The sequence below is a fragment of the Meriones unguiculatus genome, chromosome 1 (genome assembly GCF_030254825.1).
Source record: "Meriones unguiculatus strain TT.TT164.6M chromosome 1, Bangor_MerUng_6.1, whole genome shotgun sequence".
Classification (NCBI taxonomy): Eukaryota; Metazoa; Chordata; class Mammalia; order Rodentia; family Muridae; genus Meriones; species Meriones unguiculatus.
Window position 1 is genome coordinate 158511467 of NC_083349.1, and position 72089 is coordinate 158583555.

General features: G+C 38.3%; 5 protein-coding genes across 5 annotated transcripts; 2 read left to right on the forward strand and 3 right to left on the reverse strand.

Annotated features, from left to right (window-relative positions):
• Positions 1 to 8353: 8353 nt before the first annotated feature.
• Positions 8354 to 9295, reverse strand: LOC110566668 (olfactory receptor 1M1). Its single transcript, XM_021664544.2, has one exon. The coding sequence runs from the start codon at positions 9293 to 9295 to the stop codon at positions 8354 to 8356; it is 942 nt and encodes a 313-aa protein (XP_021520219.1).
• A 10078-nt stretch (positions 9296 to 19373) lies between these two features.
• Positions 19374 to 19704, reverse strand: LOC110566670 (large ribosomal subunit protein eL38-like). The gene has a single exon (XM_060369835.1). It carries the CDS (start codon positions 19647 to 19649, stop codon positions 19437 to 19439), a length of 213 nt encoding a protein of 70 aa, XP_060225818.1. The 5' UTR covers positions 19650 to 19704; the 3' UTR covers positions 19374 to 19436.
• Positions 19705 to 27234: 7530 nt separating this feature from the next.
• LOC110566669 (olfactory receptor 7G2-like) lies at positions 27235 to 28197 on the forward strand. The gene has a single exon (XM_021664545.1). The coding sequence runs from the start codon at positions 27235 to 27237 to the stop codon at positions 28195 to 28197; it is 963 nt and encodes a 320-aa protein (XP_021520220.1).
• Positions 28198 to 38133: 9936 nt separating this feature from the next.
• Positions 38134 to 39072, reverse strand: LOC110566667 (olfactory receptor 7G2-like). Its single transcript, XM_021664543.1, has one exon. The coding sequence runs from the start codon at positions 39070 to 39072 to the stop codon at positions 38134 to 38136; it is 939 nt and encodes a 312-aa protein (XP_021520218.1).
• A 22639-nt stretch (positions 39073 to 61711) lies between these two features.
• On the forward strand, positions 61712 to 68607 carry LOC110541253 (olfactory receptor 7G3-like). The gene is made up of 2 exons (XM_021628036.1): positions 61712 to 62602; positions 68590 to 68607. Exons 1-2 carry the CDS (start codon positions 61712 to 61714, stop codon positions 68605 to 68607), a joined length of 909 nt encoding a protein of 302 aa, XP_021483711.1.
• Positions 68608 to 72089: the final 3482 nt, after the last annotated feature.

Consider the following 72089-nt stretch of genomic DNA (forward strand, 5'->3'; position numbering starts at 1 on the left):
TCCTCTTCCTCTGTGGCCTGGCAAGGCCGTAACTCCAGGAGCAAGTGATCAAAGAGCAGGAAACTGAGTTCATGACAGAGGCAGCCCCTGCTCCCCTTACTTGGGAACCCACATGGAGACTAAGCTGCCTATTAGCTACATCTGAGCAGCGGGTCTGGGTCCTGTGTATGCATGGTTCTTGGTTGGTGCATCTCTCTCTGCAGGACCACCTCAGCTCAGATTTTTTAGCTTTGTTGGTCTCCTTGTGGGGATTCTGTCCCTTGTATGTCCTTCTATTCTCCTTTTCTTCCATAAGACTCCCTGAGCTCTGCCCAACGTTTGGCTGTGAGTCTCAGCCTCTGCTTCTATCCCCTGTTGGGTGGAGCCTTTCAGAGGACCCTCTATAGTAAGCTCGAATCCTGTTCCCTCTCATACACCACTTCTGGCTCAGCTGTGTTCATAGCAGCTTTATTTGTAACAGCCAGAATCTGGAAACAACCCAGATGCCCCTCAACAGAGGAATGAATACAGACATTGCGGCACATTTACACAGTGGAATTAAAAACAAGGAAATCACAAAATTTGCAGGCAAATTGATGGAACTAGAAAAGATCATCCTGACTGAGGTAACCCAGGAACAGAAAGACATGCATGGTATATACTCACTTATAAGCAGACATATAATATAGGATAACCTTACTAAAATCTACAAACCTAAAGAATCTAAACAACAAGGAAGATCCTAAAGAGGATGCTTAAACCTCATTCAGAAGGGCAAGCAGAGTAGATGCCGCTGCCTCTTTCAAAGAAATGCTTTCTTCTCGGCTAGATTTGAGGCTCAGCTCCAGATCTTTCTTAACAGAGAGGTCCTCAGCCATTAACAGTGTTTTCTGTCACATGACACTGAGTTATAACTAGATACTTAACAAAGACAAAGCACAGCAAATTGTGTTGCTCCTGGTTTTATGTGCCACAAGAGCCTTCAAGCTATTCTATGGGATTGTGGGTTTGAAACTATCCATTGGAATCTGGTGGGCTCATTTGTAGGTACACAATTGAAAATAATGGTTGCCCCTCCCCAAGAATCAATCAGTAGCCAGTAGTTAGACTTCCCTCTGGTGCAGGCCCATTGCAGACAGCTGCAGCTGCTGTGATGTCAGGACTGTGTTTTCCTTGTTTATGCCCAGAAGGTAGTATTTCACAATCCTTTTGCCTATCTTCTGGCTCTTACATTCTTTTGGCTCCCTCTTCCACAATGTTCACTGAGGCTTGGGTGTGGGTGTGTGCTATAAATGTTTATAAATATTTCTATTGAGAAATTTACATATGAGAGAAAATACACAATAGTTTCTGTCTCAAGTTTTGCTGTAAATTACAGGTTTTTCATGTTTCTATTTTGCTGAGGCAGATTCTATCTTGCACATATGCTTTTTACTAATCTATCCATCTGCTGACGGTTGTTTTTGATGACACCACGTTTTGACTACTGTGAATGGTGCTTTAGTGCATGTGGGCACACAGGGATATATATTTTTATGCTCAGCTGCTCCTGCATACCAAGGCAACATACAGCTGGACATTATGGCAGTTCTTGTTGCAGTTTTATTGAGGAACTTCCATATTACTTCCCAAACAGCACACTAGTTTAATTCCCACAATGGCACCCTCTTCCCAATGCCTTCCGTAACAATTTCAGTTACTTTTTGTTTTTGTGATGACAGCATTCTCAATCCATATAATTGCGATTTGCATTTTCTTAATGGCTAAAGGTGCTAAATACTTTTCATATATTTATTTTTCTTCCATTCTCTTCCTCCTTTTATAAAAAAAGGATGCCATATATCACCAAATGCCCTCAAATATCACTATGTTTCTGGGAATGACCTTAAACTTCTTATTCTCTCTCCTAGCACCTTTGAGTGCTTGGATTACAGATGTGTTACATCTCATTGTTTAATCTGGTGATGGATATTGAACCTCATAAAGTATTTCTTCTTCTGACAACTCCTTCTTCAGTTCCATGCTCCAGTATTCAGTCGGGTTGTTTTGTTGATATTTAGGCTTTCCTTCTTCCTTTCTTTTTCTTTTCTGTATATGATAGATACAAATCTTCGAGACAAGGTCTTAGTATGTCATCCAGTTTGCTGGCTTGGAATTCTGTGTTGACTAGCCGTGAACACACAGAGATCTGCCTGCCTCAGTCTCCTGGGTGCTGGGATCTGTGCATCACCATCCCTGGGTCAAGGAGTATTTTTAGTTTTGAAAACAAACATAAGTAAAACTGACATTTTGGTATAAGCATACCATTCTCAGAATTTTATTTTATATAGATATTTGCAGATTCCACTTGCAGCATGAACAACATTTAGAAAAAAATGACCTCTTCAATGTTAATGTTTTGCAATCAGTATATAGAGAAGTTCAATCATTCTGTCCATGATTAGAGTAAGAGCTAGTATAATACATGATTGTTGAATGAACAAAAGCTAAAAATGTATTGCTGTCCACAAATGGAATTTGATATGGAAGTTGTACCAAAAAAAAAAAAAAACAGCACTAGTTGAGTTGTGGTTTTATTGTTTATTTCTTTTTTTCATTTTATTAAAGTATATAGATGTAGGTTTATTAGGAGCAGCTCTTGGCCACCATGCAGGGGGAGGGGCAGAATGTGTGTGCCACCATGCATAATTTTAAGTTGGTTTTCAGTCTCTTATTTATCTTGTGTATTGTTATTCTCTGTGTATGATGTGTGTGTGACAAGGGAGGGGTGCACACATGTGACAATATATGTTAGCGGACAAGTTTTATGAATCAATTCTCTTGCTATCTTGTTGAGGCAGGGTCTCTCTTATTTCTGCCATGCTTTGTAGATAGCTGACATTTCGTGTGATTCTCTTGTCTCTGCATTCCATCACCCTCAAGTAGTGTGGGGATTATAATTGTGTGCTGAGATTATAACTGGTTTTTAATAAATGGATTCTAGTCTTTAAATTAAGATTTTTTTCTTGGCTTCTTTTTTAAATTCTTTATTAATTGCAGTTTATTCACTTTGTATTTTCTTGGCTTCTTACAAAAAGTATTTTAATCCACTGAGCCATATTGTCAACCCATGTTGATTTAAAAATAAAGATTTTTTAAATATTTGTTTATTTATTTATTACAATTTATTCACTTTGTATCCCCACTGCAACCCCCTCCCTCATCTCCTCCCAGTCCCACTCTCCCTCCCTCTTCTCCTGCCTATGCCTTCCCTAGTCCTCTGATAAGGGAGGTCCTCCTCCCCTTCTATCTGACCCTAGACTATCAGGTCTCATCAAGGCTGGCTTCATCATCTTCCTCTGTGGCCTGGCAAGGTTACACACACTAAGATGAGGTGATCAAAGAGCTAGCCACTGAGTTCATGTCAGAGATAGGCCCTGTATCCCTTACTAGGACCATTTGGAAACTGAACAGCCTACTGGCCCCCTCTGAGCAGGGGGTCTAGATCCTTTCCATGCATGGTCCTTATTTGGAGTATCAGTCTCTGCAGGACCCCCTGGGCCCAATTTTTTTTTTTGCTCTGTTGTTCTCCTTGTGGAGTTCCTGTCCCCTCCAGGTCTTTCGGTCTCCCTCTTCTTCCATAAGGATTCTGGCACTTTGCTCAAAGTTTGTCTACGAATCTCAGTATCTCCTTCGATACCCCAGTGGGTAGTCTTGCAGAGGTCTTCTGTGGAAGGGTCCTATCCTATTCCTTGTCTTCTCCTACTCCTGATGCCTACTCTGTTTACCCTTCTGAATAAGGATTAAGCATCTTCCCTAGGGTCCTCCTTGTTGTTTAGCTTTTTTAGGACTGTAGATTTTAGTATGTTTATCCTATATTATATGGCTAATATCCACGTATAAGTGAGTATGTGCTATATTGCTGAGTAGTATTCCATTGTGTAAATTTACCACACATTCTGTGTCCATTCCTCCATTGAGGGACATCTACATTGTTTCTAGATTATGGGTATTATTAATAAAGCTGCTATGAACATTTTATTTTTAATTATTTATATGTGTGTATGTGTGCATTTACCACCAATAACTGCAAAAGGAATTTTCACTGACAAATGTTGAAATAAATACAAATCTATGGGCATAAAGATACACACCAAGTGCAGAATAGAACTTAATGAAGAGAGTAGCTTGTTGAATAATGATATTACAATCAAAGATATACCGCATATATGACAGCAGCACTACAAGATCACAGTGCAGCTGAAATTTTCTATAAACTACTAACACAACTGCTAGTGTAACTTCATAGTACAATTTATCACTCACAATTAAACAAAACCAAATCCTGCTAGTCATACATAGTGTGTGAGGCTTTTCCTAGGGAGACACACACACACACACACACACACACACACACACACACGTCTACTCATCCTAGATAGAGAACTCAGAGACCAAAGTAATGACTGCACCAAAAATCAAACCCAAGCCAAAAGGGTTTTTATTGGGGTTACTTACAGGGACAGAGATGACTCAAGACAGCTGCATCACCAAAGCCCATCCCACCATAAATGGCAAGCCATGAAAACAGGAATCCCAGAGCTCTCTGCTTGGCCTCTGGCATCTAGATAGGTTGGAGAATCTCCTCTCGGTAGCTAGGCTGATTGGTTCCCTCTCCCAATAATTGTTTACTGTTTCTATATCTTTGAAAAGGGGTCTCCATGAATCCCAGAAGTTCCAGCCTTCCCAGCAATGTGAAGTCTCATGAGCTTTCTACTCTTTCTTTGTGGGCTGTTTCAATTCAGAGTGAAATAATCCGTGCAGGCAATGATTAGCAACCCTGGCAATTAAGCCAATTAGGAGTATGAGTCCCTTAATAATGGTCAGAGCCTGTACTCTGCCCAAGATTTGGTTATGAGTCTCAGCATCTGTTTTGATACATTGCTAGGTAGAGTCTTTCAAAAGCCCTCTATTGTAGGCTACTGTCCTATTTCTCGTTTTCTCCTACTCCAATGTCCATCCCAATTGTCTTTCTAAGTGAGGATTCATCATCTTACTCTGGCACCTCCTTGTTTAGCTTCTTTAGGTGTACAGATTTTAGTATGTTTATCCTATCTTATAGGTCTAGTATCCACTTATAAGTGAGTATATACCGTGTGTATCTTTCTGCTTCTGGGATACATCACACAGGATGATCTTTTCTAGATCCCACTGTTTGCCTGAAAATTTCATGATTTCCTTGTTTTTAATTTCTGGGTCATATAAAAGAAGGGGGAGTTAATAAGACCTGGAGAGGACAGGAGTTCCACAAGGACCAAATGTATCTGGGCACAGGGGTCTTTTCTGAGACTAATTCTCCAGCCAAGATCCATTCATGGATATAACCTAGAACCCCTGCTCAGACGTAGCCCAAGGCAGCTCAGCATCCAAGTGAGTTTCCCTAGTAAGGGCAGCAGAGACTGTCTCTGACATGAACTCAGTGGCTGGCTCTTTGATCTCCCCCTTCCCTACCCCGAGGGAGGAGCAGCCTTGCTAGGCCACAGAGGAGGACATTGCAGCCAGTCCTGATGAGACCTGATAAGCTAGGGTCAGATGGAAGGGGAGGAGGACCTCCCTATCAGTGGACTTAAAGAGGGGCAGGGAGGAGATGAGGAGGGAGGGGGCAATTGGGAGGGAAAGAGGGAGGGAGCTACAGCTGGGATACAAAGTAAATAAACTGTAATTAATATAAAAATAAAAATTAAAAAATAAGTAATAGGAGAAAAAAATAATGGTCAGACCAAGAGTAGGCTAATGCCTCCACAGTCTATCTTGGTGCCAAGCTCAGAAGTATAGTGATTTTAAAGATAAAACACCCAAATACATCAGTGTTGGGGGGAATTACACCAGTGCGGGAATTAGAGCAGCCTTGTAATATTGGTCTTTTTGTGGATCTTAGCACTGTTTTCTAGATACTACATGACAATTATTTTTAACTCATGCATTCTCTGGTTATTTTAGTTTAATGTTTTAGTTTGTAAAAACATTAATTATTTTGATTAATTAATTCATCTGAACTATGGTCAGGGCCAGAGTCTATCTCAAAAGCATTGTCAAGGTAGATATGGCTACTGGAGGATGAAAGGCTGAGTTGTGTCCAGACAGACATGAAACAGAGTTAGGGCAAGACGGCATTTAGTGATTTCAAGAGGAAACTGCTGTACAGAAACACATTTGCATTCAATACAGAAGCTTGGTAATCTTAATAAAGGTCCATGTTACTGATTTTTATATTTCTTATCTTTTTTGTTGGTATTTTACACTTCTCTATTAATGTGTTCATGTGTGTGATTGATTATGATGATGATAATTGTGTGTGCATGTGTTTGTGCATGAATATCTATGTATTAGTAAGGGCACATGGATGCAGTGAGCACGTGAAGGTCAGAGAATAACTTTGAACATTGGTCCCCACCTCATACCTTGTTTGAGACCTGGTTCCTTGTTAAACTGCTGCATATCACAGGCTGGTTGGTCACTGAGCTTGTGGAGATTCTCCTGTCTCTTCCCCCCATCTTGCTAGATAAACTAGGATTACAGATGTGTACAACCATATCAGGTTTTTTCTGAGTTCTGGGAAATCCAAATACTAGTCCTCATGCTTGTGCAGTGTTTTTTGTTGTTGTTGTTGTTGTTGTTGTTGTTTGTTTGTTTTTGTTTTTTTTTCACCTAGCCACCCCACCCTAGTCATTATTTCTAGGTGAACTCTTTTTATTTTTTGTCATGCTAGAACTAGTCTCATCCATGTCTGTCCATATCTCTCTGTGTCTTACAGTGCCGGAGATCCAGCCCAAGGCATGGTGCATAGTGATCAAGCATGTCACTCATTGAACTATGCCTCCAGCACAACTCTAACTTATATCAAGATGCTGTGTTGATAAACTGACAAAACAGCAGGTTGCCTTCTAAATACCTGTTTATACCCATAGACAAAAATCTGCTCCCACCTTTGGTCATAGAAGAGTCTTCCTAAAAAGAACAGCACTGAATGAAGAAAGCCGTGGGGTTATGACTATAAACAGTCCAAGATGCCAAAAAAATAGGAATGTTTGTGTGCTTGGCATTAAACAGGACATTTATAGAGGCTTATGGAATACTGCAGAGCAGAGGTGGTGGTAAGCGTGTAAGATGTGGAGACTAAGGAGTGCTTCTGTGAACACCATTCTCTGGACCAGTAACAACTACTGAAATTATTAACCCACATGGAGCGGAGTTACATCCATTGGATGTACACACAAGACTGATCTTATCAATGGTAACTCACTGAAGGGAGAGGAACTAGAGAGGCTCAGCCTTTTATTTTAGAACTATTGGCTATTGATAGATGCTGAGAGAGGGGAATTAGTTGTTTTCAGTTGTGTACTTACTGCTGAACCCACCAGCTCTGATCCAATAGCCATACAGATGGCCTGGGGCTACAAAAATGGATATACATGAATATGTAAGAGAGATCTGTATACAGGAGTAGGACTGCACAGGGGTGTCAAGAAGAGAGATGAGAATAGTTGGTATATATTGTGGAAATGTATGAGACTATCTAAAAATAAATTTAATTAATAAAAAACATTGAATTGAATTAATGACTTATACAACATGATATTTCTGCAATGTTAAAGTCATCAGATGATACATTCCTCAGAAGATATAATTGTAAAGCAACACATGATTACATTTGCTGTTTGCCAAAGGATATTGAAGTTGGGAAAATCCAATTTGTAACAATAGTCTTATTTTTTGATGAGGACAATGTCACACATGGTTAGAATTATTTACTGGTCCTCATATCTTGGGAATCTTCTCGTTACTTTCTCTGTTGCTGTGAGAAAACACTCTGACCAAAACCAGCATATTGGAGGAAATGTTTTAATTTAGCTTAAAGGTTACCCTCGATCTTTGAAGGGCACCAAGGAAGAAACTCAGCAGAACCTTACAACCATGCAGGAACACTGTTGGCTTGCTGGAAGCCTCATTTTTATAGCACTTAGCTGGCTTCCTTACACAGCCCAGGATCGCAGGCCTGTGGATGGTACCAGGCATCATGGGCTAGGCCATCATACACCAATTAGCAATTAAGTTAACCCTCCACATCATACCCCCAAGCAATTGGACACAGGCAATTCTCCAATTGAGATCCCCTCTTCCCAGGGGATTCTATTCTAGGCTGTGTCAAACTGACAATAAAAAACAACTAGAATGAGACAATAATTAAAAGGTCACATAGAAACTGAAACTTGGCTTTCTGTAACTCAGAAGTTAAAGTGTTTACTCTTTCTTTACAAGTAATTCCAACTTTAGTTGAAGAACTCAGATCTTCAAATTCGGCTGTGCAGACATTTCACAATGTTCTGGCTGACGATCAGGGAGATGTGCTGATCTTTCGGTTGATGAACTTCCTTAGGGCTCCCTTCAAATCTCTGTTCCTCAGGCTATAGATAAAGGGGTTCAGCATGGGGGTGACTGCTGTGTACATCACAGCAGAAGCTTTCTCCTTCACAGCTGTGCGGACAGAGGAGGGACACAGGTAGACACCAATGGTGGTCCCATAGAAAAGGACTACCACAGAGAGGTGGGAGCTACAGGTAGAAAAGGCTTTCTTTCTGCCACCCGCAGAGGGGACCTTCATGATGGCCACAATGATTCGGGCATAGGAGGCCAGGATGCAGATGAAAGGTGTGGCTATCACCATTCCTGCTACAATGAGCACAAAGAGCCTGTTTACTGTTGTGTCTGTGCATGAAAGCCGGAGAAGCGGGGTGAGATCACAGAAGTAGTGTGGGAGCTCATTGTTTCCACAGAATACCAGACGGGCCATGAGGAGGATGTGGGTGAGGGAGATGAAACAGGAATACACCCATGGGCCACCGACCAGCAGCCCACAGAGACGTGGACTCATGATAGTAGAATAATGTAAAGGGTGACAAATGGCCACAAACCGGTCATAAGCCATCACAGCTATTAAGACACTGTCCATGATGCCAAAAAAATGGAAAAAGTACATCTGGGTAAGACAGCAAGAGTAAGAGATAGACTTGCTCCTGGTTTGAATGTTCACCAGCATCTTGGGGACAGTGTTGGTAGCCAGACATAAATCAACCAATGAGAGATTGGCCAGGAAGAAATACATAGGAGTGTGGAGGTGAGAGTCAGAGCTGATGGCCAGGATGATCAACAGGTTTCCCACAACTGTAATCACATACATGCAGAGGAACAGAGAAAAGAGGACAGGCTCATGTTCTGGCTTTTCTGAGAGTCCCAAGAGGATGAATTCAGTCGAACTGGTTTGGTTTTGTAGTTCCATGTGTTTAACTCTTTTGTAAGCATCAAAAACAGAAGTTAAGGAATAGTATGAAGATAGGTTTGGAAGGCAAGATACGTTAACTTCCCAGTTTGTGTCTGAGCTAATTACGGTGCCTTGAACTTTTGCTTACTGTTTATATTACCTCGCTCTTTGAAGTTTAAATTCAGAATCCCTGAATATTCCTCCATTTCACATACATATTGATAAAATGGTTAGTTCATAAATATTTTTTTACTTATTTTTTTATTTTTGAACTTAAAATACACCATTTTCCACATTTTTTTCTTCCTTAAAGTCTTCTTATTTATCTGCCTTCCCATCACCATTTTCTTAGATTCATGGCATCTGGCTTCTTCTTCTTTTTTTTTTTTAATTGCTCTTACACATATTTTAAAGAATATATTCCTAATGTATAAATACAATTTTCTCAGGCCATATAATGTTATTTTTATGTGTATAATTTCATGGCTAGAAACATCGTGAAAAAGAAATTGGAAAGATTTTTTTTTCTTTTTAATTGTGTGTGTGTGCTTGGGGTACAAGGTATAGGCATACATGTGGCATGCACATGATTGTGGCAGTCAAAGGAAGGCACTGAATGTTTTCATCTATGTTTTCCTCTATTCATTCTATCTCTCTCTCTCTTTCTTTCTCTCTCTCTCTCTTTGTTGAGACAGAGTGTCTTACTGACCATGCAGGTTGGCATTTCATCTATGTTGGCCTGTGAGTATGGTCCCAGAATCCTTCTGTCTCTACCCTTGACCTCTGGTGTACAGGTACATGAAGTCATGCCCGGCTTTCACGTGAGCACTGGGGACTTGAATTTCTGTTCTTTGCTTTCACAGCAAGTGTTCTTCCCCACTAAGCCATATTTCCAGACTTCATTCAGTAGAAAGAATTACTAAAGGATGAACTAGTGAAATCCAGAAAGAAGTGATAGCCAAGAATTAATGGTCAGCCAAGAAGTTTCTTTGTAGGTACAAATGTTATAAACAAAATACTGAGTTGTAAATGCTATGAAGGTGTTATGAAGGTGGAGTGAAATATGAGGTAACCAATAAATACATGAAAAAATGCTCACATCCATTAGATATCAGGGAAAAGTAAATCAAAGTTACAGTAAAATATTATTTTACCCTGATTATGTAGTTAAAGTATATACTATGTTTGAATAAAACTGTTAATACAAAACTCAATACTTTAAAAATAAATATGAACTGATAATTTTTTTAATTCTTTATTAATTTTTTTAATGGGCTGGTAAGATGATTCAGTGGGTAAAGGTACTTGATGTCAAGCCTGATAATCTGAATTTGGTCTTTAAGACCCACACGATGAAAGGAGAGAGCTAACTTCTTCAAGTTGTCCTCTGACCTCTATACATGTGCTGCTATATGTATGTTCTTTCTAAATACATAAATAAATATAAAACAAATTAAAAACTACTTATAAAAGATAAATGAAGAAAAATGAAAAGGTTGGCTATTATTAAACAAACAAGAAAATAACAAGACAAACAAACAGAAAAACAGGGAGATATGGCACACAGAATTTCAGCACTTTAGAGGTAAAGTTGACAGGGGGATAAAGAATTCAAGAAGCACTTTCCTGGCATAATGATTTCAAGGCCAACTCCTTAACCTGTCTCAAAATCTAAATCACATATCTTCATGTTTTGTCTTGCGGTTTCCTGTAAATTATGGAAACTCCTAAAATGAGGGCCTGAGTTTGGACACCCAGTACTCAGAAAAAAACTTTTCATGTGCTCAGCATATATAACCCTAGTGCTGGGACTACAGAGAAAAGAGGCTTCAATGAACTCACTGGTGTCAATCTAACTGAATCAGTGACCTCTAGATTCAATGACCCTGTTTCAAAAGAGTGAATAAGCCTTCCTGATCCATTATTCCTACTCGCACCTTCAAAATCACTTCATTTCTTCTTTCTTTTCTGTATAATACCTTTGGATTTCTTACTATTGTCCATTGAACAAAGTATATACATCTTATGTTAAAAAGCTCAGGACCATTAGCTGGCTCAGCCAGGAAAAGAGCTTGCATTGCAAGTCTGGTAACCTGCTTTCAGTTCCTGGAACCCACATAAAAAAGTAAGATGTAGTGGCTTGCACTGGTCATCTCAGCACTCTAAGATGAGACTTAGGGAAGAAACAGAAGTATTAGCTAGAAGGTCACAAATGCAATATAGTGGCAGAAACAAGGGAGTTCTTGCTCCAAAAGAAGCAAACAAACAGAAAACAAGGTGGACTTGTGAAAAGTTGTCCTCTCACCTCTGCACAAGCACCATGGTACATATCTGCCCCTTCTCATACATACATGCCCCAAAAATAAATCTTTAGAAAAATCCTTCTAGCTCTTTGTTAAAATTATGCTTTCAGCTAATTCTTACCCTACACACTTATGACAGTTGTAAATAGGCCAACTTTCACCCATCCCACTTATTACTAGCATTTTCTGTTTCTGGGTAGTGTGTGTGTGTGTGTGTGTGTGTGTGTGTGTGTGCGTGTGTGTGTGTGTGTGTGTGTGTGTGTGTTTGGAGGCCAGAAGTTGACAACGATAATGTATGACTCAATAGTTATTTCACATTATTTTTTGAGACAAAGTTTTTCACAGAACCTGGAGTTTACCATTTCAGCTAGACTAGCTACCATGCAAGGGCCCAGTATTCACCTCTTTCTGCACCAAGTTCTGGGGCTACAAGCATGAACTGCCATGTTTGGCTTTTACATGGGTGCTAGGAATCTGAACTAGTGTCTTCATGCTTTCACAGGAAGCACTTTACCCATTTAGCTATCTCCCTAACCCTGTTGTCCGCAAGTCAGAAGATTGAGACTTGAAGAAGAGGTAGGATATAAAAAATCTGTTACAGGTTTTTAGAGTGCAAGGTTGGTTTCCAAATTGAATTTTCCCTTGTCAAAGTCTCATAGCATTTTCATTGAGTTATAATACTTCCCTGTGGTCTCTGTCGCTGGCATTTCTTGATATCTTACTCCTGTGTTTTAAATTATCCTTCTATAGAATTCCCATCCCAAAACAGTTTTATTTTATTTTATTTTATTTTGTAGAGGAAGATATTGGAGGAAACAATATCTCACTATGTAAACCAAGCTTCTTCACCCAAGCTTCTTCACAATAATATTCCTGCCACACCTTGCCAAGGCATCACAAAAAGATCAAAGATAATTTCTTATTCTATGTTCTGACATTATATTAAGCATTTATGTCTGCGTGGGAAAGGAAATGAAATATTATTGGTAGGAATATAAGTTAGTGCAACTATTGTGGAATCCATATGGAGATTCCTTGAAAAATGGAAAATGAAATTTCAATATAATAGAGCTATACCACTTATAGGCATTTATCCCAAGTGAATACAAATAACAATATGTGCCTACCCATGTTTGTTATGACTATTCATATTAATCTTGTTGAGTTAACCTAGATAATCACTGATGAATGAATGGGTAAATAAAACAGTCTGTACAGGAAAAGGAGTCATACTCGTAATAAAAATACAAAACTATGTTACTGAAGGAAATGGATGGAATTGGAGATTATAACATTAACTACAATAATTAAGGTACTGGAAGAAAGACATCTTTTTTTGGTCTTACAATACTTTACAGAACACACAAAAGTAGAAGGCACACTATTAGAGATGTGGAGGAGAAGAGGAGGAGAACAGAATAAGAAAGAATAAAACAGTGGGTGAATATAATCAAAGCATTATAAGTATGAATACAAATATCTTTGCACACAGTTTTTGCTGCATTGACATTGAAAACATACTACTCTATAGTGTAATAATTCAAGTAAAAGAGATGGAATTTTTTTATATCCCAAGACAAGCTAAAGAATATCATTTGATGAAATTCATAACTGATAAAAAGAACTGAATTACTGTACCTTTCTTTCTAAGACAACTAAGAGTTTGTCTATCCACTCTTTCACACCTTATTCTTCTAGAGCTGAGGGGACACCCTCAGGAATGGGAGGACTCGTGGATACCCTTAGTCTTTTAGTCTTTTCACTGATTCTATCTACTCTCAAAGAAGCACTGTTCTGATCCCATCTGGATCACAGGACTTTGTGTAAGGCCTCTCAAAATTTAAAAGGTTACAAATATTTTAAAATTTATTTTGTATGTGTGTGGGTGCATGTATGACATGGTGTGAGGGAGCATGCTAGAGGATGGCCTGGAGGAGTTGGTTCTCTCCTTTCACTCTTTAGGTTTTGGGGATAGAACTTAAATTGTTAGGCTTGGTTGCAAGGATCCTTCACGCTGAGTCTTCTCACTACCCTCAACTTCCCTTGATCTCCAGGGATTTTCAGAGAATCAACAGGAGAATAACTCAAGTTCTGTTGACCGAACAGTTCTGGGAATCCTTCTGTTCTCTGGCAAGAGGTAGGTGGATCCAGAAGAAATGACTAGGATCCTATGTACCAGTCAGACTTGGATAATATACTCAGCGGCAGAAATGACAAGAGAGGTACCATCTCAGCAAAGTAGAAGGAAAGAACCAACTTGCAAAGTTGTCCAAGTACTCATTCCATGGCACAGGTGCACATGTGAGCAAACACATACACACATGCAACTTGCTGAATAATGATAAACTGGTTATTATTTATATCAATTTAAAGTAAAATAATAAATAAAATATTTGACAAAAAGCTGAAAAAAATCATAGTTTTTAAAAACTGTTTTAAACTTTGTAAAAGTGTATATTTTAGCACTCATGACACCATAAATCCTATTTTTCATCAACGTTATCAGAAGATGGCCTATTCTCATATTTTTCTCTCTTTTTCTCCATCCCAGACACCTCTATCACTTACTTGGTTATTTTTCTTCTTTGGGACATCATCACTCAGGCATTCTTTATGATAACTGAGGGGATATTTTTCTTTCTGAAGGTAAATGAAGAAGTTAATTTTGCTTCCTGGAAAGTCTTCTTTGGGCCAGAAGGATTCTGCACAGTGCTCCTGTAGGTATCCTTCTGGCCCAAAGAACAAATGAAGCCAAGATACAGGATAAATTATAAGAACTGAGGAAATATTTGCAGTTTCATTAAGAAGTTAATTCCCAAGACTTCTTGTTAGGCAAATTGTCCAATTTCATCTTTATTCCCTGAATAGTTCAATTTCCTGTGGGGCCGCACATGGTTTTAAGAAACCTACGTGGACCATTTTAAGTGTTCAGGAGCTAAACGATGGGGAAACAATAGCTTTTGCTTTGCTTGTTCTTTACACTCTCTCATTTGTGAACAAGCTCATTAACTTCCAAACCATTTTAAAAATCTTATTGACAGGTCACTTTTGGTCTGCTTCAAATCAGCCTACTCATCTACACTTCCTATGTCTTTCTTCAGGGTGTAGCATAATGTATCTCCTGGACCCCCCTTCAACTTCTCTACAACCCACCAACTTAAGCCTTTGTCCCACACCAAGTGTGTGGGGCTGGTCTGACTACCCCCACCTGGTGCTTCAGCCAACCTCTAGATTTCTGCCACTGATTTTCCTACCTGCCATCACTCCCAGGTCCTACATCACTCCCATTCTACCCTCCTTGGAACCACCACAAGCAGCAATATTTCCCACACTTTTCTCCAGAGTCTATCCAGGCAACTCTGTCACATATCCTGTGTCCTGACTGGTCTGGCTTCTCTTGCCTGCACCATAAATGATCCCCAAGCTTCTGTCAGGACACTCTCTTCCTATTTCCAAAATCAGACCCCTCTCATATCACATACTCAACTTCGCCACGCAGCCAGGTCCACCCCAAAGTTCACGCTTGGACCAGAAAACTGTATACCAGTCCGGTTTCCTATGTCTGCCCGATTCCACTCCAACCTCTAGCCTCAAAGTACCCCCACATCTTCTCTTCTGCCCCAAACTTCTCTGTGCACAACAAACTTAGAAATAAAAGTGCACATGCCAAGATCTCATGCAAAAAAAAAAATCGTGATGATGAAAGAGCAAGGCAGTATCTTTTTTCCAAGCCCTGTCAGTTCTGTAGAAATGTTTGCCAATGAGAATTGCCTCTATGAACCACAAAACACAGAATTTTTTAAAAATACAAGTTTCATCAAAGATCTCAAGGAACTTATATAAGACACAAAGAACCATCTTAGTGAGATTAAGGAGAAAGAGCTTAAGGAGACTAAATGCCTGAGAAGTGCCCAGGAAAACACATACATGAAGCTGATGGAAATGAAATTTACAATCCAGGACTTGATAATGGGATTCAATAAGTATATAGAAATATTAAAGAGGACTCAAACAGAAATGAAGATGGAACTGAAAAAAACACAGTCACCCAACTAGAAAACTCAAGAACACATCAAGCAGTATAAAGAATATCAGGACTCCCCTCTGGCAGACACCCCTGGCCCAACAATATGCCATGCCTGCCAGAAGATCGAGCCATGCCTGCCTGAAGACTAAGTAGGATACCTATCGGCAGATCTCCTCCACTCTCTCAGTGCCCCTCCCCCCAAAACCTATTCCCAATCTGCCTCCCCTCATCATCACCACATCTCAGTCCCAAAGTGGGTGGAGACGTTCAGGTGGCCACTCCACCACCAGAACTATAGGTAGGCTGCCTGCCTACAGACCTTCTCCACTCTCTTGGAGAAGAGACCTTCTCCACTCTCCAACACTATCCGCAACTCATCCTCCTCTCCTTGTCTCTGTGTCCCAGCTTCCAGTTTCTCAGTTCTACAAGAGACCATACCTGACACTAAAAGTGGCAGCCCCTAACTCAGGTGGATACCCCCTGCTCAACCACAGACCACACAGGCCAGATGACCAGAGAGAAAATAGAAACCAGGGAACAAAACACCCATTCAGTAAAGACAAATCTAGTATCTAGACCTACCATCACCCCAAATCCAGAGGCATAGATGGCAGTATAAGAATGCAATCAACACCACCAGAGCCCAGCTCATCTACTACAAGCCCACAAAATTCCAACACAGCTGAAGCACAAGAAAAAGACCTTAAAACCAACCTTTGAGTTTATCTTGTATCCAGCCAACTTGCTGAAAGTGTTTACCAGCTATAATAGGTCACTGGGGGTTATTTCTAGGGTCCCTTACATATACTATCATATCATCTGTAAATAGCAATACTTTGACTTCTTTCTTTCCAGTTTGTCTCTCCTTGATATCCTTCAGTTGTCTTATTGCGCTAGCTAAAATTTCAAGTACTATACTGAATATATATGAAGATGTTGGGCAGCCTTGTCTTGTTCCTGATTTTAGTGGCACTGCTTTGAAATTCTCTCCATTTATTTGATGTTGGCTATAAGCTTTCTGTAAGTTGCCTTTATTATGTTCAGGCATATCCCTGTATCCCTAATCTACAGGATTTTTATCATAAAGGAGTGTCAGATTTTAGTCAAAGGCTTTTCCAGCATCTAATTGGGTGATTATGTCTTTTTTCTTACAGATTATTTATATAATAAATTATATTTACAGGTTTGTTTTTTTTTATGTTGAACCTTCCATGCATTTCTGGGATGGTTCTTACTTGACCATGGGTACATAATCGTTTTGATATTTTCCTGGATTTGGGTTGTGAGTATTTTATTGAGCATTATTGCATCTATGCTCATAAGGGAAATTGGCCTGTCATTCTCTTACCTTGTTGAGTCTTTATGAGGTTTCAGTATCATGGTAACCATGGCCTCATAAACTGAATTAGACAATATTCTTTCCGTTTCTATTTTGTGAAATAATTTGTGTATTGTTAGCATTAACTCTTCTTTGAAAGTCTCATAGCATTCTGCATTAATACAGTTGGTGCTGGGCTTTTGGGGTGAGGAGGAGACATTTAATGACTGCTTCTATTTCCTTAGAGGTTATAGGTCTATTTAAATTGTCTGATCTTGATTTAACTTTAGTAAGTGGTACCTATATAGAAAATTTCCCATTTCTTTCAGATTTTCTCATTTTGTAGAGTACAGGTTTTTAAAGTATATCCTTATGGTTCCCTGCGTTTCCTTGGTATTTGCTCTTATGTCCCCCTTTTCATTTCTGATTTTATTAATTTGGATAAAGGTTTATCTTGTTGTTGATTTTCTCCAATAACCAGGTTTTCTTTCATTGATTCTGTGCATGGTTGTTTCATTTCTATTTTATGGATTTCAGCCCTGAGTTTACTGTCTACTCCTTTTGGATATGTTTGCTTTGTTTTTTTCTAGAGCTTTCAGGTGTGCTGTTAAACTGTTAGTATGAATGTTGGTGACTGTTTTGGTGCTATGTATACAAATGCTGAATTCTGAGACTTAACATCTGGGTACAGTCCTGATGAGAGCATTCTTGGGTACACCTGTGTTTTTTATGTAAACTTTACTCCCCAATTATCTCTGATTGGTTAATAAAAAAAAAAAAGGCCGGACAGCTTTTAACTAGGCAGAAGAGAAGTAACTGGGCTTGGGGTCTCATGTAGGGAAAAAGAAAAAGAGGAGAAGGTGAAGGAAGGTGAAAGATGGATAGAAAGAATATGGCCTGATGAAGCTTATCTAGCCCACACAGAATAAATATTAAAAAATAACTTGGGAATTGTGGCTGGGAGGTAGCCAGACTAACATAAAAAATTATATCGTACCTGCCCAATCATTGTGCTAAAGCTTGTTAAATAAATCAATTGGTCTGTCTCCATTATTTGGGAGCTAGCTGGGTTAGAAAAATCTATGAATTAATACAGTTTCTATTACATGTGAGAGCTTACTAATTTTTTTTTATGAAGGCATTCAGCGCTATGAACTTTTCTCTTAACTCTGCTTTCACTGAGTTCTTAAAGTTTGGGTATGTTATGCCCTCATTTTCACTGAATTATAGAAAGTACTTAATTTCTTTCTTCATTTTCTCCCTGACCCAGTGGTCACTGAGTAGAGAGTTGTTCAGTTTCCATGAGTTTGTAGGCTTTCTGTTGTTTCTGTTGCTGAGGTCCAGCTCTAATCTATGGTGGTCCGATAAGATACAATAGGTTTAGTTTTCTTGTATCTGTTGAGGCTTGCTTTGTGACGGAGATATAGCCAATTTTAGAGACGGTTCTGTGAGTTCCTGAGAAGGTTGTTCTTTTGTGTTTGGGTGAAACATTCTGTAGATAGGTCCACTTGAGTCCATTTGAGTCATAACATTTGTTAGTTTCATTATTTCTCTGTTTAGTTTCTGTCTGAATGATCTGTCCATTGGTGAGAATGGGGTGTTGATGTTTTACACTACTAGTGTGTGGGGTTCAATGTGTGATTTAAGCTTTAATAATGCTTCTTTTATGAATGTTGGTGATTTTGCATTTGGGGAATAGATATTCAGAATTGAGACATCATCTTGGTAAAAATTTCCTTTGATTATTATAAGGTGTCCTTCCCCATCTTTTTTGATTATTTTTTTGTTGGAAGTCTATTTTGTCAGGTATTAGAGTATACACCAACTTGCTCTTGGGTCAATTTGTTTGAAAAATACTTTTCCAGCCATTTACTCTGAGATGATGTCTATCTTTAATGTTGAGGTGTGTTTCTTGTATATAGCAGAATGATGGATCCTGTTCTCACATCAATTCTGTTATTCTGTGTCTTTTTATTGGAGAATTGAGTCTATTGATGTTGAGAGATATTACTGACCATTGATTGTTAATTCATCTTGCTTTGTTGGTGGTGGTGGTGAGGATGGTAGTGGTGTGTATGTGTGTGTGTTTGTGGGAGGGGGCATGTGCTCATCCCTTCTGTTAGTTTTGCTGGCATGGAATTATTTATTTCTTGTGTTTTCTTGGGTCTAGTTAACCTCCTTGCATTGGAGTTTTCCTTTTAATATCTTCTGTAGGGCTAGATTTTTTTAATAGATATTAAGTTTGTTTTTTCCCCTTGGGATATTGTTGGAGTATCTTGTCTTCTTCATATTTGGTGATTGAAATTTTTGCTGGATATAGTAGCCTGTGCTGACATCTGTGGTCACTTATAGTCTGCAAGATTGCTGTCTAGGCCCTTCTGGCTTTTAGAGTCTCTGTTGAGAATTTGGGTGTAAGTCTGCTTTTGTTTGTTACTTGGCCATTTTCTTTTGTGGCTTTTTTTTTTTTTTTTTTACTTTCCAGAATTTTTAATAGTTAAATGCAGGACTGGTTCATTTCAGCTCCTTCACTGCCAAACCAGGGGGTAGGGACTGCTTCAGCTTCTCTGCCTTCTCCTTGTCTGTGATAACCAGGGTGTAAAGGTACCTGCTGCAGCGAACCTTGAACTTCACATTATCCTTGTTCTTCTTGATCTTCACAGATTTGGCATCCTTCCGCTGGGCTGTGAGCAGAAAGTCCTTTATTTCCTCAATTTTCCGAGGCATGGTGACGGGCTCGGCGCTGGCGACCGCACAGCGATAAGAACCGAAGAGAACGGAAAAAGCCTTTTGTGGCTTTTAATATTCTTTTTTGTTGTTGTTCTGTACATTTAGTGTTCTGATTATTATGTGGCAGGGTCTTTTTTTCTGGTCAATTTACTTGGTGTTCTGTAAACTTTGAGTGTATTTATAAGCATCTGTTTCTTTAGGTTAGGAAATTTTCTTCTATGATTTGGTTGAAAATAATTTCCAGGCCTTTGAACCGAGAATCTTGTTCTAGTTCTATTATTTTTAGATTTGTTCTTTTCATAGGGAACTATATTTCCTGGATGTTTTGTGTCAGGGACTTTTTAGAGTTAACAAGATTTAACATTTTGTTTGAGCAATGTATTAATTTTCCCTATTGTATCTTGCCTGAGATTTTCTCTTTCATCTCTTGTATTCTGTTGTGATGCTTGTGTTTGTTGTTTCTGTTTGTTTACCTAGAGTTTCCATCGGCAGGATTTTCTAGTTTTTAGTTTCTTTATTGCTTCTATTTCCATTTTCAGGTCTTGAACAGTTTTATTCATTTCCTTTACCCATTTGTTTTTATTTTCCTGTATTTCTTTAAGGGATTTATTAATTTCTTCCTTAAAGGTCTCCATCATCTTCATAAGATTGGATTTAAGATAATTTTCTTGTGTTTTAGCTGTGCTGGAATGTCCAGGGCTTGGTCTTGTAGGATGGCTGGGCTCTGGTGGTGCCAAATTGCCCTGGCTGTTATTAATTATGGTCTTACGCTGGTCTTTAGTCATATAGGTTTGGGTTTATTATAGGCTTAGGTGCTGATTTCTGAGTTTATCTTTCTTAGGTGGATTTTTTCCCCTTAATTTCTGTTTCTTTTCTGGTATTCTTGCCTGAGTGGACTGCAGTTCTGGTGACCAATGAATGAGTCTTCAGATTCAGGACGGTGTCTTTGTTGAAGTTCTGTGATTGGCTTGACATCTGCAATTTTTGGTGCCAATGTTGTCTCTAAGGTTCCAAATTCCTGTGAGTCCTCTGGGGTTCTATGTACCTGCTTGGTCTTTGGAGTTTGTAGTACTTCATGGCCTCTAGTAAAGCAGAAGTTTTCTGCTCAAATAATGGGGTGAAACATGGGGACCAGGGAAGAGGTAAAGTTTGGACTAGTTGGGTTGGCTTTTAGGGGAGTTAGTGGGGAGAGAGAAGTGTCTTACCTGGTGTCCCTAGTCCTGACATGGCTTCTGGGAAAGCAGACAGAATTGTAAACTGGAATACAGAAGTCAGGGAAAGTGGTACATTTGGGGGCTGCAGGGAGATTTAAGAAATGTTAAGGTATGATGGGTGGTATCCATAGAACTAGCATGGCCTCTGGGAAAGCAAAAGTTTTCTGCCGAAGTTGTGGGTCAAAATATGGAACCAATTTCTTTAAGGGATTTATTTATTTCCTCTTTATGGACCTCTACCATCTATAAATAGTTGGATTTAAGGTCTTTTTCTTGTGGCTCAGTTATGTTAGAATATTCGGGGCTTCCTGAGTCAGGATAGATGGGCTCTTGTGGTGACATATTGTCTTGGTTGTTATTTATTGTCTTCTTATGCTGGCATATAGGGATTTGGGTCTTGTGTGATTACAGGTGTAAGTACTAGTTTCTGATCTGTCTTTTCTGGGTGATTATTTTGTTTCTTGGTTTCTGTTTCCTCCCTTTCCAGAGTGTTAGTTGTGTGTCACTTGTTTTCTGGCCTGATAGACCGGTGTGTTCATGGAGAAGTGTTAGTGTTGGAAGCTGGAAAAGGGAGAAATGGACTGCGGTTAAATAGGGGATGCCTGCCTGAGTTGAGGGGATGGGAAAGAGCAGAGTGGGGAGCAGGAGGCAAAGTAGCGATGGCCTGTGAGATCTACAGGAGGTGTCGTGTAAGGAAAGAAAAGACCTCAGCTGGGGTTCTATTATAGTTCTAGAAGAAACCATGAAGATTGGGCCTGGGGTAACAGAGAGAATGGCCAATGTCTGTGGGCAACCTACCTGTTCTTCCCACAATCAGAAAATATTGTATTAAAACATTTATTTTTCCCCAAATAATGTTGCTGAATTTTTTATTATTATAAACAAATGAAATTTTTCAAATACTACTGGTATCTAGAGTATTACACAGACTTAAGATGATTCATTATATTTGGATCTGTAGTGCAGATGTGATTATTGATGACCTATACCTAGAGATCATCAAATTTCTTGTATTTAGGAGCATAATTGTCCTTTCTTATTTACATACTATCTTATATTTTTCCTTTTTACCTTATATTTTGCCTGTTTACCTCTTTCCTGTCCACCCATGCCCCTCCCGTCCACTGAGAGGTCCTCCTCTACTTCCTTCTGATCCTAGTCTATCAGGTCTCATCAGGAGTGGTTGCATTGTCTTCCTCTGTGGCCTGGTAAGGCTACTCCCCCATCGAGGGGGGGGGTGATCAAAGAGCAGGTCAGAGACAGTCCTGTTCCCATTAGTATGGAACCCACTTGGACACTGAACTGCCATGGGCTCCATCTGTGCAGGGTTTCTATGTTATTTCCATGAATGGTCCTTGGTTGGAGTATCAGTCTCAGAAAAGACCCCTGTGTCCAGGTTTTGGTTCTGTTGCTCTCCTTGTGGAGCTCCTGTCCTCTCCAGGTCTTACTATTTCCCATTTCTTTCCTAAGATTCCCTGCACTCTGCCCAAAGGTTGGCCATAAGTCTCTGCATCTGCTTTGATACCCTGCATGGTAGAGCCTTTCAGAGAGCCTCTGTGGCAGGCTCCTGTCCTGTTTTCTCCTTCTTCTGATGTCCATCCTCTTTGCCTTTCTGAATGGGGATTGAGCATTTTAGCCAGAGTCCTTCTTGATTTCTCTAGTTGTACAAATTTTACTAGGTTAATCCTATATTGTATGTCTAATTATGAATGAGTATATACCCTGTGTGTCTTTCTGCTTCTGGGAAACCTCACTCAGGATGATCTTTTCCAGTTCCTACCATTTACCTACAAATTTCATGATTTCCTTGTTTTTTATTGCTGAGTAATATTCCATTGTGTAGATGTACCACAATGTCTTTATCCATTCGTCACTTGAGGGGCATCTAGGTTGTTTCCAGCTTCTGGCTATTATGAATAAAGCTGCTACAAACATGGTTGAGCAAATGTCCTTATTTTATACTTGAGCATCTTTTGAATATATTTCTAGGAGTGGTATAGCTGGATCTTGAGGTAGCATATTCCTAATTGTCTAAGAAAGCACCAGATTGATTTCCAGAGTGGTTGTACAAGTTTACATTCCCACCAGCAGTGGAGGAGGGTTCCCCTTTTTCCACAACCTCTCCAGCATGTGTTGTCACTTAAGTTTTTTATCTTAACCATTCTGATGGGTGTAAGGTGAAATCTCAGGGTAGTTTTGATTTGCATTTCTCTGATGACTAAGGATGTTGAGCATTTCTTTAAGTGTTTTTCAGCCATTCAATATTCCTCTATTGAGAATTCTCTGTTTAGCTCTGTACCCCACTTTTAAATTGGATTACTTGCTTTGTTGTTGTTTAAGTTCTTGAGTTCTTTATATATTCTGGATATTAGCCCTCTGTAAGATATAGGATGGGTGAAGATCCTTTCCCAATCTGTAGGCAATCATTTTGTTCTGATGACAGTGTCCTTTGCTTTAGAGAAGCTTTTCAGTTTCATGAGTTTACATTTATTGATCATTGCTCTTAGAGCCTATGCTGTTGGTGTTCTAAGTTCAGGAAGATGTCTCCTGTGCCAATGAGATTCTCTCCATGAACTTGTTGAAGATCTAGTCTATGCCATTGACTTGGGATTATTTCCACTCATCTATTTCTACAATTTGAAGGTTTGATCTTTTCATAATGTCACATCTTTTCTCTGTGTTCTTTTTCTGGGTTTAATTTTTTTATATATTTGTTGCTTTTATTGTCTATAACATCTCCTTTATCTTCAAGCCCTTATATTATATCTTCCAATTGGTTCATTCTGCTTTTAAAGCTTTCTATTGAGTTCTCTAGTTGTTTTTTGGGGGGTTTCAATTATATTTTATTTCAGCTTGAAATCTCTTCTATGTTTCTTGTTGAATTTCATGATCAAATTTTAGGTGGCATTAAAAATGTTTGTGTTTGTGTTCTATTGGGGATCACTCAGGCATTTATTGTTTTTAAGTTCATTCTCTTAAAGTTGATTGAAGTATTCATTTGGGTCTTCTTTAAACTTTAATTTTTTGATGACATTTAGGACTGGTGATTTAAATTCTGTTTACTAAGGTTCATTTCTGTAATGCTTATTAGTGAACACTTTCATAGGACTGTTAGATTTTAAAGGAGAGATACTGGTGGAACCCACATGGAAACTGAGCTGCCCATGGGCTACATCTGAGCAGGGGGGTCTAGATCCTCTCCACACATGATCCTTGCTGAATACATCAGTCTGTAGGACCCCACAGGCCCAGAGTTTTTGGCTCTGTTGGTCTCCTTGTGGAGTTCCTATCCCCTTCAGGTCTTTCTATGTCCCTCTTATTCATAAGATTCCCTTCACTCTGCCCAAGGTTTAGTCATGAATTTGTTTCAATACCCAGCTGGGTAGAATCTTTCAGAGGCCCTCTGTGGAAGGCTCCTATCCTGTCACTCAACTATATTCATAGCAACTTAAGTCATAATAGCTAAAATCTGTAAACAACCTAGATGTCCCTCATCTGAGGAATGGATACAGAAATTATGGTACATATACACAATGGAATACTACACAGTCATAAAACCCAGAAATCTTGAAATTTGCAGGCAAATGGATGGAACAGAAAAGATCATCCTGAGTGAGGTAACTCAAAAGCAGAAAGACACACAATATACTCACTTATAAGTGGATATTAGCCATATATAGAGGATAAACATACTAAATTTATTGTCATAAAGAAGCTAAATAACATGGAGAACCCTAGGGAAGATACTTAATCCTCATTCAGAAGGGCAAACAGGATATCAGAAGTGGCAGAAGACAGGGAACAGGGCAGGACCTACCCGTAGAAGGCCTCTGAAAGAATCTACCCAGCAGAGTATTGAAGGAGATGCTGATACTCATAGTAAGATATATTTTCATGCTTGAAACTTACACCACACTTCCTGACAGAGGTTCTCTTTGTCTCTCAAAAAGAATATTGAAATTTATTGGCAAAGTTTCATTTTCATTTATTGGCAAAGTTTTTGTTACATGTTTTATTGTTGTTGTAATCCTTATGCTGCAGCCTCTTGTTGTGTTTACAGGAGTGTGTCTCTGAATGAGCTTGTGGTCTATGTCTGAATACAAAGGCCTTATTAGGAGTTAGCTGAAACAATGGGGGCAACTAGCATGTGTACTCTAGGCCTGGAGTATCAAGGAATCCAGTGTGAGGAGCTCTTCTAGTCTATATGGTAGTTTTTAAGGACTTGCCCTCCTGGGAGAAGAATGATAGAAAAAAATCACTTCTCTAATGAGCAGCTTTGATTATTGAACCCACTGAGATGACATAATACACAGTTCAGGCTGTGACCTAACTTAATATACCTGCCCCTTTCAAGAATCAATCCCAGATCTCCCTCACTCTTATAAGCTGTCTGAATTTTCTGAGACAAATCATCCATTATCAACATCCTGGTAAGATATCAACATTGTTCCTCTTGAAGCCAAGCATATAACAGTATCTTAGAAAATGCTGTGGCAATCAGAATTTTACTTGATTTTTCTTGAATTCTTTATGTGAAGCAATGAGATAAGGCTTCACTAGATGATTAGGAGCAAAACACCCCAAACTCTCATACTGCTCCTCTCAGCAGTTTGCCATTATGCATCTGCCCTGTTATCTTACTGGCTCTCACTGAGCTTCCCTATTAATCTCACCAAGAACAAGTTCCGTTTCTTTTTGAGCAGAGATCTGGCCCTTCTCAACAACGGTGACTCTTATATGGAGCTTCTCACAAAGATACAACAAATACTTATTCCAGACAGGGACACTACAATAGACAAAATTAATGATGCCAATAAAGCCTAACTTGGTCAACCAGTGAGTTTATTTGGATTATTTAAGTAAGTAAAGAGGAGAAGTTACTTATAAAATAGGAAGACCCATATGCAGCTGTATTACCAAAAATCTCCTCTCTGCACTGATGATAACTCAAGAAATCTGCAACCCTGGCAGGGCTCTCTGTATGGCTTGAAGTCTCCACAGACTGTAAAGTCAATCACTTACGGCAACCTCATCTTCCTTTAGCAGCTCTGTTAACACTGTCTCCTCCCGTAGAGAAATTTGAGTTTCATGACCCCGTCCTTCCTTCCTGGAGAGAGTGTTACAATTTAGAAGATATGATATGAACATATAAGAGACTGTTAAAACTTGTCCAGATTGCATTATTTGTGTATTTCTCTCTGTCTTTTTCTCTCTGTCTCTGTCGCTCTCTCTCATTCTCTCTCTCTCTCTCTCTCTCTCTCTCTCTCTCTCTCTCTCTCTGTGTGTGTGTGTGTGTGTGTGTGTGTGTATAAATGTGCACATGAATGTGAAAGTCAAACATCAATATCAGGTATTTTCTTTAGGAGACACCTACTTTTTGAAAATATTGCTTTATGATTTATGTTTATATAATTGTGTGTATACCAGTGTTTCTCTGTGTGGGAGGGTGCATATAGGCACATTTAAATGTCCTTATAGATGAGACATATTGCAGTTGGAGTTACAACCTGTTGTAAACCAACTAGCATGAGTGCTGACAACTAAACTTTGATCCTCTGCCAAGAAAATGTGGTCTCTTAACCTTTAGACTGTCTCTCCAGTCCCTTTGCTTTGTTTTTTGAAACAAAAGTTTCTTGCAGGCCTGGTACTTACTAATTTCGCTGAACTGGCTGGTAAGTAGGATGGCAGGATCTTCCTGTCTTTGTTTATTACTAACATTACATATATATAAAATATAGATTCTTAGTGTCAAACTTTGGTCCTTATGTTGGCAAGGCAAGCATTTGCCAACTGAAATGAGACATTTTTCCATTACCTACTAATCTTTTCCCACATTTGTGTGGGTGGGTGTCTGACGCACATTTGTGTGAACATAAAAGACAATATATGTAGAAGTTTGATGTTGGTGCCAAGAACGATCCTTAATGATTCTCCACATTATTCAATGAGGCAAAATTCTCAGTAAAACCCAAAGCTCATCATATGGCTAGTCTCTGTAGCCAGCTGGCTCTGGGGAATTCCCTGTCTTATCTTTCTATGCTGGAATAACAGATGGGCTTATGTGCCCAGATGGCACTTCTGTGAATTCTGATGGTTTGATTGGTGGTCCCTATGCTTTTGTGGCAGTACTTACCCAAATAAACCATCTTTGTATCCCCCATTTAATTATATTTTATACTCATGTTGAGCTAAAGATTTGTGAACTATAATAAATGTTACAGACTAGAGAATGGGAAGCTTAAAGTAAGAAATTATTTTTTTTCATGGTTCTGGAGGTTAAAAGCAAAAATCAAGATGTTCATAGGGGCGGTTATCTGGTGATATTGTGATATTGCTGCTGTTCATGTAGTTTGTTATCTTTTCGACCTATGTTTTTTAACAGATTCACCATGAACATGAAATCTATAAACCAAACAATTGTATCAGGATTCATTCTCCTGGGACTCACAGATGATACAGAGCTGCAACTCGTCATCTTCAGTATATTTCTTTCCATGTACCTTGTCACAATAATAGGAAACCTACTGATCATTCTGGCTGCCAGATTTGATTTCCATCTCCACACTCCCATGTACTTCTTTCTTTCTGGTCTTTCCTTTAATGACATGTTTTTAGTCACATGCACAATTCCAAAGATGCTGGTAAATATACAAACACAAGACCAGAACATCACTTATGCAGGATGCATGACTCAGGTGTGCTTTGTCTTAATGTCTGTTGGCATGGAGAATTGTCTTCTTGCAGTAATGGCCTATGATCGCTATGTTGCTATCTGCCATCCACTTAGGTATAGGACCATTATGAACCCCTGCCTATGTACCCTAATGATAGCATTTTCTCTGGTGGGGAGCATGATAAACGCCCTGGTGAATGGTTTGATGGTATTACATCTATCCTTCTGCACAGAGCTGGTGATCCCACATTTCTTCTGTGAATTTACACAGATTACTAAACTTGCCTGTTCTAACACTCTTATTGACAACATACTTATATATATTTCATCTTGCATATTTGGTGGTGTGCCCCTCTCTGGCATTATTTTGTCTTATAGTCAAATTGCATCCACTGTCTTGAGAATGTCGTCACCAGAAGGAAGATATAAAGCCTTTTCCACCTGTAGGTCTCACCTGTCAGTGGTTTTCTTATTTTATGGAACAGGTTTTGGGGTCTACATTAGCTCAACAGTTACAGAATCATCCAGGAAAACTGCTGTAGCTTCAGTGCTGTACTCTGTAGTCCCTCAGATGATGAATCCCTTTATCTATAGTCTGAGGAACAGAAATATGAAGGAAGCCATAAAGAAATTCATCAGTAGAATACTATTCCTCTAAGATGCATCATTTTCTTTTGGCTAGAATTTGTAGAGTTAGTCAAGGAAGGAATGATAATTCTTCCTCAGCCATAACATCAAATTCTTCTGAGCTACATACTTCTAAATGTTGGAGTAATGAAATGACTTGGCACTTTCTGGGAATCTGATGGAAACAAATATGACAGTGTTGATGCTAATATTTCAGAGTGGTGGTTCTCAAAACGCACTTCTCAAAAAGCCTCTATTTCTTGGATGAGTACTCGTGTCTGCAGCAAACACAGCTGAACTTTCCTGACCTTGGAAGTTGGTACCTGGATGATTTTCTCCACAACTGATGCATGTCAGGGGGCCCACGGTAAGCCACCTGGCTATTCCAGTATTTGGGCTGCCCCCTCTCCTGTTTGCCTCTCTATGCCAAAGAAACTTGTCTGAATTGGCACTGTCTTATACTATCTGAAGTGCCCTAATAGTTTTTCATTGATTTGCTACTTTATTGTCTGTGTAGTTTAGCTGTGTTCAGCGGTTTCTTGCTGTTCCTTGTTTAATTTGGTGCTGAAACTGAGAGAAATCCCTGAGTTCTCCTTTGATCATCTCATTCTTTTTTTTACTGAACCAAAAACTTGTACTTCAGCCATCTTGTGGTATGGATCATATGCCTCTGTTGACCTCTGCACCCAGTGTACCTGACGGTAAATGTGAGAGTCTGTGTCTTCAGCAGTTTCTCTCTTCCACCTACTCTATCCATTTGACTCTCCTTGCCTACTTTTGTAGAATCCCTAAGAAGCTACCTGGGTATGTTTCCTACACAGCAGCCTGAGTATGTTCTACTTTTCTACAAAGTCATGCTGGTATAAATGCTACCTCGCTACACTTTTCTGGGCACTAACACATGATCAAAGACACCCATTTTTCATGTTCTGGGCAAAGCTCTGTTTGCTTAGGATAACCTTTTGATCGAGTTCCTGTCTTACTACATGACCTCTGAGTCTCACTGGGTCTCATTGTTCCATCCTTCTACATCCCTATGATCTCAATCCTCATCTCTTGATGTTTATATACATTGTTAGCCTCCTTCTAGCCCTGATCTCCTAGTCACAGTCTGCAGTGACTGGACTTGGAGAGAAGTTTTCCTCATTGTTTTCTACCCAGTTTTTGCCCCAAACATGGGATTTCTTTTCTGTCAACCCCTCTTCAGCAACTTCAGCAATCTTTTTATTTTTAGTCACTATGAGGTCCTCCCACTTTAAGGCAGACACTTTTCACTCCTCTTATATGTCTTCTCAAGCCTCTTTCTTCTTTTGGAGTCTGTGATATCACTAAGCCTCCCATGCTATTTTCTATTGCAACACAGTCTTGCCTCAATATAAGCTTGAATACCAGTGTCAGTCTACAGAAAATGAGACATATCTCAACCCAATAATAGCCACAAAAACTAGCCCATAGGCAATACAAATATAAATACAGAGAATGTGAAAGCATTTCCACTAAAATCGAGGACAAGGACAATCAAAGGGATAAAAGTAGGAAAGAAGCCAAAATATCTTTATTTGTAAATTATATGCTTTCATGTATGAGCCCCCAAAAAAACCTGCTAAAAAACTTCAGCAGCTAACAAACACGTTCTACAAAGTATCAAAATATATCAGTAGCCTTTCTATACAAGTGACAGACTGAGAAATTAATTAGGGAAACAGTACTTTTCACAATAGCCTTATGTTTTGATATGATTTAACTACAATATGATATGATAACTACAATCAAGCAGGTGATAGACTTATATAATAAAAGCTTTAAGACATTGAGAAATATTGAAGAAGACATAAGAAGGTGGATAAATCATTTGCACTTAAAAATTAATATGATTAATATAGGAAAACTGATCATCCTACCAAAAGCAATCTGTAAGTGCAATACAATTCCCATAAAAAATTTAACATAATTCCTCACAGAAATTGAAAGTACAATTTCCACATTTATATGAAAACAAAAAAATTAGGATAGTTAAAACAAAACTAAACAACAACAATAATAATAATAATTTAGAACTGCTATCCCAGATCTCAAGTTGTACTACAGAGCTATAGTTACAAAAACAGAAATCTTGATCAATGAAAGCAAACTTCAGATTTAAAAATAAGTCCACAGATTCATGGAATCTGATTTTTTACAAAGAAACTAAAAATACACATTGAAAAGGGGTAGCATTTTCTTTTTTCTAATTTTATTTTATTATTATTAGTTACATGTTATTAACTCTGTATCTATCCCAGCTGTATCCCACTCCCTCATTCCCTCTGAAACCCTCCCTCATCTCCTCCCTGCCCATTTCCAAGTCCACTGACTGGGGAGGACCTCCTCCCCTTTCATCTGACCCTGTTTTATCAGGTGTCTTCAGGACTGGCTGCAAAATCCTCCTCTGTGGCCTAGCAGGACCGTTCCTCCCTTAGGGGGTGGGGAGGTCAAAGAGCCTGCCGTTGAGTTCTTGTCAGAAATAGTCCCTGTTCCCCTTACTATGGAAAACAATTGGTTACTGAGCTACCACGGGCTTCATCCAAGCAAAGGTTCTAGGTTATATCCATACATGGTCCTTGGTGGAGTGTCAGTCTCAGAAAAGACCCCTGTACCCAGAGTCCTTGTGGAGCTCCTATCCTTTCCACGTCATGAAAGAAAGGTAGCATTTTCAACATATTCTCCTGGTAAAACGAATGGCTACATTTAGAAGAATGCAAATAGATCAATTCTGAGCATCTATGCCTCAAATACAAGGGCACCCACATTTTTTAAAAGAAACCTTAATAAAACTTAAACCACGCGTACATCTCCACACATTAATAGTGGCAGACTTCAACATTCTAATCTCAACAAAGGACAGGTCAACAAAACAAAAATTAAACAAAGAAACAATGACTCTGACAGAGGTCATGAAACAAATAAACCTAACAGACATCTACAGAACCTTTCACCCATACACAAAAGGATTTACCTTCTTCTCAGCACCTCATGGAACCTTCTCCAAAATTGACCATATAGTTGGTCACAAAGCAAGCCTCAACGTATACAAGAAGACTGAAATAATCCCTGTATCCTATCTGACCACCATGGACTAAAACTGGACCTCAACAACAACAGCAATAGCAAAAAGCCTACACACACGGAAACTGAACAACATGTTACTCAAAGACAGCTGGGTCAGGGAAGAAATAAAGAAAGAAATGAAAGTATTCCTAGAATTCAATGAAAATGAAGGCACAACATACCCAGACTTATGGGACACAATGAAAGCAGTGCACAGAGGAAAGTTCATAGCACTAAGTGCCTTCAAGAAGAAATTCTTGACATCTCATTCAGGCAACTTAATGGTTCACCTCAAAGCCCTAGGCAAAAAGAAGAAGCAAACACACCAAAAAGGAGTAGACAGCTGGAAATAATCAAACTCAGGACAGAAACCAATAAATTAAAAAAAAAACAATTCAAAGGAAATAAGTGATAAAGTGCTATCATCTAAAATATGTAAAGAACTAAAAAAAGACTGGAATCAAGAAAACAAGTAATTAAAAAATGAGATTCAGACTATGTAGAAAGTTTTCAAAAGATGAAACACAAACAGCTGATTAGCACTTAAAGTAATGTTCAACATTTTGCAGATGCTAATCAAAACTACTTTGAGATTTCATCTTACAGCAGACTGAATGCCCAAGATTAATAAAACAAAGGTCAGCTCATACTGTGGAGTAAGGGTAACACTTATTCACTGCTGTCGGAGATATAAACCTGTGCAGTCACTTTGGAAATCATTGTGATGATTCGTTAGGAAGCTGGAAATAGATCTACTGCAGGATTCAACTATACCATTTGGGGGCATATATTCAATGAACTCCATATTCTACCACAGAGACATTTGTTTAGCTATTCTTTAAAAATAGATAACATTCAGAAATTGAAAACAGCCTACATGCCTATAGTTAGATGAATATATAAAGACATTACGGAATGTTAACAGAATGGAATATTACTCAGCAATTAAAAACTGAAATCATGAACCTTGCAGGTAAATAGATGGAGGTAGAACAATCATCTTCAGTGAGGTAACACAGACAAAAAGACAAATACGGTATGTATTTGATCCATGTGAATGTTAGCTGTTAAGTCTTTGATAAACAGGGTACAGTCAGTATAATCATAAATGTTAAATATAAAGCAAAGAACCAGGTCATTGAAAGATTGTCCTAGAAAGAGAAAATAGAATAGAGAGTTTCGTATGCATAGGGAAGAGGGGTACTGGAATGGGATGAGCAAATATGTGTGGGGAAGAAACGGATATGTGAGCATGGGAATACACAGAGGGATAGCTAAAACCAAGACATTTGAGTTGTCATATGGAAACCTAGCACAGGATAAACTTTTTAAACAGAGGCCCATATGGGAACAAAATCGAAATGCAATCACGAAAGAGGGGAGATGAAGTTTCAACTTGTCACCTCTCACCAAAAAACAAAACCTCCAGTGTCAGATGTCACTTTCATCTCTTCAAACGGTTGGCTAAACGGTCTATGTGGAAACTCCCAAACAATCCAGGCTCTCTGTCTTATAAGTATAATTTATAGTTAGAATAAGACTGTAACACCTATAAAATGTCTCAAGCCTAATCAGGTGAGATATCAATGTATAGTAGCTCTCCTAGATTCTATTTTTAATTAAATTTTTATTTTTATATTAATTACAGTTTATTTACTTTGTATTCCACATGTAGCACCCTTCCTCATTCCCTCCCAATCTCACCCTCCATCCCTCATCTCCTCCCTGCCCCTCTCTAAGTCCACTGATAGGGGAGGTTCTCCTCCCCTTCCATCTGACTCTAGCTTATCAAGTCCCATCAGGACTTGCTGCAATGTCCTTCTCTATAGCCTAACAAAGCTGCTCCTCCCTTGGGAGACAGAGGTCAAAGAATCAGCCACTGAGTTCATGTCACAGACAGTCCCTGTTCCCCTTACTAGGGTACCAACTTGGATACTGAGCTGCCATGGGTTACATCCGAGCAGAAGCTCTAAAATGGTCCTTGGTTGGAGAATCAGTCCCATAAAAGATCCCTGTGCCCAGATATATTTGGTCCTTGTGGAGCCCCTGTCCTCTCCAGGTCTTACTAACTCCACCTTCTTTCATATGACTCCCTGCACTCTGCCCAAGGTTTGGTTATGAATCTCAGCATCTGCTTTGATACACTGCTAGGTAGAGTTCTTCAGAGGCCCTTTATTGTATGCTCCTGTCCTGTTTCTTGTTTTCTCCTACTTCCAATGTCCATCCCATTTGTCTTTCTAAGTGAGGATTGATCATCTTACCCCGGGTCCTCCTTCTTGTTTAGCTTCTTTAGGTGTACAGATTTTAATATGTTTATCCTACCTTTTAAGTCTAGTGCCCTCTTATATGTGAGTATAATACTGTGTGTGTCTTTCTGCTTCTGTGATATCTCACTCAGAATAATCTTTTCTAGATCCCACCATTTGCCTACACAATTCAAGATTTCCTTGTTTTTAATTGCTGAGTAGTATTCCACTGTGTAAATATACCACAATAGGGAGAAAGGCTGCAAAATTTGGTCATCCAGGCTTGGCACAACCAAATTATGATTTCAGTGAAGTTGTTTTGTTGTTTGCATAAGGCTGTATCTACCAACAATCAATCACTGATCAGAAATCAGCATATAGGTTCTAAACCACATTGACGATGTGTGTGTGTGTGTGTATGTGTATGTGTATGTTTGTCCAAGAATAAGTAAACAAAATTTATACTCACAGTAATTTTTTCTACATTTTCTGACAGGATACTTCTGAAATCCATTTAATAGCACATCAATCTGTTCATAAAGACTAAATCTTTATGGCTTAGTTAGTACTTAAAGGGCCCAACTCTCGAGATTGCAGAAAAGACAAAAACATTTAAAGGTGAGTTTTACAGAAAACAACCATATAATATTACAACACAGGGAACTATTACAGTGAATATTTAGGACACAAGTAGCTTGGTGGTCTCCTAATGGCATGAGAAATGGGGTTGTACAAAGGATTACTAAGGATACAGTGTCACAGGATGAAGTGGAGAATTAAGAATAACCCTCACAGAAGGAAACAGTAATGGACGTAGTGTCCCTATATAAAAACCAATTTGGGAACTTTTTGCTTAAATGGACCTAAAGGAAGCTTTAATTAAGCAGGAAGTGATATTCAGAGCAGTTTTTTTTTAATATTTCATCTTTAACACGCTTTACATATATTAAACAAAATATTTTCATTCTTAAGCACACTGTGTCATAATTAAACTCTGCATCAATATTCACACTTTCTTCTCTACCACTTTCTAAACTCTAATAACCATTTTACATATTTGAGTCTTTAATTAACCAACCCCTACTCTGAGAAAGAATATGCAATACGTTTTAGGTCTTGTTTACTTCTTTAACTTAATGTCTTCTAGTTACATTCTTTTTCTGGAAAGCATACTGTGATGATATATATTATATTTAAATAATATTCCATTACATTGTATACAGTATATTTATGTTTTTAAATATACATCAGAGTGAATTTATCAGTATAAATATTTAGTATATTTAGCAGTATATTTACTGTACTTCATATTCTGCAAATTGTTCACATGCTATGATAAACATGGATTTACAGTATCTTTAATGAATGCTTATTTACTCTGTTATTCTTTATTTTTATTATTAATTTCTTTCTATCAGATCAGGCGAGAATACAGAAGATATGCACATTGAGTGTAAAAGAAATGGCTCATTGGTACACAGTCTATACTGCTTTTGCACCATGATCTGAGTTCTACTCCCAATATGCTTATCTGGCTGCTCACCAATACTTGTAATTCCAGTTTTAGGGGGTCCAACACTATTGTTTGGACTCCCTGGCCATATACATCCATGTATTTACATATATACACATATAGAAACATAATTAAATGTTACAACAAAAGCAAATCCTCTTTTTAAAAAGAACTTTAGTTTTCCTTATTGTAAGTATAGAATTCTTTTAAGCCCCAAACATTGTGTAATCATAGAGGTCAAATATGAAGACTAAACTATGCAAATGTTAAATGAAAAGAGGTAATTATTTTTTTTAAAGATGTATTTTTTTCACAGGACTCCCTGTGCTCAGCCCAAAGTGTGGCTATGAGTCTCAGCATCTGCTTAGATACCCTGCTGGGCAGAGTCTTTCAGGGGCGCTCTGTGGTAGGCTCCTGTCCTGTTCCCATGTACAAATGGCACTAATTGGACTTAGTGGACTATAACGAAAGATAAAGAATGTAAAGTTCAGAGGATAACGTATTGAGTGTCCTTGGAGCAAGTGAAGGGCGTGAGTAGGATGTACATATGCTCTATACATATATGTGTATATCATATTAATGTATTAAATTCACAAGAAATGAATAAACATTCTTAAATGACCCATTTCTTAAATAAGCATATTACATATAAATATTTCTCAAAGTGGGAAATAGACTTTTTGCTAATTTTTAAGAGTTATTATATTTTGGGGTCTGAGAGAAAGCTTAGTGGTTCAGAGCACTTCCTGTTTTTCCAGAGAACTCAAGGGCATGTGCCCACACACAGTACACGTACACACATTTGTGAACACACATATACACATAAATAAAAACTTCAAATCTACAGAATAATAGAAATCTACTTTAATTTATATATTTAAAATGCTAAATTAATTTTATAAATAAAACTCTTTTATAATGATACTGAGCCAACTGAGACTAGGCTACAAAAAATATGATTTGAGAAAACATTTAAGAAAATTCATTGGCACTTCCAAAATATGGAAACATGCATACAAGTAGGGAATAATTCTTTTCTAAATAATACAATATATTTCATTTCTAATAGCTTGTAAGAGAACATTCAATTAACTTTATTTACAGAGTAAAAGTTATGCTGCCTCAGTTTTAGTCAGCACTGGAGAGGCTGTTTAACTTCTCCATTACCACATACAGTATCACATATACAACACATCATTAAATATGAACATTGCATCTCAGATACACAGTGTCAGCTGTAATAAAGAATTGATTTAAAATATTTAAATATTAGCAATGTTAGTATTTTCAGAAAGGACAGGGCAAGATAAGATTTCTGTTGTATTACTGTAACTGATATATAAGATAAAAATATAGACTAAATAGATAGAAATATAGATAAAAATAATAACACTTGTATCACAAACTCTTGGATCCTGGTGGGAAAAAAAGGCAAAATTTTGTGTTTGAATATGTTAGATGTAAGGTGTCTCTGCCATATTAGATCTTAAAATGTCCTCTCTAAAAAGTTTAAATATCTCTTACTAACATAAAATTACTGAGATAATCTTCAGTTCTGTATTTTAGAAATAAAACTGATAATGTTGGCTTTGATGTTCTTTCAGAAGAATATGATTAGAAGTAATAATCTTCACCAGTAATTATGTTGGCTAGAAAAGGTTACTTCCTCCTCCTCTGAGGGCCTCACCTGGGGTTGCAGTTAACTCGGCCTTTATGAATGAGGCATAAATCATTTAATAGGTTTGAAAACTACCTCAGTAACTTTAATAGCTCACCTAGCATTCCATTACACAGATACAGATCCTCAAATTAACATGGGTCCATAAAATAAAAGGAATTCAACAAAAGACCCCAAGCAATTCAGTTAAATAGTAACCATAAGAACTGTACATGCTTTACTCAAAATATTACATTCAAATAATAAATAGATATTTTACAAATGGTTCAATATCAGTCTAACAATCAATGAAATTGTATGTCTCACTGAAACATTAGGTGAGTTAGAATGGCACCAGGACTCTACAGAGAATGGCAGTGACTCTACAGAGAAACTTGATCATTCGTAAACTACTCTTGGGTAAGTTGCTATACTGATTATGAAATCAGTATAAGGTTTCTTAAAAGCTATCAGAATAAGTACTGTTTTGTAAAACTCTGTCTGAAATGCATCAAAATCTGTAGAAACAGAGATAAATGTGTATGATTTATGTATGCATTTTATCCAATTGCACCAATACTCACAACAGACCAGATAAGAAATGAATTTTAGGCAATACTCAGTGGATATATGTGTAAAGGAAAAAAAAATAGCACAGAGACACAATAAAGTTGTTTCACCATAAAAAATTATTTATTATCATTTTAGGCAACGTAAACTAAACTATTTTGTTAAGGAGAAATAGGTACAACATCACAATTGTCACATTTTCTCAGGTGCTTGTAAAACGCAAAGATGATTTCACAGCTTAGAATGTAATACTGTTTGCAACAAATTTGGAAAGAAATGGGTGAAGCATAGGCAGAGAAGGATCAATAAGTACACGCTGTACCTGGATAGATGAACTAACTTCTAGTGTTCCTTAGTATGGTTCACAAGAAAGAACAACATAAATTCAAATGAGATTGGGTGTTGACCATGGCAAATTATGGTAAATTAATGGTAAATATTGGAAGTAGCGCTTTGCCTAATTGCCATGATTTGATCATTACACATTTTCTCCATATGTTGAAATGTCTACTTGTAGTTCACAGATAAGTGTAACTTCTAATTATATGTGTTGATAGAAATCAATAAGATCAATAGCTCGTCTTCTGTTGTACACGTTTATATACATATTGATATATGTATACGTACAAATACACATGCATGGTTCACTTTTCTATAACACACAGACACACACCCACACTCTTCGTGACTGAGTTTGACACATGAGAAAATAAACTGATAATAGAGTTGAACCAACATACAGAAAAATGAACTAAATACAAGATTAGATCTATTTGGCATTATGTTATCTACTGAATTTAGAAGGATTAGTGAAGCGATGGTAAGGCATTCAGACATTCCGGGAATCTTCTCACAGTGATTTATCTCTGGGATCTATCCAAGAAGGTAACATATTTATAAGATGGAAGGTATCCTACCTATGAGTTTCCTCAAGGCTTCCTTCATATCTTTGTTCCTCAAGCTGTAGATGAAGGGGTTCAGCATCTGAGTCACCACAGTATACATCACTGATGCCGCTGCTGTGATCCTGGGAGAGTCAGTTACTGCTGAGCTAATGCACACACCTAAACCTGTCCCATAGAATAAAGAAATGACTGACAGATGAGACCCACAGGTAGAAAAGGCTTTATATCTCCCTTGCACAGACTGTATTTTCAAAACAGAGGAGACAATTTCAGTGTAAGAGAAAATGATTCCAGAAAAAGTAATGCCACCAAATGTTAAACCTGCAATGTATATCAGTAAATTGTTGATGAATGTGTCAGAACAGGCTACATTGATGACCTGTGTAATTTCACAAAAGAAGTGGGGAATTTCCAAGTCTTTGCAGAAGGACAACCAGAGCATTGTGAGGCTGAGAAGTAAAGCATTTACAGTGCTACTGATCAGGGAGAATAGGACGAGTAGACTACACAGACGCCAACTCATGATAACTGTGTACCTTAAAGGATAGCAAATAGCCACATAGCGATCATATGCCATGGCTGCAAGAAGGCAACACTCCAGGCTAGCAAAAAGCATGGCAAAGCAAGCCTGAGTGAGGCATCCTGCAAAGGTTATGCTTAGATTCCGTTCTTGGATGCTCACCAGCATCTTTGGGATTGTTGTGGTGCTTGTGCAAATATCAGTCAAGGAGAGGTTGGAGATAAAGAAGTACATGGGAGTATGAAGATGGGAATCTGAATGGATGGCCAAGATGATGAACATATTTCCAATCACTGTGATCAGGTAAATGGACAGAAATAGTCCAAACATGACAGGCTGCAATTCTGGGTCACTGGAGAGGCCTAGGAGGAGAAAGTCAGCAGCAGCTGTTTGGTTTGTGAGTCCCATGATTTCACACGCTGAAAAAAAAAAAAAATTCAGGGGTGATTGTATAGAAAAAAGGACCACCAGTTTAAAATTTATGACGTGTTTCTTGAAGTAAATGCTATTTCCCTCTTTGTTTTGTCGCCTCCACTCTCCATCCGTCTGTGAATCTATTCCTACTTGTTTCTCTTTTTGTCGTTGTTAATCTTTTCTCTCTTAATAGTCCCCTCTTTCCACCCATCTGATTTATCATTTGATAGTTTTAATTTTATTTACTACATACTTTCTCTTGTACCACATTACACTAATTAATAAGAATAACGTTATATTATAGGTAGATGCTTAACTAAAAAAAGAGCTATAACCAGTGGGAAGCCAAAAGAAATATTACACTCAATATAAACTAACATAATTAACATAAAATTAGATTTTAAATTAAACACATCTGAGTTCAACTGAAGCTCATTTGTAGGTAAAAATATATACATTGAACTCTCTGAGCTACTTCAGTGTATTCATTAATAAGACCACAGAACCCCATAAATCCTAGCCACGAGTCAAGTGAGTCATAAAATAAATATCTTTGTTTTTTAAAAATAGATTTTGATACCTAATATGCCTCTAGCACTTTCATTGTGCTTTAGTTTTGCTTTTGGCACACCAAATTATGCATTCCACACACCTTCTTCATGTCCTTATTTCACAACCACTGAAACGACTTATAATAAAGCACTGATGCGTGTGTACACATGAAGTCAAAAGCCTTCAGAACGCTTTGGTGTCATCATGAACGAATGGCTCTAGTTATTTTCCTGATATAAAACACACTTCACAAGAAACAAACACAGGAAAGATCACGCCTACTCTACAGCACTGAAGTGATGGTACCTGAGTCCAGAGGCAGCTGTGCCGGATACTTACCAGAGAAGAATGTTGTTTGGGGATGGGATCTCAGGTTGATATCTGTAGTCTCTGTAACACCTGGGATTTTAAGAATAAAAATGTATTCATTAATGAAACCTTTTACTATCATGTGATTAAAGGGCAGCACAAATCCTTAAGGAGGAAGCCTGGCTGATGAAAAAATTGCTTTAGGGGATTAACCCAGGCAGAGAGCCAGATAGGGCCCATGTTCTACTACCCTGTGACTTATGTACTCACATTCATTAGCACACTGCATATTTCAGTGTCTCCTAGTTCAATTTTTATACCTTCCTTAACAACAATGTGAAAATTGGACAATGTGGTTTAGCTTATAAATGTAATAATTTATGTATATTTAGTGGAATGCCTTCTAGATATGTGACTATGATCATATCATCACTGAATGCCATAAATGCAGCAATTGTGTTAACTATACTCTTACATGGTTATATCTTATATGACTCAGAAAATTAATTTTTTAATTATATTTTCATTTAATAATATACACTACATAATTAGATGCAGGTTGATAACATATTCTTGTTATTTGTTTGGGGATATAGTTAGCATAAATAAAAGGTGCATATATACATATATTATAAATATTAAAGTTCAGTATGTATCCATCATAAAACTCTTGACAAAGTTTGGTTTAGGAAGGTCACATATTAGGAAAAAACAAGAGAAGCACATATACCGCATAAGGTTAAATTGGATATTCTTGAAAATATTTCTTGTAGCATTATGGATAAGCTAAAGGACTTGACTATCAACCCAAAACTGAAACAGGTGCTACCTTCAGTCACACATATTGCCCAAACTGTAAGTAACGCAGAAAAATAAAAATAAAAAAAACAAATTCAGGTTTAAATGACAATATATTTTAAAGAGATTTTACAAAAATGCCTTCAAAATGCACATTCTTTTCAGCCTTTCATAGTACTTTCTCCAAAACTGACCATGAATTAGAAAATTAAACAAATATATAATTCAAAATATCTTATAGAATTGTAATATATAACAGCAGAATAGTGAAAAAATAATCAAAAGGAAAACTGAAAAAAAGTACATATTTACATTGAGTCATGTGGTTTTGAACAAACATTTTTGTCATCAAAAAAGAATGCAAGAGTCTCAGCATCTGCTTTAATACCCTACTGGGTAGAGTCTTTCAGAGTCCCTCTGTGGTAAGCTCTTGTCCTGTTCCCTGTTTTCTCCCTCTTCTGATGTCCATCCCGTTTGCCTTTCCAAATGAGGATTGAGCATCTTACCCAAAGTCCTCCTTCTTGATTAGCTTCTTTAAGTGTACAGATTTTATATGTCTATATTATAAGTGTCTAATATCCACTTATGAGTGAGCATATACCCTGTGTATATTTCTGCTTCTGGGATACCTCACTCACAGAGGAAGACAATGCAGCTACTCTTGATGAGACCTGATAGACTAGGATCAGATGGAAGGGGAGGAGGAACTCCCCTATCAGTGGACTGGGGAAAGGGTATGGGTGGAGAAGAGGGAGGGAAGATGGGATTTGGAGGGAAAGAAAGAAAGAGCTACAGGTGGGATACAAAATGAATAAACTGTAATTAATAAAAATAAAATATATCTTAAAAAAGAATGCAAGAGTGTAATTATTTTTCTGTCTTTATAATTAATTTTATTTATATATTTAGTTATTACAGTTTATTCGCTTTGTATCCCCACTGCAGGCCCCTCCATCGTCTCCTTGCACTCCTATCCCCCCCACCTTCTTCTCCCCCTACACCCTTTCCCTAGTCCCCTGATAGGAGCGGACCTCTTCTCCTTCTCTCTGACCCTAGCTTATCAGATCTCATCAAGGCTGGCTGCATCATCTCCCTCTGTGGCCTGGCAAGACTGTACCCCACAAGAGGTGATCAAAGAGTTGAAGGTGATCAAAGAGTTCATGTCAGAGACAGCCACTGTACCCCTTAATAGGGAACCTATTTGGAAACTGAGCAGCCAATGGGCTTCCACTGAACAGGAGGTCTAGGTCCTCTCCATGCATGATCCTTAGTTGGAGTGTTGGTCTTTGCAGGGTGCTCTAGGTCAAGGTTTTTTGGCTCTGTTGCTCTCCTTGTGGAGTTCCTGTCCCCTCCAGGTCTCTCTATCTCCCTCTTCTTCCATAAGGATTCCGGCACTCTGCCCAGAGTTTGCTTACGAGTCTCAGTATCACCTTCAATACCCTGGTGGTATTGAAGGCATAGAGTCTTTCAGAGGTCCTCTACAGAGGGCTTCTGTCCTGTTCCTTGTCTTCTTCTACTTCCAATGTCTAGATGTCTATCCTGTTTGCCCTTCTGAATGAGGATTAAGCATCTTCCCTAGGGTCCTCCTTGTTGTTTAGCTTCTTTAGGGGTACATAGCTAAATAGAGAATTCTAAATAGAGGAATATGGAATGGCGGAGAAACAAAGAAATGCTCAACATCCTCAGTCATTTGAGAAATGCAAATCAAAACGAACCTGAGATTTCACCTTACACCCATCAGAATGGCTAAAATAAAAAACTCAAGGGATGGTGCATGCTGGAGAGGATGTAGAGAAAGAGGAACAGTCCTCCATTGCTGGTGGGAATGTAACCATGTACAACCACTTTGGAAATCAATCTGGCACTTTCTGAGAAAATTAGGACTAGTGATTCCTCAAGATCCAACTATACCACTCCTAGGATATGCCCAAAAGGTACCCCACAATTCAATATGGACATTTGCTCAACCATATTGATAGGAGCTCTATTGGTAATAGCCAGAATCTGGAAACAATCTAGATGTCCCTCAACAGAGGAATAGAATCAAAAAGTGTGGTACATTTGCACAAGGGAATACTACCCAGCAATTAAAAACAAAGAAACAATGAAATTTGCAGGTAAATGGTAGGAACTAGTAAAGATCATGCTGAGTGAGGTAACTGCGAGGCAGAAAGACACAAATGATATATACTCGCTTATAAGTGGGTATTAGACATATAATATAGGATAAACATAAGAGTGTAATTCTTTAAATTCCATGGAAATGAAGCTATAAAGTGGAATAATGATGTAATTCCAGGTGTTAGAAAAACAAGCGTAAAGCCATCTAGAGGTAAATAAATTATATTATCAAAGGCAAAATTATTATGTTTACAGAAAATGTACAGACTGGATAAAATGTGTGGGGTAACAGAAGCTCAGAAAAAGAGATAACATACCTTGTCTCTTTTTTTTTCCTTTTAATTTTAATTTTTCTTTTTTATATTAATTATAGCTTATTCATTTGTTTCCCAGCTGTAGCCCCTTCTCTCATTCCCTCCCAATCCCACCCTCCCTCCCTCATATCTTCTCAATCCTCCTTTCCAAGTCCACTGATAGGGGAGGTCCTCCTCCCCTTCCATCTGACCCTACCCTATCAGGTCTCATCAGGATGGGCTGCATTGTCTTCTTCTGTGGCCTGATAAGGCTGCTCCCCCCTCAGGCAGAAGTGATCAAAGAGCCAGACACTGAGTTCATGTCAGAGACAGTCCTTATTCCCCTTACTAGGGAACCCACTTGGACACTGAGCTGCCATGAGCTACTTCTGTGTAGGGGCTCTAAGTTATCTCCATGCATGGTCCTTGTTTGGAGTATCGGTCTCAGAAAAGACTCCTGGGCCCAAATTTTTTTGGTTCTGTAGCTCTCTTGTGGAGCTCCTGTCCCCACCCGCATGTCTTTCTATCTCCCTCTTCTTTCATAAGATTCTCTGTACTCTGCCCAAAATTCGGTTATGAGTCTCAGCATCTGCTTTGATACCTTGATTGCTAGAATCTTTCAGAGGCCCTCTGTGGTAGGCTCCTGTCCTGTTTCCTCTTTTCTCCCTCTTCTGATTTCCATCCTGTTTGCCCTTCTGAATGAAGATTGTTGATATTACCCAGGGTCTTCCTTCTTGCTTAGCTTCTTTAGGTGTACAGATTTTAGTATGTTTCTCCCATATCATATGCCTAATATTCACTTACAAGTGAGTCTTTCTGCTTCTGGGATACCTCACTCAGGATCATCTTTTTTAGATTCCACCAGTTGCCTACACATTTCATGATTTAATTGTTTTTGATTGCTGAGTAGTATTCCATTGTGTAGATATACCAAATTTTCTGTATCCATTCCTCAGTTGAGGGGTATCCGGATTATTTCCAGGTTCTTGCAATTATGAATAAAGCTGCTACAAATATGGTTAAGCAAATGTCCTTGTTGTATAATTGAGCATATTCTGGATATATGCCTAGGAGTGGTATAGCTGGATCTTGAGGAAGTGCTATTCTTAATTGTCTGAGAAAGCATCAGATTGATTTCAAAAGTGGTTGTTCAAGTTTACATTTCCACTAGCAATGGAGGAGGGTTCCTCTTTCTCCACATCCTCTCCAGCATGTTTAATCACTTGAGTTTTTTATCTTAGCTATTCTGATGGGTGCAAGGTGAAATCTCAAGGTCATTTTGATTTGCATTTCCCCGATGACTAAGGACATTGAACATTTCTTTAAGAGTTTCTCTGCCATTAAGTAAATGATAGTCCAGCTACAATCCGTAGCTTAGTATTTTTTCTTTATTTTTATATTTTTTAAACTTAGTCTTTTATTAATTATAGTTTATTCACTTTGTATCCCAGCTATAGCCCCCTTCCCCATCCCCTCCAATTCCTACCCTCCCTCCCTTATCTCCTCCCATTCTCCTCTAGCTGTCTACTGATAGAGGAAGTCCTCCTCCCTTCCATCTGACTCTAGCCTATCAGGTCTCATCAGGAGTGGTTGCATTGTCTTCCTCTGTGGCCTGGTAAGGCTAATATTCACATATAAACAAAAGCATGTTATATTTATCTTTCTAGGTCTGGGTTACCTCACTCACAATGATTTTTTTTTTCTAGTTTCATCCATTTGCCTATGTATTTCCTGGTGCTATTTTTTTTCATCTGATTAATACTCCATTGTGTAAACGTACCACGTTTTCTGTATCCATTCTTTTGTTGAGGGACATCTAAGTTATATCCAGTTTCTGGTTATTATGCATAAAGTAGAATTGATAATGTTTGAGCAAGGGTCCTTGTGGTAGAACGGAGCAGTCTTTGGGTATATGCCCAAGAGTGGTAATAGCTGGATTGTGAGGTAGATCAATTCTCAACCCTCTGATGAAATGGCATACTTATTTTCAGAGTCTGTATAAATTTGCACTAGCAATAAATGATAATTCCCCTTTGAATTATCAAAAAAATTATGCAAATATTAAAATATAGCAAAAGCAAAAAAAAAAGAGTTTCTCTGCCATTCGATATTCCTCTATTGAGAATTCTCTATTTAGCTCTGGACCCAATTTTTTAGTTGGATTACTTGATTTGTTGCTTTTTTACTTCTTGAGTTCTTTATATATTCTGGATATTAGCCTTCTGTCAGATATAAGATTAGTGGAGATCCTTTCCCAGTCTGTAGGGTGTCCTTTTGTTCTGACAACCATGTCCTTTGCTTTACAGAAACTTTTCAGTTTCAGGAAGTCACATTTATTGATTGTTGATCTTAGAGGCAGAAAAAAAATGAAAATTTTGTGTGCTCAGCCTAAACAGAAACTCTAAAACATACAATCTAAATGGAAGCAGAAGTAGAAAGACTATAAAGCCAAAGACAGGAAAAGGGGATACTAAATGCTGTATTTGGAAATGGCATTGCTATTTCAATCATAATCACAGAGCACTTATAGTTGCCTATAATGATCTTATGGCAGGCTGGGCTTGTCATCACCCAAACACTAATCAAAGGACCACACCCTACTCTGCTGCACTATTGAATAGAAGTGGATTCTGGGAAAGAGAAAGTAATTGTCTTCACTTTTATACCCAGAGGTGAGCCTAGCAGGCTCCAATAGGCAGTTCAAATAACTGGCCATACAGATTGTCCTGCTTAAACTCAGTGAGTCACAAAACAAAACAAAGATATCTGAATGTAATAAAGAGACTTGTAGGGAGAAGGAGAATATCTAGGGGTGTTGGTCTGGGTCCACTTCATCCCTTGGGGCATCCAAATATCATTGCATCCTGGTTGAACTGAACAGAAAAAGAAACTTAGCTGGGTAGGAGGGTTAGCAGGATCTTGGTCCAAAGGTGAGTACAGGTGAGAGGACTCTCCCTGAGATGGTTTTTTTAGTGAAATGGCTTTCTTTTATTGGGGGAAAAGGGATTATATAAACCTTGGGAAAGTACATAAGGGTTATTAGGGTGAATATACAACACTGGCTGAGGATGACATCTGGAAATGCTTCATTTGTATGAAGAGGAATTCCAGATGCTAGCTGGACGTGACTTTATAAAGAAATAGAAAATTTTAATCTGGAACCTGGCTACTAGCCTTTTTTATTCAATCATGGGTGTCAGGGGTGAGGGTCCCAAGGCTACATGAACCACAGCATATAGGCCCAGAACAATCCCTATTCCTGCTGATCTCAAGATGAGATTTTAGGTGTTTGGACATATTTCAATCTCACTCTTGCTCCCTCAGTCACAGGGCTCACCTGCCCCACATCTCCTCCCTTTTGTTTCATAGTCATCAGCCCCAATGTTTGGGACAGTTTGGTAATGAACCAGAACCAGATTGGCAGTTATTATTTTCAATGCTATCTATTTGCTACTTTAGAAACTGAATGAGGTAGGGTGCCAAAAGAAGTAGGTCCCCAATGGCTAGTACAGCCCAAGGAGGAAAAGAAACCAAGCTATCACAGGGTTTAAGTATCATGCGGTAAGGGTGTTGGGTGCATAATGTGCCTGGAGAACTCACTGAAGATCTTGGAGTATTTGTATGTTTTGTTCTACAAACCCAGATACACTGACATAAAAGCAACATTCCTCCTCCAACACAATGCAAGTCCCGAAAGAAATGTTCAGTAGTTAGTAAGTCCAGTGCTCTCTGGTTTTGGAGAACAACCCTGACTAAAGGAGTGATCTGTCATTGAAGGGACTCCAGACTAACCATAGTGAAAGCTATTATGGTTAAGCTTATCCTGGAAGTTGCTGGTGCTTTCAGTGGCTCACATAGTGCCCAGGAAGACACTGAGACCCAGTCCAATGAGAAAAGGGATGAAGATCTCTCTCTTGTTTCAATCTCTTCCCAGATATAAAGCAAATTATTTAAGCTTATGGAGATACACCTGAGGAATAATCATGGGGATTAAAAAACTCTGAAAAGGGGGTTCAATGCAGGAGCTGGTAGTGTTATTTCACCAGAGAAGAGCAGTAGTATTAGGACATATTGGCTTGGTGACAGTGATGCTACGTAAACATGTAGGATGGGAAACTGAAGAGAGCTTTACAAGGCTGAACGGAAGGGGTAGATTGATGAGAAGAATGTGTTGCAAATTTCATGTGGATAAGGGTCCACGGCATTCATGAAAGGGGATGTTAATCAGAATAGGTGCCAATAGTTGCCAATAGAGTTAAGCACAGAGAGCTATTTTGAGGAGTTGGGGTGGGTGGTTTGGGAAAAGTATCACTATTTGCAGATGATACGATAGTATACGTGAGTGACCCCAAAAACTCTACCAGGGAACTCCTACAGCTGATTAACACCTTCAGCAAAGTGGCAGGATACAAAATTAACTCAAAAAAATCAGTAGCCCTCCTGTATACAAAAGACAAAAGGGCTGAGAAAGAAATTAGAGAAACAACCCCCTTCACAATAGCCACAAATGACATAAAGTACCTTGGTGTAACCCTAACCAAGAAGTCAAAGACTTGTATGAAAAAAAAATTTCAAGTCTCTAGAGAAAGAATTAGAAGAAGATATCAGAAGATGGAAAGATCTCCCATGCTTATGGTTTGGCAGGATTAACATAGTAAAAATGGCCATCTTACCAAAAGCTATCTACAGATTCAATGCAATTCCCATCAAATTATTAACACAATTCTTTACAGACCTGGAAAGAAAAATTCTCAACTTCATATGGAATGAAAAGAAACCCCGAATTGCTAAAACAATCCTCTACAATAAAAGATCTTCTGGAGGTATCTCCATCCCTGATCTCAAGCTGTACTATAGAGCAACAGTAATAAAAACTGCATGGTACTGGCATAGAAACAGAATGGTGGATCAGTGGAACTGAACAGAAGACCCAGAAATAAACCTACACACTTATGGACACCTGATCTTTGACAAAGATGCCAAAACCATACAATGGAAAAAATATAGCATCTTCAACAAATGATGCTGGTCTAACTGGATGTCTACATGTAGAAAAATACAAATAGATCCATACTTATCACCCTGCACAAAACTAAAGTCCAAGTGGCTCAAAGACCTCAACATAAAACCAGACACATTAAATCGGTTATAAAAAAAAAGTGGAAAAGACCCTAGAACTCATTGGTACAGGAGACAACTTCCTGAACAGAACAACAACAGCACAGGTTCTAAGAGCAACAATCAATAAATGGGACCTCATGAAACTGAAAAGCTTCTGTAAAGCAAAGGACACCATCATCAAAACAAAACGACTGCCTACAGATTGGGAAAGAATCTTCATCAACCCTAAATCTGACAGAGGGCTAATATCCAGTATATATAAAGAACTAAAGAAGCTGAAAAGCAGCAAACCAAGTAATCCACTTAAAAAATGGGGAACAGAGCTAAACAGAGAATTCTCTGTAGAGGAATATCAAATGGCAGAGAAACACTTAAAGAAATGCTCAACCTCATTAGCGATTAGGGAAATGCAAATCAAAACAACCCTGAGATTTCACTTTACACCCATCAGAATGGCCAAGATAAAAAATTCAAGTGACAACACATGCTGGAGAGGTTGTGGAGAAAGGGGAACCCTCCTCCACTGGTGGTGGGAATGTAAACTTGTACAACCACTCTGGAAAGCAATCTGGCGCTTTCTCAGACAACTAGGAATAGCGATTCTTCAAGATCCAGCCATACCACTTCTAGGCATATATCCAAAAGGGGCTCAAGTACACAAAAAGGACATTTGCTCAACCATGTTTGTAGCAGCTTTATTTGTAATAGCCAGAAGCTGGAAATAGTCCACATGCCCCTCAACTGAAGAATGGATGCAGAAATTGTGGTACATCTACACAATGGAGTATTACTCTGCAATGAAAAATAAGGAAATCATGAAATTTGCAGGTAAATGGTGGGACCTGGAAAAGATCATCCTGATTGAGTTGTTTCAGAAGCAGAAAGACACACATGGTATGTACTCACTCATATAGACATATAACATAGGATAAACCTACTAAAATCTGTACATCTAAAGAAACTAATCAAGAGAGAGGACCCTGACTAAAACGCTCAATCTCCATCCTGAAATGCAAAGAGGATGGACATCAGAAGAAGAAAACAGGAAACAACCTAGGAACCTGCCACAGAGGGCCTCTGAAAGGCTCTGCCCTGCAGAGTATCAAAGCATATGCTGAGACTTATGGCCAACTGTTGGGCAATGTGCATGGAATCTTATGTAAGAAGTGGGAAATAGTAAGATCTGGAGAGGACAGGAACCCCACAAGGAGAGCAACAGAACCAGAAAATTTGAACACAGGGGTCTTCCCAGAGACTCATACTCCAACCAAGTACCATGCATGGAGATAACCTAGAACCCCTGCACATATGTAGCCCATGGCAGTTTAGTGTCCAAGTGGGTTCCATAGTAATGGGAAGAGGAAAGAAAAACCTGTGGAGAGCACATGTCCTGGGCAGCCGTTACCAGGACATGAATGTCCTTCCAGAATATCTTGTTCTGTTAGTGGTCATGCCACCTTGGTCCTTTTGCCATGAAAACACACAAGTTTTAAGGACAACGTTGTAGTTACATTTGTGCACTAACCCTGCACTCAGAAGAACTCCATTACAAACATAGACAAATCACCATGCCAAGTTCTGGCTTCCCTGTCCTTCTTCCCTTGCTCACCAAGCCTACACTCTGCAAAAAGTTGTTAAAAAAGCAGGCAGATCACCACATCAGCTCAGGCTTTTTCCCACTCCAAGTACATCCACCAAAGTATGGGCCTCAATTTAGCAAGTACATTAGTATTATGAGAAAGCATTGAACACTGTATGGATATAAAATAAAAAATAAAATTGACCTTCCCCTTCTCCCTCATCCAGAACCAGATTCCTCAATGAAAAGACTCAAGAAACCTACATTAAATATCATACACAACTTCTTCTAACTTTGGTCATACTACAGCTAATTGCCCTGGACACATTCACCTTCCTCTCTGTGTAACCCACCAGACACCTGAGCTTTTAATCCTCCAAACTCTCTAAGCAGTCAATATGACTTTGATATTCAGGGAATAACTCCCCAGTACAACACCCACTTACTGCATTTGCCTGTCATCTGTTTAGACAGTCTATCCTCCAGGCCCAGCAACACCTGCCTATCCTTTTGGATAAAGTGGATCATCCTATGTACCAGCTCAGGATGCTGTGTGTACAGTAAGAAGACCAGTGAACGAAAGGGCATACTCAGATCTTATAAAAAATCAATATGGAGTGTCAAGACAGCATTACCTGCCTCTAAATCCACCAGCCTCCACCAGTATAGAAATATACTCCAAGAAGAATTAGTTTTGAAAAACCTTATGCTAAAGACATTTTTAAAAAATAATTTTATTCAAAATTTCAAGGAAATTGAAGAAGCAAACCAACAGCTTGAAGGAAGCTAAATGAGTAACTGAAAGAGAATAAACGTCTGATTGATACTCAAGAAAAAAAAACATGCATAAGCCTGAAAAAAATGAAAATGAAAATCCAGAATCAGAAAACCAAAGTAAATAAACTGACAGACAGATTAAAGAAAAATAGTGGTAAAATTAATATGGAATTCAAATACTCAACAATACAAACAACAACAAAAACAAACAAACAAACAAACAAACAAAAACCCAAGGGGAAAACCTTACCAATAGACTGATACAACTACTTCAGAAACACAAATTATGACTAAGAATGGCCCCAGAAAACTACAACCCAATAAAATGATTTTAATAAAGACATACATTGCAATAAAAACTTTGTGTTGATATTCTTAACTCTTAAATTAAAAGATACAGGCTGAGTGAGTGAAATAGAAACAGAATTCATCTTCCTGTTATCTACAAGAAATTCATTATAGCTTTAAAAATATGTACCACATCAAAGTGAAAACATGAGATACAGTTTCCAAAGCCAATGACACTAAGAAGCAAGTATCTATTGCTTTCTCAGTATCTGATATGAGAGACTTCTAGCTAAAACAAATCAGAAGTCATAAAAAGAGTACTCTGTTTTAATTGACAGAACAAAGTAAGCAATAAAAATTATAATAAAACATATATTCATCAAACTCTCAATGCACCCAATTGCATTAGAATTATACTGCTGGAATTAAAGATGCAGATTAACACAAGACAGTAATAGGAGGCAATTTTAATGTGCCATTGCCTCAGTTATATATGTATTCTGGACAAAAAGAAAAAAAAAACAGAGGCATCAGAATTAAATGAAATAGTACACTACATACAATTAAGAGAGCTATGTTAAATATGCCACTCAAACATAAATGAATGTGTGTGCTACTCAAAAGCCCATGGATGCAACTCTAAAAAAAAAAAAACAACTTAAAAAAGCAACAATAAACAAATGTTTACAAAAAAAATTCAACAACCAAAAAAAGCAGACTGGCCTGTTTATCAAGTAGCCTTTCTTCATTGTCCTTTCTGTTCTCCAATTCTAATTACCTATGCTCATACCCAACCTGTAGCAAACCAGCTGCTGGGGCATCTCCTTCCTCTGACACCATTCCAAGGGAATTACACAGACCTCATTTAGCAGTCCTCCCTGGCCCATCTCTCTGGCTAGTGGCCAGCACCAGAGGACCACACTTCTGGAAACCCATTGGCCAAAGTGATTTGTGAATAACATAGCCAATATTCACACCCTCTTGTTCTCCATTTTCAGTTTTCTAGTCTCATTTACAGGCCTGTAGCAGATCATCAGCACAGAACAGTCTTTCACATTTTTTAACATTCCCTGGGGACGTGGAAGATCTTCACTGCAGACGCAGATTTCCTCCCTCTAGTACACACCCTTAGCATCCCATTCTTTGTGTGTGGGATGGTAGGATTGCTTAGAGTTTCAGGGATTACTCCATGATCTATGATCCTTATGGCAGCACATCTAGTCACATCAGGACTGCACATATCTTCATCCCGAGGCCAGGCAAGGCAGCCCAGCCAGGGGGAATTGATCCAAAAGCAGACAATAGAGTCCATGTTAGAAAGTGTCCCCTTCCCCCTGCTCCACTCATCTGAACCCTATCTAAAGACCAAGGCACATATCAGCTACATGTGTTTGCAGGGGCCCTAGGTCCAGACCATTCATGTTCCTTAGCTGATGTCTCAGTCCCTGAAAGCCCCCATGGGACTGGGCTAGTTGTCTCTGTTGGTCTTCTTGTGAGGCTCCTGTCTCCTCCAGGTCCTTTCATCTTTCCCCCAATACTTTAACAGGACCCCCTGGAGCTCCCCTCCATGCTTGGCTGCAAGTTCCAGGACCTGTCTGGATCCAGGGCTGGCTGAAACCTCCCAGAGGACAGTCAAGTTAGGCTCCTGTCTGTAAACATAGTATCATTATTAGTGTCAGAGACTGGCCCTCTACCATGGGGTGGGTCTCAGGTTGAGTCAATTATTGGTTTGACTTTCCCTCATTCTTTGTTCCCCTTTTATCACTGCACTTCTTGCAGGCAGAGTAATTTTTGGATCAAAGGTTTTGTGGATGGGTTGTTCTTTCCTTCCTTCTGCTAGTCCTGCCTGGCTAGGAGGTGATCACTTCAGTCTTCATCCCCCATGTTAGGAGTCTCAACTAGAGTCACACTCATATCCTCCCAAGAGCCTACCTTGTAGCAGGCCTCCAGCTTTGCAAAGAGATGGCCCCCTTCATTTTCCCTTCTTGTTCACAGCCCTTTCACCCCATTCTCCCCACATCAGATTCCCCCTCATTTCCCTCCTCATTCCATCTCCTGCCCAGTTCCCTCTCTTCATCCACTTCTGCTCTCTATTCTATTTTCCCTTTTGAGTGACATTCCAGTACCTTCCCTTGGGCCCTCCTTGTTACTTAGTTTCTTGAGGTCTGTGGGTTGGTCTAATATCAATTTATAAGTGAATGCATAATGTGTGTCTTCCTGGGTCTGGGTTACCTCACTCAGGATAATCTTTTCTAGTTCCATCCAATTACCTGAAAATTTCATGATTTTTTGTTTTTAATAATTTTTTGTTTTTAATTCCAATGCATAAATGTACCACAATTTCTGTATCAATTCTTAGGTTGAAGGACATCCAAGTTGCTTCCAGTTTCTGGCTATTACAAATAAAGGCGATCGATAGGAACATAGTTCAGCAAATGCCCTTGTGGTATGGTAGAGCATCTTTTGAGTGTACAACCAGGAGTGGTATAGCAGGATCTTGAGGCAGAACTATTTCCATTTTTCTGAGAAAGCACCAGATTGATTTCCAAAGAGGTTGTACAACTTTGCACTCCCACCAGCAATGGAGGAGTGTTCACCTTTCTCCACATCCTCCTGAGCATGTGTTGTCACTTGAGTTTTTTATTTTAGTCATTCTGATGGGTGTAAGGTGGAATCTCAGGGTTGTTTTGATTTGCATTTCCCAGATAACTAAGTATGTTGAGCATTTCTTTAAGTGTTTCTCTGCCATTCAATATTCCTCTTTTGAGTTCTCTGTTTAGCTCAGTACCCCATTTTTTTTAAATTGGATTGCTTGGATTGTTGGTGTTTAACTCTATGAGTTTTTTATATATTCCAGATATTAGCCTTCTATCAGTTGTAAGGTTGGTGAAGATCTTTTCCCAGTCTGTAGGTTGTCATTTTGTTCTGTTGACATTGTCTTTTGCTTTACAGAAGTTTTCAGTTTCATGAGGTCCCATTTAATGATTGTTGATCTTAGAGCCTGTGCTGTTGGTGCAGAAGCACCACAAGGAGACAAGAAGAGCCCAACAACCTGGACCCAGGGGACCTACAAAGACTGAAACTTCAACCAAGGACCATGGATGGAGAGGACCTAGACTCCCTGTTCAGATGAAGCCCGTAGGTTGCTCAGTTTTGAAGTGGGTTTCTAAGTAAGGGGGGCAGTGGCTTCTCTGACATGAACTCAGTGGCCAACTCTTTGATCATCTCTCACTGGGGAGTGCAGCCTTGCCAAGCCACAGATGATGCAAACAACCCTGATGAGACCTGATAGGCTAGGGTCAGACAGAAGGGGAGGAGGTCCTCCCCTCTCAGTGGACTAAGATAAGGGGATAGGGGGAAAAGGAAGGTGGGTGGGACTGGGAGGAGACATGGGGAGGAGTGCTACAGCTGAGATACATAGATCTGGTCTAGGCCTATGTTTTTTGAGTTAAGAATCAAGTACATGAATATTTAAATTTATTACTGAAATAGGTGTGGTAATTGTGGCTATCATGTGTTTGATTCTTGGTGTTATTTGTGTTCTCAGTGTTACTTTGACTTTTAATAATTATCTCTGTTTTTCTTTCCACAGTCTTTTTGGCCATGCTGATTTCACTCTTTAGCCCTAAATATTGCTTCCCACATTTTGTTTCATTTGTTATATGACTACAATTTTTAGGCAGGTTGTGTAGTGAAAATACTTTTTCTCCTTCAACAATGGAAGATAATTTTATTGGGTATATTAGTCTAGGGTTGTCATATTCCTTTAACTTGTAATGAATCACTATTGGTTCCTCCAAATTTTTCATTGAGAAATTAGTCATTATTATGATGGGATTTTCTGTATATGTGATTTACATTTTTTCCTATTGCTTATTTCATATGCTCATACCATATACTTTCTGTAGGAAGTAAGATGTACCTGGAGGACAGTTCTATGGTCTTATGTATTTGATGTTTTGTGTGGTTCTTATATCTGTATAGGTATATTTTTTCCTTAGTTATGTGAGATTTTCTTCTATAATCTTGTTGAAGACCTGATCTATGCCATTAACTTGGAGATTTTCTCCTCATTCATAGTGCAATATAATTCAAATGTTTTGTTTTTTCATGTTTCCCACATTTTACCTACGTTCCTTTCTTGTGTTTTAAAAATAATCTATATGTTGATATTTATTTGTTCTTGCTCCCCCACCCACCCACACCCACACTTTTTAATTTTCCAGTCCTAAAATTCAGTCTTCTCCTTTGTCTATCCATTCTACAATAAGGCTTTCCTCTGAGGTTTCTAGTTAGGTTATTGGATTTTGCAATTCCATCATCATTTCGTTTTATATCCTCTTTAGTGTTTGTATCTTTTTATTGAATTTTCTTCTCAAGAACAACATCTCCCAGGCATTTAGCCTCCCTAAATTATTTTTTTTTGTAATTTTTTATCTACTTCTTGGTTTCTTCTTTAAATTATTTGAATTCTTTAATGAAGTTAATGATTGTTCTTTTACATTCTATGCTCTCATATTCATCCAACTAGTTTTAAGTAGCAAATATTGCTAAAGAACTGGTAGGTTTGAGAGAGAATATACAGGTTTGATATTTCATATTGTTGGTAATTTTGAAATGGAATGTGGGTCTGTGAACAGTTTTGTTAGTTGTATGTCTGATGTGGACAAAGTAGGTTGGATCAAAAGACAGGATATGTGTGGAGGCTTGGGCCTAGAGGTTACACATGGCTTGGGTGAAAGAAAATCCGGTGGACAGAGGGGATGGGGTGGTTTCCACGATGTGCGCCCTGATCCAAACCTGGATTGTGAAGGTATATCTGGCTGGGTGAAGACATTGGAAGTGGAATGGGAAAGGACTGTGTTTTTAGGGGTGTCTTGGTTGATCATAGAGGAAGCTGGTTTGACCAGTCTAGGCTGGGGCAGTTGTGGTGATTGGGGCTAGATCTGAAGGATAAATGAAATAAAGGGTCATGCAGTCTCACTTGGATATATTCTGGAGAAAGATGTGCAGGATTTGGTTAAGTGGGTGATCCAATGGCAGATTTTGTAAGTTAGTTCTTATCTGTTTTTCAAGAAGGCACTCAATTCTGTGCAAATGCATAATGACTCACCGCACTTTCTGCAAGTCTTTCCCTTTGATAGCTCCTGCCTCCAAATGAAAGGGGATTTCAGCAAAGGTAATTGTTTCTTAGCCTGATTTTTATGAACTCTATCTGTATTCCTGAGATTTTGTCTTTCTGTGGTCTTACATGACTTTTAAAAAAATGTTATAGTAGTCATCTCAGAAGTGGGAAGAGATGAGATTTTTGTCTAATGAATCCTTCCACCTTCTGTGTTGTCAGAATCTAGGATAAATAAGAGTATCACGTTCACCTGGCCTCTCAAGCAGTCATACATCTGGAACTTTTTTTATTTGTTGTTGGTTTTTTTTTTCCTTTCTTAATTAATTTTTTTTATAAATTACAGTTTATTCACTTTGTATCCCTGCTGTTGCCTCCTCCCTCATTCCCTCCCTATCCCATTCTCCCTCCCTCATCTCCTCCCATGCCCTTCCCCTAGTTCATTCATAGGGAGGTCCTCCTTCCCTTCCATCTGATCCTAGCCTACCAGGTCTCATCGGACTGGCTGCATTGTCTTCCTCTGTGTCCTGGTAAGGCCGCCCCCACCTCAGAGGGAAGTGATCAAAGAGCCAGCCACTGAGTTCATGTCAGAGACAACCCCTGTTCCCAATACTACGGAACCCACTTAGAGACTGAGCTGCCATGGGCTACATCTGTGCAGGGGTTCTAGGTTATCTCTATGCATGGTCCTTGGTTGGATCATCCTGAGTGAGTCATCCCAGAATCAGAAAGACACACATGATATATCCTCACTTATAAATGGATATTAGACATATAATATAGCATAAACATACTAAAATTTGTACACCTAAAAAAGCTAAGCAAGAAGGAGGACCTGGGGTAAAATGATCAATCCTCCCTTAGGAGGGATGGACATTGGAAGAAGGAGAAAACAGGAAACCGGACAGGAGCCTACCACAGAGGGCCTCTGAAAGACTGTACCCAGCAGGGTATCAAAGAAGATGCTGAGACTCATAACCAAACTTTGGACAGAGTGAAGGGAATCTTTTGAAAGAAGGGGGATATAGAAAGATCTGGAGGGTACAGGAGCTCCACAAGGAGAGCAACAGATCCAAAAAATCTGGGCATATGGAACTTTCAACTCCTGTGTTTTGTGTGCCTTAGGGATGCGAGATGCCTTGGGGAGATTAAACAACTGCTCCAGTGGATAATGAGGAGATACGTAATTGAATCCTTAGAGCCACCACCACTGCAAATAGTGGACTTGTAACTACTTTATAACACAACAAAGTATAGGTCAGGAGAAGCAGATGTGATTTTACACCAAGGCACGCAATTCATGGTCAAGAAGTCCAATGTCTCCATAGCCCATCTGTCCTTCCTGGGATCACATTTTCCATAGTTACTTGTTAATATCCAGTAAGGAATTAGACAACTCTTCATTACATCTTCAAGGTAATCTGAAGCTTTCTATAGTAAATATGTGAGAGACTGAGGTTTCTGTTTTCTTTATTTCTATTACTATTCTCCCATCTCTATTTTCTTCCGTTCCCTTTCCTTTTTGATTCTGTAGTCTCAATTCTTCTCTTATTCCTCTTCTCTCCTCTCCTTTCTTCTCTTCTCTTCTCCTCTCACCTCAGCTCCTTTCATGTTTTCTCATATTTGGTAGTATTCTTTCCTCTCCTTTTTCCCTCTCACCTCCTCTACTGTTCTTTTCTCCTGTCTTGTTTTCTATCATGTATCTTGCTTTCCTTCTCCTCTCCTCTCCTCTCCTCTCCTCTCCTCTCCTCTCCTCTCCTCTCCTCTCCTCTCCTCTCCTCTCCTCTCCCCTCTTTACCTGGTTTTCTTCCTTTTTGAAGTTGAAGAATGAGTTAAACACAGTTAAGATGACTGCTATTGTGATTATTTGATAGTAAGTTTTTTAAATTTGGTAATATTATTTTGATATAGTTGCTCCATTAAAACTATCCTCATCCTATTCACACATTTCTGTCTTTCAAATTAAAATTTTCCCTCCTGTCAATTTGAATTCTCCCTTTCAAAATGCACTCAATAAGTGTCTTACTCCCTTATTTATTTATGGGGCTGGGTTAATATCGGTAAGATTTTTTTTTTATATATTTAACCATCTCTGGCTCTAAATTTTAGACATTAAAAGAGCCTAAGTTTCACCCTAATTTTTTGTTTGATTTTAGGTGTCACTTGAAAAAAATTCATGTAGCTCAAACTGATCTATTTAGTCTCCTAATTAACTTGTCTCAGCATCTGGAGTGATTGAAAAGTAGATATACAGTGCATAATATTAATATCCTTTACAAATGAGATTGATGCATAATACCGTAAACATTTATGAGGTACAATGTGATGACCATGTATACTTCATTTAATAATGACTCATAATTTGCATTTGCCTCACACATTTGACATTACTATATTTTGAGTATGTTCAATGCCTTCAGCTTTTTGCAATGTTGAAGAAAGCTGATTTGCCACTACAATATCCACATGTGCAGCTGGAATGTAGAAGATGGATTCTGAGTCCCCTGGGGAAAGATCCGTGCATATTCACCAATCTTTTTCAGACTCTAGGCCTTTATACCTCTAATGCAAAATATTATAAAGTATTTTAAAGTAACAAAAAACAGAGTGAGCATTAAAGCACATAATCATATTAGAATATGCCATGCAATTGTGTCCAGTAACTTCCTATACAGTCTTAGTATTAAAATATTTTTGTTTTACAAAAGATATGTTGTATTTAAGTTCCTAATTATTACTTTTATTTCACACCCTCACCTTTCCAGAAACCACCACACCAATTCACAAACCTTGAATTAATTCCATTATTACCTGTGGCTGTAGGAGAAATAAAATTATGTCAATCAAAGATGACCAGTGGAGTAAAAATCTACACTACGAGTAGAGTCAGTTAAATTATTAGTAGCAATAGAAGAGAGTAGAAATAAGCTAGAAAATTAACTTCTGAATTAAAATTTCTATGTTATCATCAGTAATAAGCATGACTGTAATTTAGAATTTTTCATGGACATATTTTTGTAGATTGTCAAAAAGTCCTCCCAGGAAATGATCAATGTTAAATTCATTGTCATGGCTATTCTTGAGAAAAAAATACCAGTATATCTTAAAGGATATACTGGTATTGAAGAAATACCAGTATATCTTAAAGTATATACTGGTATTGAAGAACCTCCAGCTCTTTTGAGTAGTTTGGATATTTTCTATCACTGGAATCATGGCATGAATACATGTTTTCTATAGCAAGTAGCATCTTTGGTTCTCTGTGCTAATATTGCACATGTGTTAAACGATGAATGGCTGTAAAGGTGGGAGAATGAATGAATTAAAAATACTACAGATTACTTTATCTTCAAGTTCTCAAAATATTTTGTTGTTCATATTGTGAGCACCAATTGTAATTCCTTTGATTAGAAAAAAAAACAACTGGAAATGCTGCTGCTGAAAATTTCTAGTAAATGTGGATTTTATCAGAAAAGAAAAAGAACCCCCAATAGTTCCCATTACTTTATAAAAAGTGAGTTGCTATACCCATAAAGGCTCACCAGCATGACTGGTGAAAAATGAGCTGAAAAAGGAAGCTACCAATGGCCATGGCAAAGTGGAAAGGAAAAGCCCATAAAGCTTCAACCCTATACTGAAGAAAGCCTGGGCTTGGAGATGGAGAGATTTTCTTCCTCAGGAAAGAGTGCAATTGGTTGTTCAGGATCAAATGGTCAGCCCCTAGAACGTAATAAAAGTAACTGTAAACAGACTAAGTAGGTTATGTTTAGGATACACACACACACACACACACGCAGTTAATAAAAGAATAGGCAATGAAGGATGAAGGGAAGAGTTTAGAAGGAGGAAAAGGAAGAGAGAAATGTAATTATATTAGAATATCAAAAACAAAAAATAAAAAACAAAACTCAGTTGGAAACATAATATTGTGATTGAGTTTGAAATTGAACATGACAGTCAATGATTTGAGGCCTTTTCTTTCCACTGTTCTTACTTTCAATGGTGCTTAAAAAACAGTGTTATTAAAAGAAAAGTTGTTGGCGCTGGAGAGATGGTTTAGTGTTTAAGAGTATACATGCTAATCAAAATGTACACGAAAACCAATGTCTGCATTAACCCAGTTTTAGATTAAATCTACTTTACATCAGCATTTCATTTCTATATATCATCCATTCAACAAAGAATATAAATCCAGAGTTATTAACAAAATACATATTAGTCATAATATTCATAAATAGTCCATATCATTTACTTTTTAATTTTATTTAATATTGCTACCACTTCTATACGCTACATGAATCGAATGTCATACTCTGATATTGCTGAGTAAAAGCCTGAATTAATTTAAAAAACTTCCAGCACACACCTTCATGTTTTTAAGTATTGATATGGATTATTTTAAATTTTAACAACTATAAATGATATAGAGATTACTTTCCTGAAGAAAGTAATGAATTATTAAAACTGAACTTTAACCCCTGTTCAACATCTAATTAGCTGAATTACAGACACTATGTTAGAGAGTTAATTAATTCTCTAGCTTAAACTACCCCAATGCAATGGAAATTTGCTGATGTTATTACATTGGAGGGAGATATTTGGTTTGAATATTAATAAAGACTTTAAGTACTTTAATATTACAAAAGAGAAAAGCATTAAAATTATTTGTGTGTAAAAAAAAAAAAGAGTATACATGCTGCTCTTCCAAAGGGCCGAGGTTCAATTACCAATACCCACAGGACAGCTTATAACCCTCTGTAACTCCAGTTCCACGGGATCTGATGCCCTCCACAGGCACCAGGCACAAAAGTGTTGCACAGACATATGTGCAGACAAAACAATTATTCCCATAAAATATGAAGAAAAAAAAAGAGAAAGGAAGGAAGGAAGGAAGGAAGGAAGGAAGGAAGGAAGGAGGAATTTAAGGGAACAGTTGTTAATTTTAAGACATATTTATGTTTATATAGTGTATATACACTCTTGTTCCTAGGGCCTAGAAGCAAATGGAATAAGAATGTAAGGCCAGCCAGAAACATATCATTCTAGACTTAAATGCAGCTATAGGATATACACAAAGGGAGACTACAAAACCGTCTCAAAAAAATAAAAACATTAAAACAGAGTATGGTGATACACGCCTTTCATCTCACAACTAAGAAGGAAAATGCTGGTGGAACTTTGTGGGTTAAAAACAGCCCAGTCTACACAATGACTTTCAGGCCAGCGCATGTTTACAAAGTGAGACCTTGTCTTAAAAACTAAAAATTAATTCATATATTTAAAAGTAGTTATGGGCTAATATGTTTCATTTTAATGCTTCTGCCAAACAACAAATATAAATGTACTTTGTGCTGGGTGTGCTCTCCCTGGTTAATCAATTTACCCAGTACAAATATTTTTATCTTGTAACAATGCCTATAGAAATAAACATATATATAAAGTACACAATATTCATCTTCAAAAATGAGTATAAGTATTCGTAGCCATTGGAATTTTTAAAATGGGAAAAAACAATGAGAAAGAGGTGAGTATTGACGAAAGTAGAAAGTAAGGAAAGGCGGTGGCAGAAAAGAACCATGGCATTTTTTTCACTAATTTACTTAATAACATAGATCATAAAGAAAACCCTATTTGTGTTGTTCTTCTTATGTTTTCTATCAGCCACATCAAATCATGAAAACAGGAAATATTTCAGAATCTACAGAATTCCATCTCATGGGACTCTCAGATAACCAAGAACTACAGCCTGTTCTGTTTGGAGTTTTCTTATCCATGTATCTGATCACAGTGCTTGGGAACATTTTCATTATATTGGCAACAGTTTTTGACTCTAATCTCCACACCCCTATGTACTTTTTCATTTCCAATCTGTCTTTCATTGACATCTGTTTCACCACTACCACCATCCCAAAGATGCTGGTAAACATACAGGCTCAAGTCAACTCCATCAGTTATATAGGCTGTCTCACCCAAATCTGCTTTGTTCTAGCTTTTGCTGGACTGGAAAATGGAATTCTGGTAATGATGGCCTATGACAGATTTGTGGCTATCTGTCATCCACTGAGGTACACTGTCATCATGAACCCAAAACTCTGTGGAGTACTGGTTCTGTTGTCCTTCTTGATTAGTATCTTAGATGCTCTGCTCCACACTTTGATGGCACTACGCCTGTCATTCTGCACAAAGGTGGAAATTCCTCACTTTTTCTGTGAACTGGCCCATATTCTCAAGCTTGCATGTTCTAATATTATCATCAACAATATCCTGGTGTATTTGGTGACAAGCCTGTTGGGTGTTCTTCCACTTTCTGGCATAATTTTCTCTTACAGTCGAATTATCTCCTCTGTCATGAAAATCCCATCAGCTTCTGGAAAATATAAAGCTTTCTCCATATGTGCATCACACTTAGTAGTGGTTTCCTTGTTCTATGGGACAGGTTTTGGTGTGTATCTGAGCTCTGCTCGCACTCATAGCTCTAGGAAGAATGCAATAGCCTCGGTGATGTACACAGTGGTCACTCCCATGATGAATCCTTTTATATACAGCTTGAGGAATAAGGACATGGTTGGGGCCTTCAAAAAACTCATTTCTAGAACAACAACTACCCTTTGTTATGCAACCTGATGTGCTGAAGTATGACTAGTAAGGGATCCAGAATGCCACACAAATGCATATTAGGTCATGAAGCCATATGTCAAATGGTGGAACATGAGAACTGTGGATTGGAACTATTGAATGTAGATTCTATCTGTGGCATGTTGTAGCTATGTATCCTTTTTCAAATTTTTGTAAGTATTTACCTCTTTACTTAACTTCTAAAATAAGTATTAAATTATTCCATATACTATCTGCTACTAGTATAGTGATACAACGATTAATTGTGAACTAGGTATGGCAAATATATACACACACACACACACACACACACACATATGTGCACATAAATTTAAAGTACCAAAATTTTGTAACTGAGGTTACACAGTGAGATGGCTCAGGGGATAAAGATATTTACCTCCCAACCTGAGGACCTGAGTTCTTTATCCAGATCCCATACAGTAGAAGGACACAGCTTACTCCCATAAGTTGTCCTCTGACCTCCCAAAAATAATGTTACACACACACATGCTGGCACTAAATAAATAAAGAAATTATTAAAGAACATTCTAGAAAAATAAAGAACATCTGAAAAATACATGTCATTTAGTGGCATTGTTCCCTTTGGATAATCAAGGCATAATGCATTCATTGCTCACATATATATGGAACCAAAAGTGTGTAAATAAAGTTGTCATATAGGAGTTTATTAAAGGGGCTAGAAAGATGGTGCTGTACTTAAAAGCATGTACTGCTCATTAAGTGGACCTTAATTTGGTTTCCTGTACCCATATTACATAGTTCACAACTATCCTCTAATACTGAAGAGTTTAAGTTAGACAGAATATAACTCCATTTTGAAATAAAGAAATTCAAGTACCAGGAAATATCATAGAATGTACACCTAGCAGAAAACAAAGTTAACTCTCCTAGCAATAGCCTCCAAGAAATATAACAGCATAAATGCTTCACAGAAAATAGAGACAAACTCCCTGGCAATAATCAATGGGAATTGGTTGAGAATTGGGTGGGAAAATTCTCCCCAATGTTTCAGATGTGGTTTAGAAAAATAGCCATTGTGATTATATGCCTCAGCCATTGTGATTGTGTGCCTCATAAAAGGTCACCCCGCCCTGCTAAACTTCACCCAATTCTGTAACACCAAAGTTTGTGCCCCCCTGTTTGCTGCCATGGAAACCCCCTGCTCACAGACTTTCCCTTTAAAAATCCTGTTCACTCAGAGCTCGAGGTCCCATTTCTCTACTGCTGTGTCAATGAGACTTGGGTCCCGAGTTCGATCACTCTCGTAATAAAGCTCTGTTGCAATTGCATCAAGTTGTCTCCTGGTGGTCTCTGAGGGTCCCGTGAACCTGGCATAACAATACAAGCTTCAGAAGATCCAACATCCTTTTATGGAATTTGTGGAAAAGTACACTGACATGTATGAACTACCATATAGACATATGCACATACACATCAATAAAAGAAATAAATAAAAGTCAATATTAAAAAGTATATTCACTTATATCCACTAGATATTACTCACTGTTAAGAGTCTGTGCTTACTGAACTTACCATAACATGTATTCCACCGTTATTTTAGATCTTAGGCTTTCTTGGTGTGTTGTAGTTGGTTATTAATATTTGCTATTGTTTTATCTTCTTGTAAAGCTTGTTGCTAATCTTAAACAGCTGTATGACCAAATCACCACACAGAGACTGGGTTTTTAGTTAACCTAGAACACAATGCTGGGAAATATTTACTCCCTCCTAAACCTCCAAGCCCTAAGTTTCCTAACATTTAGATTTCCCACATTATACCTGCTTTTTGTGAAATCTTAGGTCTGGTTCATGCTCCAAGTCCTCCAAGCTCTCTCCTCCCGCTCTGCTTTCCTCGTGCTCTCTTCTAGCTCCTCCTCCTTCTCGCCTGTTCCTGTTCTCTAGCTCCTCCCCTCTTTCCTGTCCTCTGGCTCCTCCCATTGCACAACATTGTATCTAGTTGCTTTATTTGTGTCCTGTTTACACAAGAGTTGAGACAGGATGCTTATAGTGAGTATCACAATGCAATATCCAGATTGAAACCAGAGAGTTGGGGGTGGGGAAATCAGCATTTGAATTAACAAGGGTAAGGCATATATATTTTAAAAGAACATTATACCAACATTGGTGTAAAATAAAAACTTTTGTAAAACAACATGTCACACTATGCAGGCTCAGACTCCTGAAACTCGTGTTCACTGTGTAAATTGATTACGTCATTATTTTCTTTTGTGAAGATGTATTTATTTTTAGTTTATGTGTGTGGATGATTCTAAAAGGATTACACTTGACTGAGTGTTGTTACCAGATGATGGTGACCATTTACTTGGAACTGAGTCACTGGTAATTGTGATATGTTCTGTTGGAGTTCTACAAGGTTAGTAGGTGTTCTTAACAACTGAGTTGTTTCCCCAGCGGCACATCATTGGCTTTCTTGGTTTAATTCCATACTGTTTTTCTCATTATGACCATAAAGCAAGAGGCAAATTGAGATAATATTTTCTGTGTGTGTGCTTCTAATATGTTAAACAATTCAGTTGTGTGTGTGTTCTTTACTGCTCTTAAAATGAATTCATCCAATGATTCAATTCTAAGGATACATATTCATTGTTAAGTGGTTCACAAGAGTAACAAGATTTGAGATCCTCACTGATATCTATTGTTTGCTTCCACTATCAAAAAGACTAAAGACTTAACAATTAATGATGGGAACCATCACAACTATTTCATAATTCACAAAAACATGGTAGATTCCAAGCATAGGACAAGAAGCTGTGATTCTTCACTTCAGAGTTTTAAAATTTTTCAATGAGTTTTAGAAATTTAAATATAATTGTATCATATCCTTTAATTCCCTTTCTTTCCTCCAACCTTCTTCCACGGCCTTCTTCATACCCTCCCAATTCCCTGGAATTGTTGTACAAATACACACACACACATACACACACACACACACCAGATATACATACAAACTTTTTGAGTCTTCAGTGTCACATATACATAATTTCAGCCTGACTACTTGATAGTGCACAACAAAACAAATGGCTTATCCTATTGTCTCACACTTAATTGAATCACTTCGATTCTTGTCCAGTGAGTAAGCCCACAAATTTCTCTGCTTCAAACTTAGCGTGCCTACTGGTGGTCATCCTTGCTCAAGTCTTTCCTAGGCAACCGTTATGTTGAGGAAGCACTGAAGATTTTGCTTCAATGACACTGATTTCTACTTAATCACATCTGATTCACCAACCTTTTCTTGACCAGTCCATATTTTCCCAGAAAAGCAGAGAATTCATTTTAATGTTTTTGTTTTGGTGGTCATTTTTTTAATCTTTTTTTAAAATCCAAATTGTCAATGATTCTAATTAAGGAATTTTCACGTTCTTGTTAATCTTCATGAGTCAGGCCTACATTCTTTTCACTGCTTTAAAAATGATTATCGTCCATTTTTCCACAGAATCAATCACTGAATTCTAACATTTAAGCAGCTTTTGCATCTCAAAGTTCAAATGTCTCACAATTCTCCACAAAACACATGGTCATCCCTGTCAATGAAATTTTTCATAATTTGGTTCCTTCTTCTGTCTACAATTTATATTGCTGTGATTAAACACTAGGATCCACAAGCATCTTGGGGAGAAAAGGCTGTTTCACTTCGACATTATAGTTTATCATCAAAGGTAGTCAGGCCTGGTACTCAAGCAAGGCAGGAACCTGGAGGCAGGAATGAATGCAGAATGGAAGAATGCTGCTTAATTGCTTGCTTCTCCTGGCTTGTTCAGTTATTTTCTTTTTCATGTGAACTCAGGACAACTTGCCTAGGAGTAGTTTTCCAACCGCAACCAAAATAAGGGAAAATGTCCTGCAGACTTGACTTATACTACAGAGGCATGCTCTTTACTAGAATTTCTTTTTTTCCAGATGACCCTTTCTAGTATCAACTTGCCATTACAAATTTGCAGGGTCCATTGGAAGGACCCTGCAGTTTGAGTTTGCTGTCCTACCAGCACAAATAGCAGTTCTGAGCTTTGCATTAAAGTGCTGGGCCCCATCTTCCCAGCAGGGCCTCCTGCTCTCTGCCTGACTTCATCTGGAGAATGTCTTTAGATACAGATGCCTCTAACCACATTTGATATATGGCTTTTGACACAGATCCCTGTTACTTCTCCCCTCCCTGTGCCTATAGGATAATTAGGTACTGTGCTCCCACTCATATGATAGGAACTGGTTGTTTAATGCAAATCAAGCGTCCTTGTAGTGCCTAATTTTCACTAATTATGTACACCTATCCTTGGAGCCCCACCCACTCGCCAAAAGAGTATATAGCCTTTGTTCTCTGGAGTTGAATTTGAACTAGCACCCTGAAGTGTTTCCCAGAGTGTCTGATCTCTGTCTGGCTCACTGACCTTCCAACCTCTACACCTTGTCTTCGGCCTCTCCTGCCTTCCATGAATTGGTGACAAACAGCCCTGCAGGTAGGCGGAAAAACCACAAAAAAAAAAAGCCAGCATAAATTGATTTCTGGATTTGTTTGAGTAAAACAAATATCTCTCATGATGCCAGGATGTTTGAACCTTCTACCAATACTTTTGTAACCACCAAGTGCTTGAAATGGGATCAAATAAGACCTTCCTTTTTGCCTTCATCTGTGATGCATGAAACCCATGTGATTTCAGTTATTATAGCTGGTCGCACAGAATCCACTTCTAGAATCTACTTTTCAGACCAAGGCACATTGGAGAAGTTGTCAAAAGAATATTCAAGCAAAATGTTTTGTGTGAAACTTTTCTTGAGTTATTCAGCACATACACATCTTCTCATCTTAAAAGTGAAGTAACTACAGCCCAGTGTCATAATTGCACACAAATATAACTTCTTCCACCAATAAACTTCTTTTTTGGCTCCTGACAAAAATTATGGGTAAAATATCACCTAGAAAAGCCGAGATTACTCAAAATCTGCTGTATCCCTGCAAACCCCACACCAAACTGGGTGACAACTCATAATAGCTGCATTCTTGTAGTTTTCTGTAGACCTTTTAGGGAGATGGGCAGGTTGGCAGCTGGGCTGCTCAGCATCCTATCCTGAGCACTTAGTTGGTCATTCCTGTGAGGTTCAAGATGACCCTTTGAGAATCTTGTGAACTTTAGCAGTCCAAGATATAAGAAGGGTGTTTACCTCCTGAGTCTCATATTTTTATTTTATTTATTTATTCACATTACATCCTGATTGCATTAACCCTCCATTCCTCCCAAGCCCACTCCCCCCTCCTGTATACCTCTTCACCCCATTCTTCCCTCTCCTCTTCCTCAGAGAAGGGGGAGGTCGCCCATGGGTACCAACTTTCACTGGCACATTATTTCACTACAGAACTAGGTGCATCTTTTTCCACTGAGGCCAGGCAAAGCAGCCCTGTTCTGGGAACAGGATTCAGAAGGAGGCATCAAAGTCAGGGAGGGATCCCACTCTAGTTTCAAAGAGTTTGGGGAATAGAGGAGCTAGAGCAGTCAAGAAGAAGACCTACAAGAAAACTCCACAAGAAGAACTACAGAGTCAACTAACCTGGGCCCGTGGGGCCTCACAGAGACTAAATCACTAACAAAGGAAACAAAGGACTTGGTCCTAGACCCCCTGCACATATGTAGCCTATGTGTAGCTTCGTCTTCAAGAGAATCACCAACAACCAACCGACCCAACCGCATATTTTAAAATGCATTCATATTTAAAAACCGCTTTACCCCCATGGAAGGGACAGGAGTTCCACAAGGAGAGCAACAGATCCAAAAAATCTGGGCACGTGGGTCTTCCCTGAGACTCATAGTCCAGCCAAGTAGCATGCATGGACATCACCCAGAACCCCTGCAGATGTAGCCCATGACAGTTCAGTCTCCTAGTGGGTTCCATAGTAATGGGAATAGGAACTGTCTCTGAACTGATTGGCCTGCTCTTTGATCACCTCCCCCTGAGGGGGAGCAGCCTTACCAGGCCACAGAGGAAGACACTGAAGCCACTCCTGATGAGACCTAACAGACTAGGATCAGAAGGAAGGAAAAGAAACCCTCCCCTACCAGTGGACTTGGGGAGGGGAATGCATGGAGAAGGAGAAGGAAGAGAGGGATTGGGAGGGGAGAAGGGAGGGAACTAAGGGGGGATACAAAGCAAATAAAGTGTAATTAATAAAAAATTAAAATAAAAAACTCTTTACCTCATAATATGGTAAGGGCTTTTAAAACTACACGTATGCAGGTAGAGAAGATAAAAATATATGATAAGGAAGGCTGGGGAGAGAAAAAGGGCATAACAGGATATTAAAAAGAGAAAAAGATTGGAGGTACCAGAAAAATGAAGACAAAGGAGAGTCTTCCAAACACACCATTTGAAAATGCCATAGCAATGTTTAATATCTTGAATGTTGATATTAAAATGAAAAAAATTAATAATAAAAATGCATGTATAAAAGCCAGAAATATATCTGCAGTTTTCTGGGAAAATAGTAAGGGTTCTCCTTCAGTTTTATTTACTGATAGTAACCACTACAAAGAATTTATTAATAGTAGGAAGTTTCCTTCAATTGAAAGCCATATATAATCCTGCTAAAAAATAGAAGAACAAAGATAATTGATTCTATTTGTATTAAAAATGAAGACTGGCCAATTCTTACATTTTGAACTGGGTAACTCTCTGTTGAGAGTTGTTGTATCTATATCAAACAAACAGAAAACAAACAAACAGAAAACCCACCTGTTCCTTTCACAATATGCTTTAGTCAGATTTTCTCTTAAATTTTTTTGTTGCAATTATTTTTTTCTGTCATCTTCATATTTTCTTTTTTATTTAATTTTATTTTTCATTATTAGTTACATTTTATTAACTCTGTATCCCAGCTGTATCCCGCTCCCTTATTCCCTCCGAATCCCACCCTCCCTCTCTCATCTCCTCCCTGCCCCTTTCCAAGTCCACTGATTGGGGAGGACCTCCTCCCTTTCATCTGACCCTGTTTTATCAAGTATCTTCAGGACTGGCCGCAAAGTCCTCCTCTGTGGCCTAGCAGGACTGCTCCTCCCTTGGGGAGTGGGGAGGTCAAAGAGCCAGTCATTGAGTTCCTGTCAGAAATAGTCCCTGTTGTTGCAACTATTTATTGTGAGTTGTGTGCAACAGGGCATATGTTGAGGTCCAAGATGACTTGAGAGAGTCAATTCTCTTCTTCCCCATTCAGGCCCCAGAGACTGAATTCACCTCATTAGGCTTGGTGGCAAGTACCTTAACTCACTTGCCCTGTGAGTTGGCCAGCCCTGTTTGTAAGAATTTCTGTAAATGAATTTGATCACCTTCTTTATTGTACATACTTATATGCTACAGAAATGTTTGAAAAATATTGTTAGTTGTATGTCTCATACGGACGTAGTAGGTTGGATGAGAAGACAGAATGTGTGTGTGTGTGTGTGTGTGTGTGTGTGTGTGTGTGTGGTTGGGCCTAGAGGTTAGAAATGGCTTAGGTGGAAGAAAAGTAGATCGACAGAGGGACTGGGTTTATTTACAGAATTTGTATCCTAGTCCAAAGCTGTACTTTGAAGGTAAATCTGGCTGGGTGAAGACACTGGGTGTGGAATAGGAGGAAAATGTGTGTTTAGGGTAAGGAAAGGCATGTCATGGTTGTTCACAGAGGAGGCTTGTTTGGCCAGTCTAGGTTGGGGCACATGAGGTGGAATTGGGGCTGTATACTACAGCTTCTACAGATGGTTTCCAAACTCAGGAATGACCATAATGTGAACTAATATGACTTAACTATGTGAAACAAAAGGAAATGCATGCTGTTATGAATAAAATACATACAGTTGGGAACCCCATAATTCCCCTAATTTTGCAATTATTTGTGATAATTGCCAAGGAAAATAAATAAACTCAGAAAAATGTTTTAGTTTTAATGCTATTCTGAGGAAGTGGGTGGCCACGCCTCTTCAAATGAATACACCTGGTAATGATAAATTGTACCCTTTTGATATTCAAACCCTAGAAAGAAAACCTATAATAAATCATAAGCAAATTTATTCTCTGTGATTGTAATAATCGAAAACATGAGTGACTTGAAAATATGATATTTGAAACACAACATAGAAGTTGTTGTGTTACATATGACTAGTAAGAAAAAGAATCCCCAACATTAGCTAAGAAATGAAAGGCACTACTTCTATTATTATTACTTCAGAAGAGGTAGATATACTCAGACTACACAGACATGGATTTACTGTGGTTCAGTACACCGAGGAGACTCCATCATGAGTTTGGTTTTCATTCAGAGAACAGCAACAAATGAGAGATTACCATTAGACACATGACAGAATGTGCAAGGGATGTGACCTACAGGTTCTTTGACAAGTGAATCAATATTCTGTGGGGTACCTAGACAGTACCTGTCTAATATTTGAATGTTGGCTCTCATAGTATATTTGAATCTCTGGATACAGTCTTTGTTAATTTTCTGAGAAATTTGAGTATGTTACTATTTTCAAAAGGATGTTGGCAGAGAAAAGACTTTTCATATATTGTATGGTAGGGTCCTGAATGTAATAAACTCTTTCTTTATAAATGTTGAAAATATAATAGACATTATAACCTTGGAAAATTTTTACTGATGCAACCAGAATTTGTTAGATGTATTTGATAATTTTGCCTACAAAACAACCATCTTAATAGACCTCATATTGATTTTTGTTATGTATATAGATATCTCTAGGGTTGTCCTACGTTTTCAGTTGAACATATTACGTAATATATTGAAGGACTTGGCTGCCAGTTCAGATGCTGGGAATTGAATGCAGGGCCTTCTACAAAAGCAGAAAGGACTCATAACTGCTGAGAAATTTCTTCAGACTTTTTTATTGATTGAATAAATGAAACAAAAAATTAGTACTGAAGAAAAACATTCAAATAGGGAGTGGAGGAAAAAATAGAGATTAGTGTAGGGAGATTGAGGGAAAGTAGCTCAGGAATGTATTTGATATTAACTTGTATTCTCAGTAGCCAGAAGATAATATTGTGTGTAAGAAACTGAGATTCCTGATTCGCAATCTATCAAAACCACCCAAGATGCTTCTTGAAGACAGAATGCAAGTCTTTTCTTAAAATTAAGTTTATGTTTTTCTTTTTAGAATTTCATCTATGAGTACTGTATTTACATCATTTCCACCCCTTCATCAGCTCCTGTTTATTCTCTATTCTTTCACTCTCAAATTTATGACTGCTTCCTATTATTATTATACAAAAAATACATACACACACAATCTACTTAGTCCATTTAGTGTTGCTGTGTACCTGTGTTTAGGACAGATGACTTAGGATTGGATAAACTATTAGAGGCTTTGTTTCTGGAGAAAACAGACACTCATTGTCTCAACAAGTCATTGATTACCTTCATCTC

Bases quoted from the DNA above. Each gene is read 5' to 3' on its own strand.
- LOC110566670 (XM_060369835.1), bottom strand. From the start codon at position 19,649: ATGCCTCGGAAAATTGAGGAAATAAAGGACTTTCTGCTCACAGCCCAG.
- LOC110566669 (XM_021664545.1), top strand. From the start codon at position 27,235: ATGTTTTTTAACAGATTCACCATGAACATGAAATCTATAAACCAAACA.
- LOC110566668 (XM_021664544.2), bottom strand. From the start codon at position 9,295: ATGGAACTACAAAACCAAACCAGTTCGACTGAATTCATCCTCTTGGGA.
- LOC110566667 (XM_021664543.1), bottom strand. From the start codon at position 39,072: ATGGGACTCACAAACCAAACAGCTGCTGCTGACTTTCTCCTCCTAGGC.
- LOC110541253 (XM_021628036.1), top strand. From the start codon at position 61,712: ATGAAAACAGGAAATATTTCAGAATCTACAGAATTCCATCTCATGGGA.